This window comes from Talpa occidentalis, unplaced genomic scaffold, assembly GCF_014898055.3.
Source record: "Talpa occidentalis isolate TD23 unplaced genomic scaffold, MPIMG_talOcc4v2.1 talOcc4.15, whole genome shotgun sequence".
Taxonomy (NCBI): domain Eukaryota; kingdom Metazoa; phylum Chordata; class Mammalia; order Eulipotyphla; family Talpidae; genus Talpa; species Talpa occidentalis.
In genome coordinates, this window is record NW_023601543.1 from 1,585,647 (window position 1) to 1,656,059 (window position 70,413).

At 51.1% G+C, this 70,413-nt stretch overlaps 2 protein-coding genes across 2 annotated transcripts; both read right to left on the minus strand.

Moving 5' to 3' along the window:
- Positions 1–7,906: 7,906 nt before the first annotated feature.
- Positions 7,907–11,425, minus strand: LOC119246489 (melanoma-associated antigen 10-like). Its single transcript, XM_037512850.2, has 3 exons — positions 11,369–11,425; positions 9,351–9,417; positions 7,907–9,276 (listed from the first exon to the last, which is right to left on the minus strand). The coding sequence occupies exon 3, from the start codon at positions 9,211–9,213 to the stop codon at positions 8,269–8,271; it is 945 nt and encodes a 314-aa protein (XP_037368747.1). The 5' UTR covers positions 9,214–9,276; positions 9,351–9,417; positions 11,369–11,425; the 3' UTR covers positions 7,907–8,268.
- An 11,778-nt stretch (positions 11,426–23,203) lies between these two features.
- On the minus strand, positions 23,204–34,728 carry GABRQ (gamma-aminobutyric acid type A receptor subunit theta). The gene is made up of 9 exons (XM_037512781.1): positions 34,580–34,728; positions 32,651–32,739; positions 28,316–28,383; positions 27,026–27,246; positions 26,539–26,621; positions 26,030–26,167; positions 25,388–25,540; positions 24,536–24,795; positions 23,204–23,956 (listed from the first exon to the last, which is right to left on the minus strand). Exons 1-9 carry the CDS (start codon positions 34,726–34,728, stop codon positions 23,204–23,206), a joined length of 1,914 nt encoding a protein of 637 aa, XP_037368678.1.
- Positions 34,729–70,413: the final 35,685 nt, after the last annotated feature.

Sequence of the window (70,413 nt, forward strand, 5' to 3'; positions counted from 1 at the left end):
GCCTCCCTCCCCCGGTCAGACCACGGCAGACACGCAGGTGCCACGGCGGGTACTTTATTGTGCTCGTCCCCAGAGCTGCGCGGGGCAGGGCGCTCGCTCGGGGCTCGGACTCTGGAGCGACAGGGGCCCGGGGGCGCGTGGCCATGGCCCTCGGGGCTCCCGGGCCGCAGCGCCCTTCTAGTCGCTGTGGGAGTCGGGGCCCGGCTCCCGCCGGGACTCGGGCCTGGGCCTTGGCGCGGGCCTGGCCTCCTGGGTTCTCGCGGAGGGGCCCGGGGCGTCCTCCCGGGCCTTCCTGCTTGGGGCCCCGGGAAGGGGCGTCTGCAGGACCCCGGTCTTCTCGGCGCCCTGCGGAGACCACGGGTGAGCCCCGGGACGCGCTGCGGGGCGGGGCAGGGCAGGGGTGGACCGGGCAAGGGGTGGACCGGGCAGGGGTTGGACAGGGCAGAGCAGGGCCGGGTCGGGCCGGGCAGGGCAGGGGGCAGGCGGCGCGCGGGGCTGGGGCTGGGGTGGGGTCCGCTCGCCTTGCCCCTGGGTGAGCGTGCGCGCGGGGGCTGGCGGCGGGCCCTTCTCCTCCTCCGGGCCTTGGCCGGCCCCGGGCGGGGCTTCCTCGCAGCGCGGGGAGCGCGCGGCCCTCTGCTCGCTCTGGCCATCGCTGGGTCTGCTCTGGGCCTCCCCCCGGCCCCTGGGCGTCCTCTCTATGTACCGCCCTGGACAGTGAGGGGCCCCTTCCTTGGGCTTTGTTTGCTCAGCAAGGCCCTCCCTGACCTCATAAAGGTCCATCCCCCAGGTCATGGGGCAGGGGAGATGCTGGCCAGGCCCGCGGGGGGTGGGGTGCAGGGGGAGTGCGGGGGGACTCTTTAAAGGGGATTTTAGGGACGACCCCTCAAGAGTCTTCCAAACTGACCCGCCACCCTCCTCATGTCCCATGTCAATTCTGCTGGGTCACACGCTGGGGAGAGGGTGTCTTAATTCCTTGCGCCACCAGGGAGGCCCTGTTTGACAACATATTTAAAAAGAAACCCCGAACAACCTCCGCGGGGAAACAAGTGTTGAGTAAGTCAAAGCTTCTTGAAGTGCATCATGCTTTGCCTTGAAGTCTGGGAGCTTGCTGCACAGAAGCCACAGATGAGAGGTGAGAGGGCAGCAAAGTCATCTTTCATCCACGAGGTTTCTGGAAACTCTTGGAAGCCTCGCGCCTTCATTTTAATATCTACATAAAGGACTGAAGGCAGGAGATGAAATGTGGAATCTGCCTGAAGTGGGACGTCTCGTGGAAGACCAACCAGAGGTCTCACAGAGGGTGCCTGCTTGGGAACTTGCATTAGCAGCAGAGGGACAAACAGTAATAAGCTTGCCAAATAGATGGGATGGCAAGGAAATTTGATAATGGCCTTAGCATTTGGGTAGAACCAAAAAATCATATCCTGAATAAGCCACTGGCATCCAGGATATATAAAGAACTCTTACAACTCAAAAATAAAAGGACAAACTTCCCAATTTAAAAAATGGGTAAGGAATTAAACAGACAGTTCTCCAAAGAAAACATATGAATGGCTGATGTGTACATAAAAATAAGCTCAAGATTGTTGTTCATTATGGAAATGTACATGAAAACTACAATTAGATCCTGCCTCACACCCACTAGGCAAATAATAACAAATGTGGAGAAGTTGGAGCCATTGCACATAGCTGGCAGGATTGTAAAATGGTGCAATCACTTTGGAAAGTAGGTTAGCAGTTGTTCAAAAAATTAAACATTGAGTCATCATTTGACTCAGCAATTACACTCCTAAGGTATATACCAAGAGAAGTGAAAACGTGTGTTCACACAACTTGAACATGAATGTTCACAGAAACACTGTTTACAATACCAAAAATGTGGAAACAACCTAAGTGCTCATCAACAAATGATCAGATAAGCACCATTTAGTGTATCCATACAATGGAATGTTACTTGGCCATAAAAAAGAAAGGCTACAACATGGGTGAAGCTCTTGAAGACATTATGCTAAGTGAAAGAAGCCAGACACATTGTATGAGTGTCACATTGTATGATTTCAATTGTATGTTGTCACATTGTATGATTTCATTTCATTGGAAGGTCCAGAATGGACAGACAAGCTTACAGAAAGCAGACTAGTACTTGTCTATAGCTGGTGTGTGAGAGGGAATGGGGAGTGAATACTAATGAGTACAGAATTTCTTATTGTATTGATTTAAATATTCTAATTTTTACTTTGGTAGTTGTACAGTCTGTGAACCAAATAAAAACCACTGAACTATTCACTTTAAGTGGGTTAAATCTATGGCATGTGAATTATTTCTCCCTAAAATGGTTTTTATTATTTTTTAAAAGATTTATTTATACAAGCACTGGGTATAGTCAGAAGCGCGGGAGGGTGAGAGAATTCACCAGAGCCAGAGCGGGGAACAGAACCGACAGACCAACAAAACACACTGCTGAGGTGCCGCAGACCAGCACAGCAGTAGACGATGAGGCCATCTCAGGGTTGAGAGACTGCGCAGGGTGGTCAGGGATTCGGCTAAAGAAATGACAAACAGACACACTTCAAGGGAGAGTGTAAATCTGAATGCAACTTTATTTGAGTCAGTGGTCAGTATATATATGTTTTCTAAAAGCATAGAACAGTGAACATCAAAGAAATCAGCTTGCTCATAGGTTTAGCTTATCATTGACAGGGCAGTGATTTATGTCCAAAATACATCTGGACCTAGCCGTATTCCTAAGTAGACAGGCTATTAACTCTTTATATTCTTGTTCTACATAATTATATTCTTGTTGTACTTACTACTACTACTACTACCTACTCATGGTTACTCATAATTAATTGTCATGGGTGAATTTACATTATAATGCAGTTAATATCAAAGGTACTAAAGTCAAGCACATAACAGAAAGATTATTAAACCAACAATTCTATTATAACACAGTGTTTAGTAATGTTTCATTTGCATTAGCCTAATTATTAAATTTCGTATGTCTTTTAATTAGCAATCAATGACCAGAAAAAGGAAAGATTTTAGAGAGACAGTTGTAGCAGAATAAAGTTTGTGGGCCTTGAGAAAGCGAGATAAGGTTCCAGGTGGTCAGCATTTCTTTTAACCATCTTTGTGGCGGCTTCTGGTGGTCGTCATCTCTTGGCAGGCATTCGGCTTCTCTGCATCTTAGGGAGTTTGCTGTTCTCCCCCTGCGCGCATGGTTCCTTGCCCACGCCGGACCTCAGGGACCATGGCAACAGCCATTAGCCCTGACGGTCACTGCAGGGGGAGGTGCAGCACTGAGGGGAGCAGCGGGCGTGGCAGGAGAGGTCTGTGCGCCATGTGGGACCCTCTCCGGCGGCCGGGGATTGAACTGGCGCTGCAGAGGCTGCGGGCAGCTTCGCAGCCCAGCGCTCAACCGCTGCACCACCAGGGAAGCTCTCCTAAAATGGTTTTTAAAAAGCCAGTTGTAGCGTAATCGGTTGAGGATGACATTCATGTAAATTGTGGACTTTTGGGAGTATTAGAAACCTTTCATAAACAACTGACATTTGTATTTACTGAACCCACACCGTCTAATTAAATATCATCTATACCCATCGGCAGCGTGATTGTGCGAGCAGGTCTACCTTTTGGCGACTCCAAGTCCCCATGTAACCCCAGTTCACAGATGAGGTTATGAGGACACCCCTCTCCACGGCCTGCAGGAGAGCCTGGGAAGGCCAGATTTGCCTTGAAATTCCCCAGCTTTGAAAAATGTCTGCTGTGTGACTTTCTAACACAGGACCGCATGCAGTTTCCAAGGGATCTCTTAGTCTCAGCAGAGCAGTGTTGCTCTTACTCAAAGTCATTTTCCTGCGCTTCCTTTTGTACTAAACTCTAAAACCTCCATGGATTGAGAAAATTTTCCTTCCTTTCGATGCAAGTTCCAAATCTCATGAGTCTCTGCTACCTGCGTGCCTGAACTCCTGCACAGGCACCACGAGCTGCAGGGAAAGCAGGACTTCCCCGTGGGGCAGGCGCACACGGGTGTGACTTCTTAATCAAAACTAGTATTTCTACCTCCCAGGCGTATTCTAGCATTTCTGGAATTCACCTTTAGTAGATTGAGTAGCTCCACAGATATTTTGATGGTTTTCCCACATACCATTTGTAGGGAAGATGCTAGGGACTGAATTGTACCACCCACTCCCAGATCCAAATGTTGAAATGCCAACCCCACATGTGATGTGTTTGGAAATGAAGCTTTTGGGAAGAAATTAGGTTTAGACGAGCTCATGAAGGTGGGGCCCTCATAATAGGATTTCAGTCTTTATGAATTTATTGACACTTGTTTTGTAATGTTGTTTATGATTGTTCCTTGTACACTTGAGAAGAATGTGCACTTAGGGTGTAGCAACTTATAGATGTCTAGTCGGCCCATCTGGTCTAATTCCTCATTTAAGGTTATTGTTTCATCGTTGGTTTTCTGCCTGGTTGTTGCGTCCATTGATGTCCTTGGGTGCTGAAGGCCCCTACTACTATTGTTGTGGCCAGTGTCTGTTTTCAGGTTTGTTAATAGTTGTCTCGTGTGTTCCGCTCGGTGCATATGCATTGCTGAGGGTTTTGCTTCCTGATGTGCTGATGCCGCAGTTGCGAGCGAATGTCCCTGTCACTCATTGTCTCTCTCTTTCCGCTGAAATTTTATCTGCTATATGTGTTCATGCTCTTTTGGGGTCCCATTTGTTTGCGGGTTTGTTTCCCAACCATTTACTTGGAGCCTATTTGCATTCTTGCAAGCTCAGGTGGGTCTCCTGGAGAGAGCAGAAAGCTGGGTTTCGTTTTCTGGTCCAACAGTCACTCTGTGCCTTTTGTGTAGTGAGCTCAGTCCATTTCTACTGAGGGTGATTATTGATGTATGATGTGTCACTGCCATTTTGTCCTAGCTTTCTGGTTCTATTTCCTTATTCATGTTTTGGTAGATTTTCTACACTTTGCTTTAGATGAAAGCGATCCTTTCAACATTCCTTGCACGGGAGGTCTAGCATTGGCACATTCCTTCAGATTTGTTTCTCTGGAAAGGTCTTTACTTCTCCCTTGTATCTGAAAGAATCTTGCAGAATGTAGTATTCTTGGGTGACAGTTTTATCTATGGGCACTTTGAATAGATCTTTCCATTCTCTCTTTCTCTGTAGAGTTTCTGATGAAAAGTTTAATGTAAGCCTAATGGGCGTGTCTTTAGAAGATCCCTGCTGCTTTTTCTTCTTTGCTGCAGTCTGTGTGCTTTCTTTGTCATAAACTCTTGCTCTGTGTCTTGGTGTATGTCTCACTGCATTTAGGTAACCGGTGTTCTTTTAGCTTCATGGGCTTATCGTTTTAATTCCTTCTCCAGGTGTGGGAAGTTTACCTCTATTATTTCCTTGAATAAGCATTCTGCTACCTCCCCCTTCCTCTTTTGGGATACCCGGTACTCGTATGTTGGTTCTCTATGTGGTATTGGATGGGTCTCAAATTGCCTCTTCATTTTTCTTTTTTTCACATCTCATTTCTCTCTTTTTTTTCCCAGCTGGATTCTTAGTGCATATTTGGTGTCATTGATTCAATCCTTCATTTGGTCTATCCTACTTCTATAGCTTTCTTGATCTCATTTCTTGAACTCTTTAACTCCTGAATTTCTGTTATTTATTTAAAGTTTCAATTTCTACCTTCTGTTCATTGATTTTATTTCTGAGCTCATTGAAGTTTTTCTAAATTTCATTGTGTCTCTTTTATTAGCTCTTCTGAGTTCTCTTGTATTTCTTAGACTTGCCTTTCTGTGTTTCCTTTTATTAATTTGACCTGCCTTCCTGAGTCTTCTTTTATCTCTTTGAATTTTTCTTTATTACAGCAGTTCTGAACTCTCTATCTGGTAGGGAGATATAATCTTCCACATTTTTGTGTTGAGATTTTTTTTCAGGTTTTAATATTTTTTATTCACATATTAAAAATTGTGCCTTCCAATAATTAAAATCATTTGAACAACAAAAATGGTACTCTGATTAAACTGCATATTACAGCCACAGGACACCTTAGGCCAGCTGGGTTTCTACTCTGGATTTCACTGTCATTCCACCCAGCTACTTCCTTCAGCAGTGTGCAAGTTCTTTCCCTCCTCCGCCAACCTGACAGGCAGATGGGAGAGGCAGGGGCACCTTCATTAGTTGTTCTCGATTCTTTGATGTGAAAGGGGCAGCACAGTCATTTAAACTTCACCCAACCTCTTTGCATCTTACAAAGTTAAACAACTAAAAGAATAATGTAAGGAGGCAATGCTTGTGCAATGCAGAGTACAATTCACCTGCTTGCTTCTCCTGTTCAATCATTTCTTTTGAAGCTGTGGATTTTTCTCCTGTGTTTCTGTCTTCTTTAATTTCAACTTATTTCTCAATCTCAGCCATATTGGGTTTGTCAGACATGGGTGAAGAGGAGGCAGGGTCTGATCTGTGCTGTGGCCACTGGGTGTTGTGTTTGGATTTTGGGTTGTTGTTCTCACTTTGTGAGGTCTCCTCGTGTTGCCAGGTCTTTTTGTTCCTTCTGCTATTTGATGCTTCCTGTTGTTATTATTATTTTAATGTCTGTAGCAGTAACCTAGGGGGTGAACTATTTTACTTCTCGGGTGGTGCTGTGGTTTGATTTTATTTTTTAGCTTTTGAGGACCTCCATCTATAATCAGCTCTGTTTTGCAGTTGCTGAGTGAGCAGGGTTGGGGAGGGCCTGAGAGGTGCGCAGATGTTGGTGAGGATGAGTTGGGCTGGGGCTGGCTCATGTTTGTGGTACCTTCAAGATCTCATCCCTCTGGTATTTGGGATGAGAGACTCAGAAGTAGATGAGTTCTCAATGAAACTGACAAGAATTTCTGACTGCCTAGGTAAGCTCAGCCATCTGTGTCTAGTGGCCAGTTTCAAATAAGACTCTCTGGTGAAATCATACTGCAAATATTAGGGAGGTTTTTAAAACCTCTGCTCTAGCTTCAGGGCTATATCCAAAGAACTGTATGGGCCAAATCAGACTCTACTCATCAGTTAATCCGGAAAATATCTTGAGAGTGTGTTGCAGACACCTAGCAGGATGACCAGCTACCTAAAGGTCACTTTAGATTTGGAGGAGCTTTTGCTATCAGAGGTGTCCCAGACAGTGGTGGGGGTGCGGGGGGGGGGTTCTGCAGGTAGCAGGAATGCTCTGTGTTGGGGGACGGCAGGCAATCTGAGCTGTCCCACTAGAGCAGGCGGAGACTTAAGGGGAGTAGCGGTGAGGAGCTGGTCAGCAGGTGAAATTACTGAGTTGGACAGGAGGGCGCACAGGGAAATAGTGGAAGGGTGATAGAATTTGGGAAAGTTCTGGGACTGGCAGAAATGCTGGCCCCTGGCGGAGTCGGTTCTCAAAGGGCCCTGGGACTTGGGCAGGAGGGTCCTCGCTGAATGATGCCACAGACAGAAACACATCAGCTGGATTTGCATCGCCACGGTCCTTCTATAGCCCTGTGTGGAGGAGCTTGGCAATAGGATCCCCTTCATCACCTGAGAGACACTGTGGAGTAGTGTGAAGGGAAATGAGGTATGAGCCAGAAGGTTGGCCTCAGGTGGGGCAGGTGGGGACAGCATGGGCTTGCCACGAATTCAGAATTGTCCAAATTACTGCCAAGATAACCTTATAATTTTATTTAAATGTGATGGGTTCTGGCCCTTCTAGGCCAGAAAAGAGTGCCAAACCACTGAGTTTTGGTTATCATTTTAAGGGAGTGAGACCCTATTTCTTCAGAATCCTGCAGGTGATGGGCAACACACACACACACACACTCTCTCTCTCTCTCTCTCTCTCTCTCTCTCTCTCTCTCTCTCTCTCTCTCTTTTATAGAATGACAGATGAGAAAGGATAAGCAAGAACTCTTCACATTTATTTCTCTATTTCTTGACTCCATAAATTTTCCTGCTAAGTTCTGTCACATTTCCAAGGAAATGCCTATTCCAATGCTATATTACAGAACTCTGGGCACAAGTAAGATGGAAGGTTTACAAAACAGCAAAACTCACTCTTGAACTGGATGAGCACAATGTACCAATGTGACGGATGCATCCGCAAGCACAGCTGAAGCTAATAAACTTTCTATTGAAGGGATAACAGTTAAAAAATTCCTAAGGGAAACGAGAATCAATTCCAAGTCACCGCAGAGAGAAGGAACCCAGAGATGCCCTCTGCCACTCTGGCTCAGGCCTTCTCTTCCTCATCACTCACAGCCTCTGCAGAGAGAGCTCAGAAGCTTCTGGAATTCCTGCTATTCACCCTGATAAAATACTCCAGGACGTCTACCTTGTTGGTCTCAGCATAAGCCCTGGGGCCCCACAGGAACTCGTAGCGGGGGGGATCACTATGGGGCACCTGCTGGTACTCCAGGTACTGCTCCTGCACCCACACCTCGGTGAGAAGCGCTCTAGGCTCCCCGTAGATGATGTGCTCCAACCCAGCAAACACCCCTACCGCCCCCAGAGCTTCCCACATGCGCTCCTCGGGGGAGCGGTCGCCATTCAGGAGGATGACGGCCAGGACGATCACCAGCAGGCCCGTCTTGGGCATGATCTCCTCAGGCCTCATCAGCCCATCATAGGTGAGGCCCAGGGTGGTGACCAGGACATAGGAGTCGCCATTAGGCTCTGCTTCCTGCACCTCAAGGCCAAAGACCAGCTGCAGGCACTCGCAGGCCCGGCGGAAGGCCACAGGGAAGTGCTCCAGGTTATCATCGAGGACTTCCCTCAGGATCTCGGCCTGGCTGGTCAGCATCTTGGCGCGATACTTGTGGAGCAGGAAGTACACCAGGTCAGCCACCTTCTCTTGCAGGGTTTCTTGTGGGGGGGCCTGAGCTTCTGCTGGCTCCTGCGAGGTGTGTGGCCCCTCCTCTTCCTGGCTGCTGGTGCTCTCCTCCTCAGATTGGCTCCAAGGAGCAGCATCCAGGGCTCTGGGGGAGGAGCAGGCACTGGGAGAACTCTGGCTCCCAGCAGCAGCCTCCTCCTCTGAGGCATCCTGGAACACAATACAGGTGAGGGGAAAGGTGGAGGAAGAGAAGCATGAGGGAAATGGGGCGTCTTCCTCCCCCTCCTCCTCAGCCCTAACCAGCTGCCCAGGTTCCAGGTGGTGGGCCTCTCTTGGGTCCTGAAGGTCTTCCTCAAATTTGCAGCCCTCACTCGCGTAACTCAGAGGCATGATGACTCCTGCTCGGCAGTTGTCAGGAGTGTGGACAGGAGGTGGCTGATGGGACCCAGGGGCCTGGGAGAGAGAGGGAGTGTGAGTAGCTTCAACTGAGAAACTCCCCCTTGGCACCCCTGACAAAGACGACTTACGGGTTCCTGTGTAAGGAAACACTTGGGCCTCACACGCTCCGTCTTCCTGGGTGATGCCCCCAAGAACCTGAAGGAGGAAGTGAGACGGCTGCTCAGGACACAGGTACCAAAGCCTGAAGTTCTGGGCTGATTGTGGGGTGGGATTAGGAACTGTGGGGTCCCCTCTGTTCTGGGGTCACAGGTTCCATTTGTACTCACTCAGGATCCTCATTTTACCCCTGCCACCCCTCTATGGGCCTGACGTGAAACCCTCAGAACAGGACTACACTCCTGAGGTGGAACAGAAGCAACGAGGGCCCCACATCTGGCCACACCTGACCTGGGCCTTCAGGATCCCAAATGGGGAGAGTGCTGGGGCCTCACCTGGAGTCCTGCCAGGGCTGACCTGAGTCCAGACCCTCAGACCAAATCCCTTGCCTCCTGACCTCGGATCTGGAATCCTCTAATCTGAGATCCAGATGATGTCAAGAAATGCCACCTGTGATCACCCCATCCAGGGGCTCCCCCAGGGATAACAGCAGGGACCAGTTTCTATGGGGTCCCCCCTGCTCTGGTATTGGGGTCCCCTCAGCCCTCCCTCAAGGATCCTCTCCTTGACTCCCAGCCGGACATGGGCTCTCCCCTGCTGACCCTGAGGTCCCGATCCTTATACCAAGTCCCCCGTCTCTCTCAGACCTGTTTTCAGAAGTCAGGTTGCTGTGTGGTCATAGCGGGGAGGATGCATTCCAGAACTGACAGGAGATTGCTTCTGTGAGGTCCCCCTTTCTTTAGGTCTAAGGTCCCTCAGCTGTCCTCCTGTGTTTTCACTTTGAATCTCCGCAGGACCCGTTCCTCCCTCTGTGGACCTGAGGCCCTGATCCTTACATCAAGTGCCAGTCTCTCTCAGACCCAGATGCAGAAGTCAGAACACCATGTGGCAACCCCTGCCCCAGGTCTGACAGCAGGGAGGGTCTTTTGTGGGGTCTCTTCAGTTCTAGGGTACAGAGTCCCTCAATATTCCCCCCAACCCTCACCTTGACTCTAGAAGTCTGTGCTTCCCCTCAGTGGACCTAAGGCTCTGTTCCTAATATTGAGTCCTAGTTTCTCTCAGACCTGGATGCAGAAGTCAGGATGCCACGTGACCACCCCCCCAGATCTTTTGTGTGGGCTCTCGGTTCTAGGGTCCCTCAATTCTTCCACAGAGTCTTCACCTTGACCTCTGACAGGACCAGCCCTCCCTCTACTGGTCTGAGGCCCTCCCTGTTCCTTATACCAATTCCCCAGTCTCACTCAGACCTGCATGCAAAAGTCAGGACGCCCTGTGGTCATCCCACCCTAAGGCCTCCCAGGATTAACAGCAGGGTCCGGATTCTGTGGGGTCCTGTTTCTGTGGGTTCCTGTCTCTTCTGGGGTTCAGGGTCTGAGTCCTCACTCAGGCTCCCCACTTGACTCTTGGCAGGAACTGGACCTACTTGCTTCTGGGGACCTGAAGATGCACCCTTCTCTCCAAGCCGCTTCTTTTTCAGACCTCCCAGATTGAAACCTCGAATTACGATTTCCAGCGACATTGGGCAGTAAATGTGGCTGGGTGTGTCTTTTGTTCTGGGGTCTAGTGTCTCCTCAGTTCTTCCCTCTGGGTCCTTACTTTGTCAAGTGTGGCAGGCCTTGCACCCTCCATCCCCCACTTCAGTGTGCGTCCCTCAGAGCAAGTCCCTCACCTCAGACCTCCTAGCGGAAGTTGGAGAACGTCACATCCGCTCAGCACTTCTGGCCCCCCTCCCCCAGGCTGTCATGAGAAATGGAGAGGATCCCATGGGGGTCACTCTGTCCCTGGTCTATTCTTTACCTTGACTCTGGCAGGGCCTGGGCTGCCCTCTGTTCCCCGAGCGTGTGCCTCTCACCAAGGCTCTGACTCCCAGAATTCCCTGAGGAAGTGTGTGTGGAGGGGTGATCACCCTGACTACCCTGCCCGGGTCCCTCAGGTATTTCATTGAGAAGGGGATCTGTGTGACCTCTCAGCCCTCCTTCAGGGTCCTCACCTTGACTCAGGCAGGGCTGGGTTCTCCCTCTGCCGACCTGAGTGCGCGCCCCTCAGAGCAAGGCCCTAAACTCAGACAAGACCTCCGAGCGGAAGTGGGTGGACGTCACATCCACCCAGCACCTCTCTCCCCCCTCCCCCCTCCAGGGCTGCCATGAGGGGCTGAGATGGCTCCTATAGGGTTGTCTCTAACCCTCGTGGTCCTCACCTTGATTCAGGCAGAGTGGGGCCTGTCCTCTGTCATCTGAGCCTGCTCCCCTCACCAAGTCTCCCACTTCCCAAGTTCCCTGAAAGGGTGGGGGGAAATGAGGCGCTCACCTCACGCCTCCTAGCAGAGTCGTTTGACGTCACATCCGCCCAGTGTCTCTGGGCTCCCCCCGCCCCCCCCCCCAGCCCGGGCTGTCATGAGGGCCAGAGATGGATCCTGTGAGGGGTCTCTCCACCCTGTTCTATTTCTCACCTTCACTCAGGCAGGGGCAGGCCCTGGTGCCCCTCAGACCAGGACCGACTCCCGAGTCCTCTGAGCAGGTGGGGGTGATCCCTCAGACCACTCGCCCCGGCCCCTCAGAGCCGTTATGGGGCGCAGCTGGGTTCTGTGGGTCCCCTGGGCGGCGGCAGCCCCAGTCCTCACTCCCTCGCCCCCGCAGAGGCTGCTCCCAGGACGGCGCGGGTGGGGCTGCCGGGACGGTGGGCGCCGTCAGAGCAGGAGCCCCCACCCCGGGGCTCCTCAGCAGCAGACGCCCGGACTTTGGACGCCTGATGGCCTCACAGTGATAGTGGCTGAACAGCTGAGCCACGGGGTGGGGGAAGCTGCGCCTCGAGGGGACTCAGGGTGGCGCTGTGGGGGGCCGTGAGGGTCGCTGTGCAGCCTCCATCGTGGGAGCTGCTTCCACCTCTCCCCCTAGTGTGGGTCTGAATGCACAGCTCCGTACTCTGCATGAAAGAACAGGGCCTCCCTGGTGGCACAGGCGGTTGGGCACAGCACTGTGAAGCTGTCTGCAGCCTCTGCAGTGCAGGTTCGATCCCTGCCCGCCTTGGAGCAACCCACATGGTGCGCAGACCTCTCCTGTCTCGCCCGCTGCTCCCCTCAGCAGAGTATTTCAGTCGGTCTGCCTGTTCTGTTCCCCACTCTCTCTCTGGTGAAGCCTCCTTTCACCCCCCACACCCCTGGCCTGTACCCCAGTTCTCGTATAAATGAATCAATCTTTAAAAAAAAAAAAAAGAACACCCACCCTCACTATCTATGTGCCGCTCGTTACCCTATTTCCAGGTTCTTCTCACGGTCTATTTAAACAACTCACTGGCTAAGTTGTTTCGCAGGCTCTCGCTGAGATTGCAGTCGCCTGGATCAATGCCATTTTTCCTGCCGTCCTGACAGTGCCCCAGAGCCACTGGTCGTGTGATCTGAGATCTGTGCCCTGGACCAGCAGAGACGTTAACCCTCCCCATAATCATCTGCACCTGTGCAGACTCCAGCTTCTCCCCACATTCCCTGCTGCTCCATGCTCCTCCACCCCACACGCAGCCATCAGCCCACCAGTCTTCAGCCTCCGCAGTATTTGCTGTTTTGTTGTTTATATTTGATGTTGATATTGGTTTTGCCCTACTTCATCTACAGTTTTCCAGGTTGTTCAGGTATCTGAAGTTAGTAGCCTGAGCTTGATTGTCATGTGACAGTGACAGGAAAGGGACTACATCTGTAAACCATTTAAGCAGAATTGACATGTTCACAAGGGTCTGGTCCCCATCGATGAACATGATGTGCTGCTGCTATCCTGCTTTTGTTTGGCATTTCTTTTATCCAAATCTACTGGTCAACTCCTGCAACATGTACAACATAATATACAGGCATACTTATAGAATTATTTACATGCATCCTTGCTATATTTGTACAGATATGCAAAATATGTAGTCATGTATGTGTCATGGATCATATGTATACTGTATATAATTATATAATCTTGTATATTTGTGCTCTTAGGTAATTTTTGGATTTTGTTGCTGTTGTGAATGGTGTATTTTCTGCTACTTGCTCTGACTCATTACTGATTGTGTGTGGCGAAGTCCTTTATTTCACTGTAGTGACCTCCAGACACTGGCTGAAGCTTCATCCACTCCAACAGTTCACAGGCTCATTCCTTTGAATTTTCAAGACAAGTGATCATATTGTCCACAAACACTATCTCTCTGTTCAATAGTCACACGTTTTATTTATTTGATCTTGCTTTACATTATCACCCACATTTGCTGTTGTCAGTGTCCCAGATTTTGCCATTCTAATAGGTGTGTAGTGGTACCTCATTATTGTTTTAATTTTCCTGATGCCATAATGTGGAGTGTGTTTCCATATGCTTATTTCCCATCTGTTTATCTTCTTTGGTAAATTGTTAAGGTCACTGGCTCATTTTTTAAATCAGAGTTTTGAAAATTTATTTTTAAGTGTGCTTTGTATATTTTAGATAAGAGCCCTTTGTCAGTTGTGTCTGCTGCAAATATCCCCTCCCAGTCCATCGTCTGTCTCCACACTCTCTTGCCATTGTCTTTCACAGGCAGAAGTTGTCAATGAGATCCAGCTCATTGATTATTTCTTTCACTGATTGTACATTTGGTGTTGCATCTAAAAGGTTACCACCACACCTGAGATTATCTAGCTTTTTCCTGTTATTTTTGAGGAGTTTTATAAATTACACATTTTACATTTAGGTCTGTGGCACATTTTGAATTGAGTTCTGTGAAGAGTATGAGGTTTGTGTCTAGATTAATACTTTTGCACATGGATGTCCAGTTGTTCTACGTCATTTGTTGAAAAGACTGAGCTTATTTCCATTGTATTACCTTTGCTCCTTGGCGCAAGACCAGTTGACTATGTTTGTTTATTGTTTCGCTCTGTTCCATTGAGCTACTTGTCCAATCTTTTCACTAGTACCACGCTTTCTTGATTACTATGGCTTTATAGCAGGTTTTGAAGTCAGGTAGTGTCAGTCTTCCAAATTTATTCTTCTCTTTCATTATTGTGTTGTCAATTGTGGGTCTTTCCTTAAAAATTTTGGAATGAATTTTTTGATATCCAAAAAGTTACTAGAATTTTGATTGAGTTTTTATTTATAGATCAAGTTGAAAAGAATTAATATTGGCATTACTTAGCTCTTTGTGTTTGTTTAACAGATCTTTTATAGTTTTTTATACAGTCCATGTATATACTTTGTTACTTATACCTGAGCATTTCATTTTTAGAGAGTGCTAATGTAAATAGTACTATATCTTATTTTATTTTATCTTATTTTTTTAAGATTTATTTATACAAGCGCTGGTATACAGGCCAGAGGAACGGGAGGGTGAGAGGATTCACCAGAGACAGAGCGGGGAGCAGAACAGGCAGACGGAGGGAAGACACCGCTGAGGGGAGCAGCGGGTGAGACAGGAGAGGTCTGCTGCGCCCTGTGGGTTTCTCCCTGGCCTGCCGGGAATCGAATGCGCACTACAGAGGCTGCGTGCGGGCAGCTTCACAGCGCTGCTGTGCTCATCCCGCTGCGCCACCAGGGAGGCCCAATAGTACTATATTTTAATTTCAAATTTCACTTGTTCCCTATTGCTGTATTGGAAAATGATGTACTTTCGTATAATATTTTTGAATATATCTTGTACATATATTTATATATTTTATATATTGTAACCTTGCTATTTTACTTACTAGTTCTAGAAGGGTTTTTTGTTGTTGTTGATTCTTTCATATTTTATCATAAACAATCATGCCCTCTGCAAACAAAGGCAATTTTATTTATTTATATTCTCAAGACGTTTATCTTTTATTTCCTTTTCTTGTCTTATTGAATTAGCTAGAACTTCCAGCATTATGTTTTCAAGAAGTAATAAGAAGAGACATATTTCTCTTGTTCCTGATATTAATGGGAATGTTTTTATTTTCTCAATATTAAGCATGATGTTAGCTGTAGGGATTTTTAGAATTTTTGTTTTTTATTAAGTTGAGGAAGTTCCCTTATTAGTCCTACATTACTGAGAATTTTTATCTTGAATGAGCATTGGATTTTGTCAAATTGCTATTTTGTATTTATGGTAAGATTGTGTGTTTTTAACTGGTTGATGTGATGGGTTACATTAATTAATTTTTTTAATGTTGAACCAATCTTGCATACCTGGAATAAATAAGATATAGTCATGGGATATAATTATTTCTACACATTGTTGGATTTGATTTACTAATATTTTTCTGAGGATTTTTGCTTTGTTATTCATGATATTGATCTAGAGTTTTCTTGTAATATCAGTTTGGTTTTGGTGTTGGGGTAATGCTGGCCTCATAAAAAGTGTTAAAAAGTATCCTTTCTGCTTCTGTCCTCTTAAAGAGGTTGTAGAGGATTAGTACAATTTCCTTAAATAATTCTTGGGTTAGATTTCTGGCTCCTTCTGTTTTGGAAGTTATTAATTATTGATTCAATTTCTTTAATAGATATAGACCAATTCAGACTGTTTATTTCTTCTTGTGTGAGTTTTGGTGGATTGTGTCTTTCGTGGAATTGGTCCATTTAATGTAGGCTATTAAATTTGTGGGCATAATGTGAGTCAGAATATTCCTTCATTAGCCTTTTAAAGCCCATGGGGACTGTAGTGATTTCCTTTTTCATTTATGATATTAATAATCTTTGTCCTCTTTCTTTTTTGCTTAGGTAGGCTAGTGATTCATCAATTTCATTGATCTTTTCTAAGAACCAGTTTTAGTTTTATTGATTTTTGTCCATTGATTTCCTGTTTTCAATCTCATGATTTATATACTAATTCTTGGTTATTTTCTTCTGTTTATTTGGGATATAATTTGCTCTTCTATTTCTACTTTCCTAAGGTGGAAACTCAAATTATTGATTTTTAGATCTTCTTATTTTCTAATATATGTTTTCATTTAGTTAGTTTAGTTCAAAATACTTTTTCCTTTCTTTTAAGATTTCTTCTTTTGACCCATGTTATTTAGACATGTGGGGTCTAGTCTCCAAGTATTTATAATTTTCCCCAATTCCCTTTCTGTTACTGATTTCTAGCTTAATTTCATTGTGGTCTGAGAATAACCATCTTTTAAATTTGTTAAGGTGTGCCTTATGGCCTGGCGTGTGGTCTACCGTGGAGAATGTTCCATGTAAGTGTGATAAAAATGTATATTCTGCTGGTTTTGGATCAAGTAGTCTGTAGATTATATTGAGTTGACTGATGTTGTTTTTGAGTTCAAGTATGTCTTTATTGAATTTCTGCTCACTGGATCTGCCCATTTTTGATGGAGGGATGCAGAATTCTCCAGTTATGATAGTGGATTCATCTATTTCTCCCTGAAATTCTATCAGTTTTTGCCTCACCTAATGTGACATTCCGTTGTTAGGTGTATACATATGCAAACGTATGTTCTGTTGGAATAATGACCCATTTATTTCCATGGAATGGCCTTCTTATTCCAGTTAATTTTCCTAGCTTTGAAATATGCTCTGTTTAAAATTAATAGCTACTCCGACTTTCTTTTGACTAGTGCTATCATGGTATATTTTCCTTCATCCATTTTCTTTTAATGGATGAGCCTCTTTATAGTTAAACTGGCTTCTTCAAGACAACATACAGTCAGGTCTTTTTTTTCAATTTTAGTTTTTGACTTACTCTTTTAATCAGTACATTTGGACCCTTGATGTTCAAGGTGATGATTGATATAGTTGGATTAATTCCTGCCATATTTGTGATTGTTCTCTACCGCTTGCCCTTGCTCTTTATTCCTATTTCTTGCTTCCACTCTTTTCCTGCCTTTTATATAATTCCAGATTCTCTCCATTCTTAGCATATCAGTCATAATATTTTAAACTTTTAAAATTTGTTGCACTATATCTTTTAAGGCTAATCTATGTCTACTTTCAAATAACACTCTGCTGCTTTATGGGTAGTATAACTACATTATAATAAAATAATTATAATCCCTTACTCCTATCCCTTATATATCATTGCTGACATTGACTCCATATATAGGGCGTAAATCATATGGAAACCTACATACAAATACATTGTTGGTATTATTTCGAACAAAATTATCTCTTAGATCAATTAAACATAAAAAAAATTGAAAGCTTTTCCTTTCATTTATTTCTTCTTTAATGCTGTTCTTTATATAGATCTGAGTTTATGATCTGTTGTTTTCTTCTTCCTCTCTAAAAATTTCCTTCAATATAAGAATATGGTCACCCATAAATGGGACCACAACGTCATTGGCTGAGGAGGCCCTGCATAAAAAAGGGGTCCACTTGGTCACCTCACCCATTCACGGGCAGTTGCTGCCTAGCTGTGCCCACCCCTATCTCTGCTTCACATCCTTCCTCTCAAGTGCCTCACTCTTGATCGGACCCCGAAGCATTGAGGAGGCCGGAGATTCCACAACAAGCTTGCTTGTTGTTTTAGCGGTGATTTTGCGACAAGCTGAGATGGTCTCCAGGTCTTCTTTGCCCGGGACCCACTTGACCATGGTGGAGTTTGCTTTTGTCCATGGCATCGGCTTTAGCGCCTGAGGTCTGGTTGGCCTGAAGTTGACTGTTAGGGCCCCAACGTCAGCTCTTGAGTAGGAAAACCCAGACAAGAACACCCCTGACCTGAAGACAATGAGGGGGCTTAGTTTGAGCTCCTGACCCCATGACCTCTGGGATTTCCGGAGCGCAGCCCAGATAACAAAGCAAAGGCTGTTTTCCTTTCCCTAAGCAGCAAGGGCAGGAGGAGCGACCCGCACCTGCAGCTGCTCCAGAGCACTGCGCTCACAGCAGCACACGGTGAGGGGACCCTCAGCCTCTGGCAAGAGCCCCAGGCGGGAGTGGCGATGGGCCTGGGTGGCTGGAAGGACCAGCTGGAGTCCTCTCCAGGGGAGAGGGCCGCTTCCTCTGAGGCGCGCCTCCAAGGGCAGACACTCACTGCTGAATGGCGGCGCTCGGTGATCCCAATCCCACGTGTTGAGGTTAAAGCCGAGGAGATGTCTACAAAGCAGGTGTGAGTGTCTCTGGGTTGGAAGAGGGGCAAGTGAGACCCCCCCCACAGAGACCAAGGGACCTCCTGAGGGTTGTCGTGGCTGCTGCACAGCGGCCCAGAGCTCCCGCGCGCCCGGGGCCTCAGAGGAGGGCCAGGCTGAGGCGTCATAAGGGGGGCTGTCACCTGCAGTGTTCTCCCACCGGCGTGACCCTTCCGCACCACTTTCCCTCCCCCCCCCCCCACAGATGGGAGACACACGGCTGATGAAGCGTCTGCCGGCTTGTCCCTGAGTGGCTACAATAAGCAGACGTTCCCCTGATGTGCAGAGTACAGTGTGAGAAGGAAAGATTTTGGGGACAAATATTTGGGGGTTAAGTTACTAGGATTGTCACTGCTATAGCCGCAACCTGTTCTGACTGTCCTGTGACAGGTCGGGCTTCACATGGTCAGCCACTGGGAGAGACCACGTCCTCCTCTGTCCTTTTGTCCTCCTGACCCTTAGGGTTGTGCTGCCACTGGCAACCAGCGTCAGCAAATTGCCCCCCTTGACTGCGTCTTCTCCTTTCGTGTGCACCTGTGCAGACATCCCTTTGCCCTTTGCCGTCGGGGATCAGCTGTCCCAGCGGAGCAGGAAGGCACAGCCCTCCCGACCCGTTTTGGGCACCAAAGGACCACAGAGGAAGAGGCGCTGGGCCAGGCGGTTTCCCCCGGGGTGGAATGCGACTCACAAACCTCTCAGAACTTGAGCGCCCCCTCTTCCCCCACCCCTGCTCCCCCCACCCCCACCCGCCCCAGGAATTCTTGCTTTCTTTGTTTTGGGACAGCAAATGTTTGCCATGTTTTAAAATGCTGTTGCAAATGATTAGAATGGCTTGTGGAAAAGCATGAACTCATTTCCACTGTGCAGTTACTGGTTTCCTTCCCCGCGAAAATCATGGATTGAAATATCCCAGGGCATGGGAAGGCAGCGGTGAGCCATGGAAGCCAGAGGTTTCTGGGGCTCAGGGGTGTTCCCTCCCAGCCCAAAGGGCAGGAAACACAATGACCCGCAGTGTATTTGCCACTACATATTTGTTTATTTGTACTTTTGACTATTTACAAACCTTCATTTCAGCCTATCTTTCAGAAACATGGTTTCTGCGCGTGTCCTCTCGTGAAGTCCAGGCGGGTCAAGGTCTTTTCCATGCAGGAATGTACATGTAAGGAGGGTGGGGCGCCGGGTCGGTGGGGCCTCTGCTGCTCTGGATCCTTTTCTGGGTCAGCTGAGCCGGGCAGCAGCTCTCGCCTCCGTGCGTGGCCTCCTGCGCCTGGGCCCGGGAGCACCCAGGCGGCTGCTGCTACTCGTTTCCCCTGTGCTCAGCAGGGCGCTGCCGGCTGCCCTCTGCACCCGGCCCTGACCGCTGTCCTCCGCCGGGGCCGTCAGTGCTGCGGCCACCTGACCCTAGGGATGTTGTCCGGCTGGACGAGCCCACAGAGGCGACCCTGACCAATGGGGTTATTCACAAGGAAGTATATCAGGGAGACACAGGGACACCCTCCCCCCACCCCCGAAGCCCTAACATCAACAGTAGAGATTTTGTTTCGCTCACAGGACGCCAAATGACACGCACGAACACGCACTTTCAGCAGGACGACGCGGCCTCCTCGCGTCACAGCAGTACGCCGGAGCAGCTTAGCAAACACGCTCACTGGTGAACAGCTCAAAGGCTAGTTCTGGTGTGTACAGAGTAAGGAAACCTCACGAGGAACGGCCACAGACTCAGCAAAAGTCAAGCTGTACAACATGTGAAGAGTTGGCAGCCTTGCTGTCAACGAGGGGACACAGGTGTACGAATGCATTTGATGAGCTCCAGGAGCCCCGACAGAGCGTCCGCCACCTCTGCAAAGGCACCCCCAGTGGCAGGTGGAACGGGCAAGAACTTGCTAGGAAACGTGTCTCACATGTCAACAACAAAACAGCCCTTTGGGGCTGGGGAGTCCCTCCCGTGGTGGGGCAGGGCTGCCAGGGCTGCCAGGGCGTGCGGGCGGTGGAGCTGGGGCTGCTCCCTCCCAGGCACAGGAGACCTTTCCCTCCGCCAAGGTCCACAGGGTCTTTCACCACAGCACTCCCTGACTGACAGGCCCCACCGGATGCCCTTCTAGCCTTTCTTGGTGCGAGGTGCCCAGAGGAAAGGAGCAGGAAGGGAGCTGGAGGTGCGCCCGTGCGGCTGCGCCTCGTCAGGGGTGGGGCTCGACACAACACTGACCACAGACCACACACGGAACAGACAAGGGGAGATGGGGCGGCTTTCAGGCTAAAGATGATTAAGTCTATGGCGAGCTCACAAGCTGTAAGTTTCTGAAGAGGCGTCAGCGCCAGAGCTCCACCTCCTTCCATGCGGACCCTAACACCCTGTGGGCCGCGGGGGCTGGAGCCCTCATCGCCGCATCCCGGGCAAGACACTGCTCGAGGTCTGCTGTTGCAGCTCGCCACGCGCACCTGCAGGTGTTGTCACTGCCTGTCCACCCTCCTGTGTTCTGGAGTCCTCCTGCCTGACGTTTTTGTTGCCACTGTTCCAAATGGGCTGCTGACTCCCATCTCCTGGGGTCCAGCGCTTCTAGGGTCCCAGAAGCCCCAAACCTAATCAATCAAGTAATGTTTTGGCCCCACTCAGCAAGGTCTTCAATGGCTCGCCTCCCCTAACCCGGCTCTCTGTGAGGGGTGTCCAGATAGGAAGAGGTAATCTTGGGCATTCCAGTGACAGCTTTCTTGGCTTTAGATACCTTACAAAGTGTGTGTGTGTGTGTGTGTGTGTGTGTGTGTGTGTGTGAATACGAGGGTGAATGTGTGTGACTGCATGTCACCTACCTACCACCCCACCCCTGCCTTTCACTCGCAAACATGTCCTCCCGGGCCAAAGTCCAACGCTCGGTGTTCCCAGCTTCTCCCATGACTGAGACTTCCTACCTCAAGGCACTAAGCGGTCCCTCCTAAGGCTACATTCACTTCTGTGTTTTCAACTCACGAGACAGCACAGACGGGTGGAGGGAGAGGAGTGGACGGAGGGCGGGAGACGCTGCTCCCTGGAACAGGGAACTGGAAAGAAACAGTCATTTAACCAGCCTGGCCAAAGAGGGCCCCCCATGCGTGGGAGCAGGCCGAGGGGGTCCTGGTGGTGCTAGAAGGGCCACCGGCAGGGAACACACACGTGCTCAGTATTTGTCCTTTCACACCCACTCAAGTTGCATCGATAAATGCAGGGATGCACACACGTACTTCTGCACACGCGCACAGCATACATCTGTATGTGCACACACAAGCACAGACATCCACAAGTCACAATTGGACACAACTTTCACACACCCAGATGCATCCATACATGGTCATTTTACACTGTTACACACACCGATAAATATTTACACCAATATACACAGAGCTATACAGCTTCTCAAGTGGTGATATGCACATAACTACCCTGTTGCACACACACCAGAATGACAAGGAAACACAGACACAGGAGCACAGTGCACAAGGGGAGGCAGCTGAGGGGCTGCAGGGAGGTTGCTCAGGGGATAGAGGGTGATAGCAGAGGACTTGGCAAATCTGCTGTTACACGGGCTCTGTCAACCAGGAGGCCACTTGGCCAGTCGGAGCACAGGCGACTCTCTGCCTCCCTCAGGGGTCCCACCGGGTGGGCAGTGCCCAGGATCCACGTGCTCACTTTACGCCCATGGTGGGACACCAGCCTCTTCCTGCAGAGACGTCCCAGGTGCCGTCGAAGCAGGTCCAGGGCCTGGCATGTCGGCGGAACCTGGTGGAGCTTCCCCTCTTTGAGGGGCAGTGCGAGGGGAGGGCAGCAGGAAGAGCAAGTGGGGGCCCCACCTCTCACGGGCCCAATGTCCTCCAGCCTGGTACCTACTATGTGCTTTGCCTTCCCTGCTCCCAGGGCTCCTGGCAGGCGCTGACGAGGTGAAGGTGGTGAGCTCGTTGACAGTGACTGCGTACTCGACAAACAGAAAGGATTAGTATCGTCGCACAATAGTTATCCAGCTACTATTCTAGATAAGATGGTAAAATAGTCAGAACTTTCCCACGCGAGGTCCTCCTCCGCGGGCTCGCCTTATGACAAGGAGCAGCCGCCCCTGACGTAGACAGATGTGCTGAGCCCCTGCGGTCGAGCATTCCGAAGCGGAAATAGTGGCCAGGTCAGCTCAATCCCTCTGGGCACTCCATCTGGGCGACCTCCAATCCCACCTCATCCCCCCTGCTGGAACTGGGCGCCCCCATCCCACTCGGTACCCCCAGCACCACTCATGCTCCACTCCCCAGCCTGTGCCACACACAAGAGACAACAGAAGAGTGTGGGAAAGGCACTGTCTGTATCCCCAAGTCCCTAGCGCTGCCAGGCCACAGTCAGGCCTTCCCCTGCGCACCCTAGCTCAGCCCAGTTCGACTTTCTCCCATAAAATCCTAAGTTGGATCCCCATCAGGGGAAAAAACTAGAAGGAAAAAACAGGTGAAAAAAATGCCACACCTTAGCTGGGCAGAAAAGTCCCTGCAAACGTTTATGCTCTCGGATCCTTCCTCTGTCCTCTCTACATTTCTAAGGACTTTTCTGCTCTTGTTACCTGTTGGAAGGCTCTGCAAAGGTCATAATTTTGTGGCAGAAAGGGAAACTCGGTGTGCAGTTGACCTGCAACCCTTCCGTTCCAGCCCGGACACATCCTTTGCCACCATCCCACCCCGGGTGGACAGAGAGAAGGCACAACTGACTGGTCCGCCCAGTTCCCACCAAATCAAAGAAAACCTGGCCCCATGGAGCCAGGACGAGCCGAGCAGGGGCCCGGCCCGGCGTGCCACCCCCTAGTACAGGTGGTAGGCCCAGTAGGCGATGTTGAACACCAGAAAGGCAAGAGGGAAGAGGACGCGGGAGCACTTGTCGACCCTGGGGATGTACCTAGGGAGAAAGAGCTTGGCGGAGAAACTATCCTTGAAGGAGCACTTGGGGCTGGGGGGGCCGCTGTCGTCAGACTCGGAATTACTGCCCTTGTCGTCATCGAAGCCCAGGAAGTCCTCGGGAAGGCTGCAGGTGGCTTCGACCACGCGCTCGAACTCCTTCTCCAGGTCGCTGTAGCCGCTCTCCATTCTGACGTCGTCGGGCAGGCCGCGCATATCTTCCAGGCTGGCGCGGATCTCCTCCAGGTCGAGGCTGGGCCTGCGCGCGCGCCTCTGGCCAGACGTGAGCGGATGCCTTGCTCTGGGGCCGCGGGCCTCCTCTAAGCCAGACTCCTCTGGCTCGCAGGTCTCGGCGTGGCTGTGGGCCTCGGAACGGTTGAGGATTTCGGCAGGAACGATGGCGTCGTCATTCTCGACTGCCCTGGTGCGAAGGCTGTGGCTGGGCAGGGCCTGCTCGGAAGCGGAAGGGAGCTTGCTCAGGCTGCCTTCAGTGGCCAGCCAGGACTGGTCTGAGAGAGAGGACAGTGAGCTGAGGCTTTCAGCGGTGGCCAGTGGGGCCTGCTTCAGGATGGACTCCAAAGAGCGGAGGCTTTCTGGGCTGGCCAGGCCGGTCTCCGCAGGTCTGAAGGGAGAAGAGTCATTGTCATCTTCGATGCTGACCTCGTCCCTCAAGGAGACGATGGACAGCTTCATGACGTCAGCCTGGTCATACCTTGAGTGAACAATCACTTCTGGGGAGCGCGGGGGGCGGGGGCTGTCCTCCAGCGCAAGGACATGGCTGCCGGCCTCCCGCACGCACATCTCTATCTCCTCCTCCTCCTGCTGCGGGCATCTCTGGCGTGCCAGGGGCTGAGAATAGGACCAAGATGCTGTGAACACGCGGGGAGTGCGCGGGGGCTGCCAAGTCTGCCTCCCGGGGCCGCCGTGTCTGCAGTGCCCCACGAGGGACACAGGCAAGGCCTCCCGTGGCAGGCGGGGCTGGGCGCTGCTCGCTAATGCACTGCCAGCGTGGTGCGGAGCTGGAAGAGCAAAGGAACGAGGGGGCCGCCAGTGTTCTCCTTTCAGCCTCCTTCTCTCCCCCGCCCCCCGGCTCCGTCGCCTGCCCCCGAAAGGGTCATCTGGAGTGTGTGTGTGTGTGTGTGTGTGTGTGTGTGTGTCGAGGATTAAAGGAAATGGCAAGTGGGAAAGGATGCAGTGCTCGGTTTAGGCTCGGGGTCACTGGGGGCCAGTGGCGTGAGCCAAGCCAACCTGCGCCACGGCTTCCTGGTAGCGGTAGCGGGCCATGACTCTGCGCGCGCGCCTTTGGCGCCTGTACTGGCGGTGGCTCTCTCTCAGGCTGTAGAAGAGATAGTTGATGTAGACATACTCCAGCAAGGACAGGAACACGAAGAAGAAGCAGACGACCATGTAGATGTCGATGGCCTTGATACAGCAGACTTGAGGGAGCTTACTCCGCAGATGAGAGTTGATCGCGTTCAGGATGAGCATTGAAGTCAGGCCTGTAGACGACATGGCACAGGGTAAGCCTCCCCCAGCGGCTGAACTTGGCAAGTCATCAGGCCTGTGTCCCACTGGAAAGCCCTCAGCCAAAGGCCTGCACTGCAGCGCTCTCTTTACGCTCCCTCCCCCAGCAACTTCCTGTGGCTCTTGGGATCACATCTGAAACGACCTCCTGCTCCTCGGATGATCTCTCAGCAGCTGATATGCCCCGCCCCGCTCGGCCTTCTCCAGCATAGGCGTTCCGTAGCGCTCGATGCCATCACATCCCTCGAAAGGTTTGGGGAGCCCTAAAACACTACGCAAAGTAAAGCTCCAGTCCATCACGCACTGCTGAGAGGGCTGCTGGATCAGCCCTAAAGATGAGGAAGGAGAAGCCAGGCCTGGAAGTGGGACACCCTGGCATTCCCCAGGGTGGGGATGGATGGCCAGGGAGCTGGTCTCTATGCCCCTCTCTGGAGCTGGTCAAAAACCTCCTACACTGCACGAAGCTCCTCTGTGTGCTCACACCTTGCCCAGGTACCCCTCCCAGACCCTAGGCCTTTCTTCTGAGTAAGATGACCAAGTTCTTCCCTGGGACGGGCCCAAGCCTACCAATCGTCACCCTGGCTGCAGAGGATTCGTAGTTCATCCAAAACGCTATCCAAGAGGCGATGGTGGTGAGCACGGTGGGCCAGTAGATCTGCAGGAGGAAGCTGGTGATCTCCCTCCGGACCAGGAACTTCAGGATCAGGCGCATGTAAGAACCTGGCAAGGAGGCAAATGGGCATCAGGCTGGCAGGGCTGAGGGACCTTCCAGAGGGACACGTACAGGACACAGGAGGGGAGGTTTGGGCAGTTGAGTGTCTAACACTCCAGCTGTGGCCTTTGCGGCCCTGACCCCATCTGCTTGCCCGAACGCCGTGAGCACGCGGCAGCCGCCCGCGCGCGGGGCAGGTCTTCTCTCCCGCCGCCCTTCCTCACGTGCGCGTGCTCGCCAACAACAGCTGTCGCAGGGAGCGACGTGCCATACTGCACAGCTGGAAGCAGGTGGAGGCTGAGAGCCCTGGCCAGGTGCTGCCACGCCCGTGTCCTCCGGCCGAGGACCACCCCTGGCCTTGACCCGGGGGCAGGAAAGGTGTCCAGACCAGCAGGGACAGGGAAGGGGACAGCAGAGTGCAGAGGTCAAGGGCGGAGGTCGGCAGGAGGGGAGCGGGGAAGAAGAGACAGAGCCAGCGGATGCGGGGCCGCTCGCACCTGTGTAGAACAGCACCTCCTTGTTCATCATCGACTTCCCCAGGAAGCTGAACTGCGGGATGCGCAGCCGCTCGGTGCCCCGGATGGCTTTGCCGTTGCCCTCCCAGTAGAGTATGATGTCGTCGAGCGTGTAGCCGTCTGCAAGGGGACAGAGACAGCAGTTTCCAGATTGTGAGCCAGAGCAGTGTGTGGACACCAAAGGATGGGGGTGGCCTGAGTCTGGGGAGGGGGCGCCTTCCTGTGTAGCTGTGTCTGAGCAAGGGTGAGAAGACCGGTCACTGCGGGCTTTCCCCGGGCGGAGGGAAGCACAGCGAGGGGCGCTCCTGCCTACCAGCTCACGCACAAGCCCCCAGCCCCCAGCCACCTTCTCTGGACGTCTATGGAGGACAGAGAAGCGGGGAGGAAGCACACAGGGCAGCTCAGCCTTCCCTCTCACTGTCAAGTCTGCTGGGTTCCCGGTGCCCCCACCACAGGCAGGGCGGGCCCCCGGAGACAGCTGAGTCACGTACAGCTTTCCACCTCCAGCTTGCAGGTCTGCGTGTCCAGGGGGAATTTCTGCAGGTCCAGGGCGCAAGCGGCTGTGGTGGTGAGTCTGCGAAGAAGGAGGAAAAGGAAGGGAAGGGCACGTGAAACCTGTGCCCATGGAACTGCCACGGGGGCCAGGGGAGACTCCCCAGGGGCTCCCAGCTAGCACCGCCTGCTGCCCAAGCTGCAGCTGGACCCTCCCTCCGGCTAGTCCTGTCCTCCTTCTCTTCCCTTCCTGCTCCCCTCCTCCCCGACTCCTCCCTTCTAGAGGACAGGTGAGTTGCCTTGTGTAGAAAGAAGGGGGCACTTGTATGTGACAAAGAAACCACGAGAGCTGGCAGGATTTAAGCCAGAGAGATCTGGAAAGCACTGGGCTTCTCTGTGTGCCCCTTACAGTGCCTTTACGGGCCACTGAGTGGGGAGCAGGAGGCCTGCTGGGTGGGCCCCAGGCTCCCGGGGCAGGGCACTTGCCGGATGCCGTAGCGGACCGTTCCGTCCGGGTGAAGCTGGAACACGCGGTTCTCCACGGTGGAGTCGTGCACGTAGGCGTCCTTGCTGTTCAGAAAGTAGCAGTCCGGGACCCACAACTTCTCAAACATTCGATAGTCCAGGGTCAGGTTCAGGTTGGTCTCATAGTAGGCTAAACGTGGATCTTTCCAGGTCTGATGGAAAAACATTGTGATTGTGTAGTCCTGGGGAGAGAAAAGGTGGAGGCCAGACGTCAGGGAGGTGGTCCAGGGCCCGTGTGCTGAGAGTGTGTGTGCACAAGGGCTTGCAGAATAAATCTGAGAGCTAGGGCAGTAATGACACGCACGAAAGAATGGTCACGTTAAGAATAATACGATGCACCTCATGGAATTAAAATCTAGGCTAAGAAACAGAACCCGACCCATAGCCTTCAAGCTGTCAGGTGGCCCTTCCACAATATATCCCCCACGCCTCTCAGAAGGAAGCACTGCGTTCGATTTTCATGATAATAACTCCCTTGTTGCTGTTTTTTTAATTTACAAATGTATTTCTAGAAAACTTACTGCTTAGTAGGCCCTATATTTTTAAATCTTTTCCGCCCCCAAATAATCATAGTGTGATTGTAGTGGCTTCTCTCACTCAGCATTACGCCCCGGCGGCTGCAGTCGTGGCGTGGCAGCCCTAGCTACGCGCCGGGTGTGTCATCGTGACATCCCCTTCACACAAAATCATGGTGAGACTAAAACCAAGATTCGAAGATCCCAGCTCACGCCCCTGCCCAGAGCCCAGAGCGGGTGAGCGGCCCCAGGCCTCCCCCTCCCCACCCCCCCAAGCCTGTCTGCCCTGACTGCCAGCCCCGCAGGCTGCTGAGCACAGGCTGGGTGCCCTGTGCTCTCACTTTGCATTTTGTCGTTCCATGTTTCTCTGCTCCTTGATTTTCTTCACAAAAATGAAGTTCCTGTTCAAATCTTCTCATCCTTTTTTATTGTTTTAAAAATATTTTTCTTAATTCACAGGAATTATGTATGTTTTCAATGCCAGCCCTTTGTGCTGCAAATATCTTACTCCACTGGGGGTTTTGTTTTGCAAAACAGGAGTCCCAGAAGGTTTGACTTACAGAATTTTAAGATAGTTTAAATAAGTCACCTGCATTTATTTTATGATTCGCGTCTTTTTAAAGAAATCCTTCCCCATGCAAAGCCTCCAAGCCCTAGCGCTTCTCCGCAGGGCTCTGCGGCGGGTTAGAACCCTGCCCCTTGCCCCGCCCCGCCCCGACCCGGCGGCCACACTCACCATGGTCACCTCCGAGATCTTCTCGATGCTGGAGACATACATGGAGATCCCCACGGGCAGGGGGGCACCTGCAACACAGGGCGACGCTTTCACGTCCGGGCTAGGCCGCAGGTGGCTTCCGGAGCCAGACTGCCTGGTGTGGACCCCATTTGGACGGTGACTGTGTGGCCTCGCGGAACCTACCTCCGCTTCCTGACCGAGTGGAGTCGGCGCGCGCACCGCAGGGGGGGACGAAGCAGGAGGCAGTGGACCTTTCCAGAGAGTCCCGTGACTCCAATGGAAGCGCAACGAGCCCAAGGGTGGAAGAGAAGCTCTGCCGTGTGTATGCAGATGTGTGCGGCCAAATGGCGGCAGTGCACACGTGTGTACAGGAGCATGTTCACATGTAGGAGTCAATAGTGTTTACTTGTGGGTGAATGTGTCAGTGTATGTGTTGGTGCATGTGAGCATGTCTGTAGGTGAGCAACTCTGCGTGACTGTGCCGTATGGAGTAAATGCTTGAGTGTGACTGAAGGCATGTTGCCCCGGGGAGTGAGTGTGTGACTATGTGAGTGCATGCGAGCCTACCAGCATGCCAGCAACGACAAACCTGGGCACTTGTGCCTTTACGTGTGAGCATGTGTGTAGGTGAGCATGTTTAGCTGGGATTTGTGTGCTCACACCTGAATGTGTGCATGAGCGTGCACACGTGCTCGTGTACACTGCATGTGGGTGAATGTGAGCACGTAGAAGTGAGCATGTGTGTTGGCGAGCCCATCTGCAAGTGGGTTTGTGAGTGTGTCTTTATAAGTAAATACGTTCCTCTGTGTTTTCGCTCCTGTGAGCATGCTTGTAAGTGTCTCCGTGTGTGCACAGGAGTGGAAGTGAGCATGTGTGTGCATTCATATTTAAATGTTAACTGTTGAAATGTTTTTGCGGGAGTGAATGTGTAAGTATGTCTGCACATATGGGTGTGTCAACATGGAAGTGTGAGTGCATGCACGTGTTCATGTGTGCCAGTGAATGTGTGATCACACTTCTGTGAATGTGTGCATGTACTGGAGCGTATTGTGTGGGAGTGACTCTGTGGGCCATCTGTGTGCACCTATTAATGTGTCAGTGCATTTGTGAGCATGCATGTCTGTGAATCAATGGCTGATCATCCTTGTGTGTGTAAAGTTGTGTTTACATGAGTATGTCTGTGTTAAGTGAATGTTTCTGTGTTCATGTTCATGAGGTGTGTGAGTCCGTGTGCAAACATGTGAATGTGCATGACAGAATATGTAAGTGTGAGCCTGTCAGTGCAGGAGTCAACTTCCTTGCATGTGAATCAATGTGTGTGTGTAAGAGTGAACATCAAGAATGTAAGCAAACCTGAGCTTGTGGCTGTGTGTGTGTGTGCACGCATGTGAGCATGTGCACTTGTGAACATGTTTGTGCCTGTGGCCTTCTCATGTGTAAGGAATGACAGTGATAAGGGGTCAGACTTATACTCTCACACTTATCATTAGTAACAAACCTGTCACTTGTAATTGTATGTAAGCATGTGCGTGTGTCTGAGTGAGCACATGGCCGTGACCACGTATGACTAATTGAATGTGTGTCTGTGTGCGACTGAATGTGAACATGTCTGTGGGTGAGTGGGTGTGAGTGTGTGAGTGCACTGTGCAAGTGCATGTGTGACCATGTTGATGTGCTAGTTTTGCCATGAGCATGTGGTACGTCAGGGTGTCATTGTGCAGAGGTGAGTCAGTGTGAGTGTGGCGATGGGTCTTTGTGCATGTGAAAGTCAATGTGTGTTAATGAGTGACTATGTTCATTGGTGAACATGTTGGTGTGAGTTGGTAAATATGCAGAAATGTTCATGCAGATGAGTACATGAGTGCACCTGTGAACACAACATACTATTTGTGCAAACATGTTAACTTGCACGTGTGAGCATGTACATGCCAGCACACACATCAGTGTGAGTGAATGTGAGTTACTTGTGTGTGAACGGATGCCTGAGCACACTCATGCGTGCATTTGTATATGTTCATGTGTATGAGCAGGTGTGAATGTGGATCTATATACGTGAGTAAATTTGTGTTTGCAAATGTGAACATTTTTTGTGCAAGTAAGTGAATGTGTCAGCACGTGTGTTTGAGCATATGTGGGATGTGAATAAATATGTGAGGGTGTGTGAGTGTGTTTGTGTGTGATATGTGAGCATGTGTGTGTGTATGTGACTATGTACGTGCATAGGTGTGGAGGTGGAGTGTGTGAGTGTGCTCGTGTCAGTGTGTGCACGAGGGTGTGTGCACGTGGGCTGCGAGCGACTCTTGCGGGTCCTGGCGTCGGCGCGGCGCGGCCGAGCCCGAGGAAGAGGAGACCAAGGGAGGCGTGAGGGCGCCCCCGTGGCGGGGGGCTGGGTGGGCCAAGTCCTCGGGGACCTGCCGTGGGCGGCACGGGTCGGGTCCCGTTTCTCTGGCGGCAAAGGGGCATCTTGGCTCAATGCCCCCGCTCCTCCTGCTCCTTCTCCCCCGCGCCCTGCTCTGGGCAAGGAAGTCAGGAGGCTCCCTTGGGCACCCCGTCGCAGCGGGGCAGGGGCCTGCGGGCATGTACGCCTCCGCTTCAGCACCCACAGACCCGGGACTGTGACTCTGTCTAGCGGGGGACTTCCTGGGAGTCCTGGGTGCCCCCCCCCAGCGTCTCCTGGCTAAAGCTCGGGGTCTTGAGTCGCGCTTCCCTGCCGAGTCCATCTGCTGTCCCTCCAAATCGGGGCATCTCTCCCGAGGCCCTGGTCCGCATGCCTGGCTTAAGGACCCCCCCCCCAACCTAGGCATAGGGTGGAAACAAATCCAAGTTAGCTGGGAGCCTGCTGGGGAGGTGCCCTGGGGGCCAGTCGCCCCTGACAATGCCCAGAGAGCTGCGGGTGCTCTAGGACCGCCCCCACCCCGCGCCCCGTGGCTCTGCAAAGGGGAGGCTGCGTTTGTTCCACTTAAAATGGCTGTTGGTCACTTTCTGCCGAGAAGCCTGAGGATGAGGCAAGGTGCCCCTTGCCAACAGTGCTTGGCACAAAGGATCCAAAATGCAGCATCAGGCGGTGGGGTGCTGGCTGGGGTGCTGGCTGCGCCCTAACGCTGAATTCCCCCAGCTGCCGTGCTGGCCACAGCTTCCCAGCCCCAGGCACGCCCCCTCGCATCCTGGCTGCTCCTTCAGCCCTGACGCTCTGGGTGGGAGCAACGCAGCAGCAAAGGGCACTGACCAAGTGCCCGCCTCCGAAGTTTGAGCCCAGGGTGGTCACCTTGGTTTTCAAGGTGGCTCCCTGGGTGCAGCACAGCGCCTGCTAGGGGTGTCTTCCCCCACCACCCCCACCCCAGCCCTCGCCTTGGGCGGTTCCGGGAGCGCAGACCTCTAGCCCCAGCGCCAGTTAAGCCTTTCAGGGCTACTGCTGCCCCCTGCAGAGGGCGCTGGCTGACTGAGCCAGCCTCACCGCTAAGCTGGTCCCCATTTCCCTCGGGGTGGGGGTGGGGGGAGCAGCCCTCTCGGGTACCTCCTGCTATCTGTCCGTGCTCCAGGTTTTCTGGGTGTCCCTGGCCCAAGAGTGCTACTGTTCAGTGCGGTCAGGGGACTGTCCTGTCCGTGGCCCAGGCCAGCCACTCTTCCCCACAGAGGGGAGGCAGAAATTTCAGGGGAAACCGGTGTGGGCCACCTGGAGGTCTTTGCTGCCGTGTCCAGTCATTTCTCATCTCTGGGCTTGAGACTGGAGAGCGAGTCCCGGGGTGGCTTTTACGTGGCAGCTGAATCAAGCCTTCAGAAGGGGACCCCTGGGCTCATCAGGTCAGCTGACTGCAGCAGCCTGAAGGGCCTGAACTAGGTGGGAGGTGGAGGCTTGGGGAGCAGGGCAGAGGGGGAGAGTGCCTGGGGCCACGTGGGTGAGGCGAATTAGGCAGAGCAGGCCCTGCTCTTGGTTTGGACCCTGCCATGGACACACTGTGCTCTGAAGTGGGGGACATGCGCCCCCACAGATGGGGCAGGAACTTGAACGGTGCATTTGGTCTTCGACACCCATTTCTGTAATTTAGCGCCCCTGTGGCTACCCCAGGGCGAGTGCTTCAGGGGTGTGTGTGTATGCGCGCGCGAGCACGTGCACAAGGTCTGTGGCATAAGAGGGCAGAGAGTGAGAGAGAAATGCCAGGGGCAGAGCAAAAGGTCTGGGGAGTGGGAGGCTGGGAGTGCGCCCTTGCTGGAGTCTGCAGGGTCAGGAAGTGGGTGTGGAAGGGGCTGGCCCGTGGCTCCTGGGGGTGGGGGCATCACTGTTCAGCTCCCTGGGCGGGGTCGGCGCACAAAGCCTCTGGTGTCTGCGGGTCTTACCTCCAAAATTAGGTCTCAGACGGATGTCATATTTCGACAGTACCCTGTCCAAAATCTTGTGAACCACAGTTTGATTGGCACAATTTTTGCTGAAACAGAGAAGCCATGGGTAAATGCTGGTCGTCAGTACATGCCATGTCGCTTCTTGGAGGAGAAATAACAAAGAACACCGCAGGCGTCAACTCGCCAGGCCGTCCCTGCTCCTGCACACAGGCAGACATGCACAGTCATACGTGTCTCCGTCTCTCCCTGCCCTCCCTCCCCGCGGTGAGTCAGCCAGAAGGGCCGCAGTGACGCACATTCCTTTTCCCCTCCCCGCTGCTTTGATCCAGGGTGTGGGGCACAAAGATTGGATCCTAGTTACTAGGCAGGATGGGGGGGCAAAGGAAGGCGTGGGCAGGTAGCAGAGTCCCCAGATAAATAAATGGCTGATTTCAACCCCATGAAGAGCCCCCCTCTTGGCACCTGTGGGCCTTACAGGTTGCGGGGTGTCTTCCCTTTGGGGTGCCTGAGTCCCAGGGGAGGCCACTCTCTAGCCCCCTTGCCCTCAGGCGCCCAGCAAGGCTCCCGTGTCTCCAGCTCCTCAGCGCTCCCTCCTGGGCTGGGACTGGGCACTTTGTTGTCACGTCTGTGTGAGCCTTGCTTTCGCACCCGGCTGTTTTACAGACTCGGCATATGGCTTGTGACGCAGACAGAAAGGCTGTGCACACAGCGGAGGTTTATGACCCTCGCCCAAACAAAGTCATTTCAGGTTCTTGGGGGGAAGGTCTGTCTTCCCAAACACACAAACGCACATGTGCCCGAGCAGCACCTGTCTGGCGAAGCGTGTGCTTCCAGCCTGGAGGTGTCTTGAGTCAAGGCAAGTGGACCCAGCTCAGTTCTGCCGAGAGCTGCTCTTTCCAGAAGTCTCTCATGTGCACACGCCATTCACGTCAGCAATGTGTAGCGGGGCTTTCCCCCTCAAAATGGGAGCTTGGGAGGGAGCCAAGCCGTGGCATGGCCGTGATGCTGAGGGTCTTTCACGCACTGCCCAAAGCCTGTCAGCCCCTGCAAGTGCGTGAGCGTGCGTGTGCGTGTGTGTTCACTGGGGCGGCCTGACATGTCGGGTTGAGGCCATTTCTGGACCCTCGCCCATCATCCCCCCTTTCCCCTGAATATCTGTTCATTGCTGGGTCGCCCTTTACAAACATCATTCCCAGTTATGTTTCACGACGAGATCTCACCACCCCGCATTCCGAAGTGTGAACACAAAGTATTCCCGAGCGAAAGGCACGTATTCCCGCGCGTGTGCGACCACACATCGTCCATCTGACCGCGCCCGGGCTCGGGGCGCCATCAACGCACATTTCTGCGTGACCCGCGCAGCGGCCGCCTGGGGGCTCAGCGTCTCCAGATGCGGCGACCCCAGAAACCAAAGGCGGAGCCCGCGGGACCGCCCAGAGTCTCCCCGGGCCGGCACTGCGCGCACCCACGGCGCGCACCCACCGCGAGCCGCGCCGCACCGCCCGCTCCCGGGGCCGCTGGGCCCGCGCCCTCTCTGCGGCAGCGCCCGAGCCGCTCACCTCGCAGCACACACGCGCGTGAACACACACGCAGGCGCCGCAGGGACGGGCGCGAGCTGCACTCAAACAGGTGTCTCCACCGTCCGGCTCGGGGATGCCCATCGCCCGAGGCTCCCGCCCGAGCCCACAGGTGCCCGGGGGGCCGTCCCGGGGGAGCTGCCCGCGCCTCCGTCCCGGGGAGGCGGCGGACCCCGGGCTGCGGCTGGGCTCGGGCGCACGCGGGCGCCCGCAGGCTCCGCAGTAACAGGTGCGCCGAGGCGCGCGCTCCCTCCCCGCGCCGTCCGCACCCGCGCCGCCACCTCCCCGCGCCCCGGCCGGCCGGGCCCCGAGTCCCCGCACCCGCCCGCTCCGTCCACGCGGCCCTTACCAGTGGAAGAGGTTCAGGACGACTTCGGGCACGCGGGACGCGAGCCCCAGGTGGAAGTGGTGGGAGGGCGGGGGGTCGTCGCCCTCGGCCAGCCAGGTCCTGATGAGCAGCAGGAACACCGCGGCTCGCAGCATCCCTCGGGCGCCCATGGCCACGGCGCCGGGGCGAGGGCGCGGGAGCAGGGCGCTGCGGCGGGCGGCAGGGACGGGGTCGCGGCGAGTCGCCGCCGAGGGGAGCGCGGTCGGGACGCCGGGGTACGGGGCGCGGGGAGCGCGGAGATCGGAGCGGCGCGCAGAGCCGGGAAGCCGCCGTCCCCAGTAGCGCAGCCTGACCCGGCGCCTCCGCTCGCGCGGCCGCCGCGAGGTGCGCTCCGTCTGCGGCCGCTCCCGGGGGCGACTGGGCAGCGAGCGGGGCGCGCGGCCGGCTCCGCCCACTCCGACGGCAGCGGCGGCCGGACCAATCCGGCAGGTGCCAGGAGCCGCACAAAAAGGGGCGCGCGCGGGCCCGCGCCCGCGCCCGCCCCCGGCCCCCGCCCCCTCTGGCCTCCGGGGCGCTTCCCGACGCGGACACGCGCGGACGGCGGGCGGGGCCGCTGCGGGCAACAGCGGAGCCGGTGGGTCCAGCGCCCCGCTCTGCGGAAATGCAAAAATGTGTTTCGCCCGGAGCCCGGAGCCGTGCGCCCCAGAGTTTGTTCTGTGTTTGCTCGCTCCTTCCCGTGTGTGCTGAAGGGGGTGTGGGGATCGGACACCCCTGGCTGAATCTGCCTTCTGAAACATCTGGACACATGTGGGGATCCTTCCCAAACCCTTCACCCTCCAGTCACCCCCAGTGCCCAGCCTCGGGACGGAGTGGCAGTGGTGCGGGATCGCCAGTGGGTTTCATATCAGAGCTCAGGCAGTAGCGGGGGTGTCTCTCCCTGAGGACGGGGGTTGGATTCCAGGAGCCCCAGAGGTGTGTAAACATACGCCTTTCCTAGAGAGCTCTTGGCCCAAGTCTGGGTCCCCAGGACCCAGCTCACGAACCTACAAGGGTTCCCCAACTGCGGTCACACTGAGCTCCCAGGCAGGCAGCCCTGGAGGGTTCTGGACTGGCCGCGGGAAGGAAGGGAATCAGTGGACTGGCCACCGAGCAGCCATGGCCGCGGCCCCGCCAGGCGGAGACGACCTCCTCCTTTCCTCTACCCCAGCAGAGCTGTCCGGGACAGAAAGATCTCAGAGGATCAGGAAATCGCTCTGCTCCGTCCCCCAGCTCTCCCCCGCTCGGCTCCACGACTGGCAAGTTGAGAGCGGGGTCTCGCAGAGCTCCGAGGCCAGGAGGGCGGTCGGCAGCGCCCGGTCCCATTCGGCAGGCGCGGGCCCCTCCAGACGGGCGGTGGCGAAAGGGCTGCGGTGCAAGGGCCTTTCCTCTCGCGCTCGGTGAACGCCGCAGTCCCGGGAAAGCCAGCGCGCTCCCTCCCCCTCTGTGTTCCGGGGAATCCTTCCGAGCTCAGGCTTTAGCTGCCCGGTGGACCGAGCGCTTCCCGCAGCGGAGGACACAGTATTCCATCCCTGCCTTTTCACTCATTTTAGGCCAAACTTTTGAAAAATTGTGTCTCAGCTGCCCGGCTTCTTTTCACCTGCCCTCACCTTCCTTCCCCCGCCCCCTCCCGCCCGGCTCTGTGGCAGATGCTCTTGTTCCCACGTGGGTGCAGAAATAAACCCGGGTGGAGGACCCCTAGGCCCCTGACCCCGGCAGCGCGGCCGGTCCAGCCCACCCTCTTGCCGCTAGCTCTGCCTCCGTCGTCCGTGGTGGCCAGGGCGTCCCCGCAGAGACAATCCTTGCTGAATGAACCCGTGAGGGTCATTTCCAGGCCATGCTGTCCAACCACTGGGCTTGGAATATGGGGAAACTGAGGATGCAGACGAGGAAACTGGATTGGCCCAAGGTCACATAACACTACCAGCCCGGTCTGGAATCCTCTTTCAGATTTGCCTGCTTCCAGAACCGCAGGCGTCTGGGTGTCATTCATCTTCTGAAGTTCAGGCAACGGCCAGCAGGTGGCAGTAGGTTTATTGAGATGGCGGGTGCTGGGTGCTGGGTGCTGGGAGCTCCGCACGCCACTGGCGGGAGTCGGGCCCTCGTTTTCCAGGGAAAACAAGCCTGAAGCTGGGAGTTTTATTCCTCCGTGCTGCTGCTGAATTCATAGCCAGGTCTTACGTCCCTTGGGCCCCCCTCCTGCTTCTGCTTCCCCTACAGGTAATGCTTGGTCAAACTCACAAGCCAAATATCCCCCAAAGGAACGAGAACTACAAGCATGCCCCTACTTGAGCCTTCCTGGGCCGTTGTCTAGATCATTTACTCCAACATCCCGAACCACCCCGATTGAGTGGACTCAACCCGCGTAGCCAGCCATGGTGTCGGGGAGAGCGCAGATCCGCTGTGCTCTGAAGCCAGGCAGGGCACAGGACACTGAGGCTCCGCTTCGCGGCAAGTGCAGGGCAAATCTGCAGTGAGCAAAGACTAACAGGAGTAAGACACCAGGCAGAACCCAAGACCCTAACCTCAACAGCCGTACACACGGAGCGCACGACAAGGAAAAGAGGCAGGGACAAGAGCGGTGGGCCCCAACGTCCAAACCAAGGAATCTGGCGTCTGTCTCCTTTAGTCAATGGAAGCTTCAAAAGGTTTGTGCAAGGAATGAGTCACCTGGAGCAGTGTCTTGGATGCATTCCTGGTTCTGTTGCAAGGCAGGGCCTAGGAGGAAGAGAGCAAGGATAATGAGCGCTGCTCCAACGGTGCCACGTTCCTTTGCTGGCAACGACCCCCTGGGTGGCCTGGACTGTGTGTCCCAGCAGGGACGACTTATTAAACTGGATGAAGCAGAGGCAGAGGTTATCTTCATGAAGAGCTAAAAGCAGCGAGGCTCATCTACAGATTCAATTGAACCCCCATCAAACTTCCAGTGGCATTTTTCTCACAGAAATAGAAAAAAAAAATGCTCACAAAATCCCTAGGGAAACACGAAAGACACCAAATAGCAAAAACAATCCTGAGAAGGAAGAACAAGGCCGGAGGCATCACACTTCCTGATTTCAAACTATGTTGTCAAGCTGTAATCATTGTAACAGTGTAATAGTGGCATAAAAATAGACAATATAGACCAAGGGAGCAGAATTGAGAGCCCAGAAGAAACCACCCCCCTCATATGGCCAGCTCTTTGATGAGGGTGCCCCAAAGACTCAGCAGGAGGAGAGTCTCTCAGCCACGGCTGCTGTGAGAACAGGGTGACCAGTGCGGAAATGGAATTACACGCCACCTTACACTGCTCACAAAAATTAACTTAAAATTGATTAAAGACTTACGTGGAAGCTCTGAAACTGTAAAAACACTAGAAGAAAGCATGGGGGAAAGCTACTTGACACTGAGTTTGGCAATGATTTTTTGGATATGACACCAGCATTGTAAGCAACAAACGCAAAAATCATTAAGTGGTTTACATCAAAATAAAATGCATCTGCACAGCAAAGAAAAAATAGTAATAAATAAAAGACAGATCAATAGCAACCCATGGAATGGGAGAAAATATTCGCAAACCGCATATCCAAAATATATAAAAAACTAACACAACCCAGTAGCAGAAAAAATAAACGCAACCAGATTACAATATGGCCAGAGGAAGTGAATAGGTGTTTCCCAAAAGAGAACACACAAAGGGCCAGCAGGCACCCAGATAGGTGCTCGACATAGCTCCCTGTCAAGGAATTAAAATATCACAATGAGATAACACCTACACCTCTGAGAATGGCGCCTCTAGGCAAGGCAAGAGACAAGAAGCGTTGGCGCAGGACCCTGTGCCGTGGGGAGTATGGTGGAGCAGCGACGGTGGGAAACAGTGTGGAGGCTCCTCAAAAAATAAAGGCAAAGCCACCATATGATTCAGTCATCCCGCTCTTGGGTATTTATGTAAAGGGAATGAAATTAGAATCTCAAAGAGATGTCTGTACCTCGTGTTCATTGCAGTGTTAGTCACAGCAGGCAAGACAGGGATGCAGCCTGCGTGCAGATCAATGGTCGGAGGATTATTTGACCCTAAAAAAGGAGAGCCTGTCTTTTGTGACAACATGGATGGATATGAGGGCATTATGCTAAGTGACATAGGTCAGGCAGAGGAAGACAATACCATATGTGCGATCTAAGGAAGGGAGCTCAAAGACATAGAGAGTAGAATGGTGGTAGGACAATAGGGGGCGGTTGGTCACAGGGTAGAAACTGCCAGTTCTAAGAGGACTAAGTTCCGGGGGGGGGGGTGTCCCTGCAGCATGGGGGCTATAATCAGCAATAATGTACCGTCTACCTGGAAGGAGAGTAGATCTGAAAAGTGAAGCCTCACACGAAGAAGGTGAAGTGAGGTGAAGATGTTATTCACCCTCATTGTGGCGCTCATCTCTCACTATGCACACACTTACACACGCTCTGTCAATAGTAGCTCAGTGAAACTGTAAAAGGAAATAGGGTAAAATCTGGACACACACAAGGGCCTGGCGAGGGAAGTCTGACATCGGAAGCCCCTTCCCTCCCTTGGACCCGTGATGAATCTGAAGAGACTTGTAACACTGAGCTCTGGTTTCGGTGCCCTTCTGAGCAAAGGAGACAAAAGTTGAAGCCAGACATCACCAGCCCTGGGTGGACCTGCAGCCCGGACACCTGGGGGGAGCCAGGGAACTGAAGCGCTGAGGTTGGACCCTTGTGACGGGACCGGCAGTATCCCAGGCGCTTGTCAGAGCAAATGAAATATTCTCAAAAGGAAGGTACTTCCATGCTAGGCCCAAAATCATTCTTACAATAATTTTTCAATAATATATCAGCACATAGTGAAAAATAACTAGGCATACAAGGAAAAAACATTGTGAATTCCAACCGGTAGGAAAAAATGGTTGAGAAACACAAATTCACAAAGATCTTAGTTATCAGAATTATGAGTCAGATTATAAGAATTATGATCTACCATATTTCAAAAGATAAAAGATAAGCTTGACAATATCTTCAGGAAATAAAATCATAAAATGTGACGTAGCTAATTTGAAAATCAAATAGAACTTCTAGAACTGAGACACAGAGCAAAAAATGAGAAACTAGCGGATGGCTAGGCTTAGCAGAAGGCAAAACATAAGTGAAGTGAAAGGTGTTGCATTGGGAGAGAGGTCCCACAAGTCTGCCTGGACAAATTACGTGAAAAGAATACCGGGGGGGGGGGGGGGTGAGGGACACAGGGACCAGAGCGAGACGATGTACCATACATTTCATTGAAGCCCCAGAGGGAGAGGAGCGAGAAATGGGAAACGACGGAAACGCCTACAAGTCAGTCCAGACAGAGGAATCGCGTCCACCCACTTCCTGGCTCGGGGTTCCCTTGACCTGAACCCGCAGCGCACCCGGAGTCTTCAAAGCGCCCTCTGAAGAGACGGCTGTCATTACCACGCCTGGCCGCCAGGGGTCCTCAGCTCTCCTGGCCTAAATGTGCAATGAGGCTTTCTCTGTCCTCTGGATGATTTTTCTGAGTCCAGGCGAGTCAGCCTGACATTTACTAAAAGAACGTTCTTAAGACGCCCAGTGAAACAGAGGGAGATAAACGCAGGGAGCAGAGATCACTCGGGGGAGGACTCTTAAATGCACGAATGGAGGGACTTCTCCCGCTACCCTGGGGCCCTGGCTGCCCACAGCACCGGCAGGGCTGCTGAGGACTGGCCGTGGGCTCCCCTGCTCCCGTGCCAGGGACTAAAAGCAGGTGCGCTCTACACATGGTGATTGGGTGGTCCCTGGGCTTGTGCGGGGTATAAGCTGAGTGGCCTGTGAGGTGTCCCTGGTGAAAATGGGTCATCTCTTACGCGACTCCCAGGAGGTGGCCGAGGCCTCCACACGCTTGCACCAGGCCTGGAGGGCTTTTCAGGTCGCTGTGCCCACCCTCCCACCCTTGGCTCCTGAGCATCGTGTGCTTTGTCCTCAGCCATGTTCTCGCTGCTCCTCTCTCGTTTAATTTCTAGCACAGCAGGGACTTTCCTTATGGCCGTCTGCTATCAGTGTCATCTACATCGGGGTGAAAGCAATGACTCCTACTAAGGCATTTCATCTTGTAGTGACTCTTGTACTTCCTCAAATTGCTCAGTAGCCCCTTTCTCCACCATCTCTGAATTGGAGCAGGGATCGTGCTCCACGCGCCCCAGTGCTGCCCCACGCCCTGCCCCCTTCCAGTCAGTTGGCCGAGTGACCACTTGTGGCCATGAAGGACGAAGCCCAGCAGCGTCTCCCACGCACAGGGCAGGTCTCCACGAGCGAGTGCGAGACCCCGCAGCTCTCTTCCCCGGGATGCTGAAAGCCGGATGTTGAAATGGGGACATCAAAGAGAGAGGGGCCCTCGACGCTGATGGCTCAGGTGTGACACAGCTGATGATCTGCTCCTCATCTTGCGTGAACTGAAAATCAAGAATTGTTATGTAAAGCTGCTTAAATTTGGGTACTTTAAAAACTTTCAGCGAAGTCCAGCCCATCTTGACAAATATGCTTTCTCTTGTGTTCCTCTCAATACCTGTTACATTCGTGTGAAAGGTCGGTGGACAAATCTTTCTGCCTCTTTCATGGGTACCTCGAACCTAAACCATTCCCGAATCATCCCAGTCTCCTGCAAACACGGGCAAATACAATCTCTGCGCGCTTCTCAGGCTCTTCACCCTGGATCCATTCATTATTCAGCAACTGCTCACTGAGTGGCGATTATGCACCAAGTACTTTTCTGAGAACTGGGACACAATGGCTGGAAAAACAAAGCCAGCAACGAGCGAGACTGCGGTCAGCCGGGGAACTCACATTCTAGCCGGGAAAGAGAACACACAGCGAGGTGAGGAAAATATCTGGGCTGTTAGGTGGAGTCCAGAACAGGGAAGACAACCGTGACAGGGGCAGAGAGCAGGGCGGCAGGGCCCAGCACCAGGCTACCTTTTTAAACAAGGCAGGCAGTCAGAGAGGGGCTCACAGCGAAGGTGGGATTTGAACAAAGAGACCGCCCAGAGGAGAGGGTGCAGGGCACTTGGGGCAGAGGATCCCGAGAGGGAGAACAGCCAGGAGAAAGACCTGCGGTGGAGGCCTGTGAGGCGGGAAGAGGACTAGTGAGGGAGGTGGGCGTGCAGCAGGGAGGCCTGCGCCCTTGGGGTTTTGTAAACCGTTGCAGCAACTTCCACTTTTACATGGAGTCAGCGGGAAGCCGGTGGGGTTTTGGAGTAGGCTGCCCTGGGGTCGTAGTCATGCTCCAGAGCCATCAACTGATGGCGGTGTGGGACGAGGCTGTGAGGGCCTAGGGCGGAAGTGGATGCCCCTTGGGAAGCTCCGCAATAGCCCGGGCGCAGAGGATGGGGTCAGTGGCAGGGGGGAGAAGTGATGAGATTCCGGACATCCTTCGTGTAACAATTACTTTATAAAAGAAAGAATATTTTAGTGTCAGAAAAAGTACAAAGATGATCTCAGAATAAAGGTCAGTCTGTCTCAAAAACAGGTGGTTGGCAGCGGATAGCCATAAACGGGCATCTGGACGTGCGCGCGCCTCCCATGGTGCTGGGGCTGCCGAGCGCCGTGTCACTGGTGGACACTGGAGAGCTTCCTCAGCTGTGGCGAAAAGAGCAGCCGCTTCGCAGGCAGCGTCGCTGCTGTGGTGTCCTGGCTCCACCACCTCCGAGTTAAGTCTCTGCTGAGTTACTTCATCTTGCTGAGCCTTCCTTCCTCATTAAGTTAAAAATATGCAAACCAAAAAGTCTCGGAGTGTTTTTGAATATTTAGATGCATTAACTTAAGAAGACATTTATTTCCATGCCCCTGCAGGCAGCTGAAACTGAGGAGACGCTCGCTTCCACACAGGGCGCCCCTCTGCTTCCAGCCTCAGAGGCACAGGCCCCGCCGGCAGGGCGCTCCTCCTCACCCCAGGGATCCCTCCCTGGCTTCCAACCTTCATGCCTTCCAAGGCTCTTCCCTTTGCTGCTTGCTGCCCCTGTATCCATTCTGCACGCAGACCTTTTCCACCCACTCTCAGCCTCCCGCTTGCTCTCTGCTCCCCTCTCGGCGCCTGTCCTCACCTGCCAAAATCCAGTTCATGCTTGAACCTGAGACCATATACCCTCACCCCAAAGCCCTGAGCCTCTGACTGCATGGGCGCCCTCACCTCAAAGTGTCCCTTATTAGAGCTGTGTGTGCTTTATTTCTCCTACAATTCTGGAAGCTTCGTTCCTCTCGGCATTAGCGGCATTCTTTGCCTACCTCTGCTCATTTTGAACACCCACTCTTTTTTGCCCACTGTGATTTCCCCCTGAATTCCTCCCTCATTTAACAAATAAACAAATAAACCCAGTCGGGATTTGTGTGTGTTGTACTGAAAAGTGGTTTTAACGCCTGATGTCCTACAAGCACAGATTACATAAGTCATTTTAGCTGCTAATTGACAACGTGCAGCAAAAAAGCCACACCTGCTACAAATCATCGATTGCACTGAACGCCGCCTAAGTGTTCTTAATTAATCACCAAGGAGCCACATTTGCTCCCCCGGCACCCCTTTCTCTCCTTTACAAAGCCCAGCCCAAGGGAAAGTTTGCTTACGCTGTTTATGTGATTCATTTCTTGGCTTCTGAGCTTGACTAGCGTAAGCCTTTGGTTTGTTCTTGGGGATTATGGGGCGTTGAAGGATTGAGCCATTCCCTGCTTTGCTCCTCAGGAAGCTGCATTGTGTTAATCCCTTGAATTTACAGAGCATGGAAACCAGAGGTGGGGACAGTGCTTATTGGGGTGGCATAAATTTCCATGAGACAGGATGCTAGGCGCCCACGGCAGTGCTGTGACACCTGTCAGTTCCCTAGTGGTGTTTACGCGCCCGCCCCCCCCCGCCCCCCGTCGTGATGGATGCCTCCTCCAGATGTGCTTCTCTCATTCTCTCACAGGGAGCCAGAGTCGAGCTGGGGTGTGAAGAGCCAATAGGCCTCCGTGGACCAGCCCCCGGCCCGGCCCGCTTGCTGGTCCCCACAGCGCCAGCGGCAGACAAGGAACCAGGTCTGTGAAAACTTTACTCTGCCCCTGTCGCTGCTACTCAGCAGCCAGCTTTGCAACTGAAGTGAGAGTGACTCTTGGCAGGTCCCGTCTGTCTCCCAGCAGCCTGCAGTGAGACGCTTTATGCGGAGTTTCACTGTAGTGTCACGTGGGTGTATGAAAACAGCTGCAAATGCTTCCTCTAGATGGTTTCTGGAAGTTAATTTGCAAAATGTATCCCCCCGCCCCGTCCATTGTGCAGAAAGTGGCCATCCGGTTGTAGACAACTAAGATAACAACCTTCACCTGCCGTGGCCGGGGGAGGGGGCGCGCACGTGCTGGAGTCAGCACGTGCACTTTGAAGTCAAACTGCCTGGTTTGAATCGTAGCTCTGACACTCACTAGCTGTGCGATCTTAAGCAACTTCTCTAGCTTCTCTGTGACTCAACTTCCTCTTGTCTGAGGTGGGCTCATACTACGGCTTCCTCATAGGGGAAAATGAACTAAAAATGAACTAATGAACTAAATGAACTAAAAATGAACTAACTAATACTAGTAGAAGATGTGCCAAATGATTACCTGGCCACGGGAGGCGCCATTTGCTGGTCAAACAGTGAGATGATGAGCAGGGCATGCGGCTGTCAGGCGAGGCTGACTGTACCCACGCTGCTGAGAAGAGCCACCTCTCGTGGTGGCGGGGGTGGAGGTATGGAAGGTGGCAGAGTGGTCAATGCCTGGGGTCTGTCTCAAATGTGTCTGCCCCAGCCTGAACCTTCTGGAACTCAGGAGCTAAGAAAAGACCTTCTTCTACACAGACCAGACTCCAGGAAGAGTCTAGAATCTCAAGTTAAAACAACAACAACAACAACAACAAACTAAGCTCAATGCTTCCCAATCATCTTTAAACTATTAATTTACCTTCTTCATTTAGCTGTGGCGATTTTCAGAGCAACTGACCATCCTGGAGCTGCTGCTTCGCCCAGTGGGGGCATTTAAATCCAGGGCACGTGGGCCTGCCTTGTCGTCTCACCTGGAATTTCTAATGATGTTACTTGGGCTCTTATTGTCCTTCTACAATCGAAACGGACGTCTCTGCTTTCTTTTCTAGAACCACTTTCAGAATAGTTTCTAGAGTAGCAGCTGTGGCACCTGTGCCCACCGTCAGCTGCTCCCTCTCATGTGGGTGTGAGCGTGGCCCTGGTGCCCAGTGCTTTTTTGTGACGAGCTTCTCTCACTTAGCATCATGTTTCCAAGGTTTATTCTATGTTGTTGCTTGTTCCAGGGCTGTATGATGTTCCATTCTATAGATATACTCCATTTTCTTTGTGCATTTTTCCACTGATGGACATTCGAATGTCCACGTTTAGGATTATGTGAAAAGTGCTGCTATGAACATTTGCGTATAAGTCTTGAACTCCGTGCACATCTTATGAGAACATTTCTTTTCAATTTTCTTGGGTATGTTGCTAGGGAGGAAATTGCTGCGCCACATGGTAGGCCTACATTAACCTATCAAACAACCATCATATGGTTTCCACAGATGTGGAGCCATTTTAAAATCCTACTGGTGATGCATGAATGTTCTAATTCCCCACACCCTGACCAACACATTACTGTCCTTAAAAAAAAAAATTAGCCATTCTCAGAAGCGCTAAATAGGCACTTCTCTGAAGAAGATACACAGATGCCAACAGACATGTGAGAAATACTCACATGTGAGAAATACTTCTCACCAGGGAGATGCAGATCAAAACCACAGTGAGATCCCACCTCACACCGGTGAGGATGGCCCGGATCAAAAAGACCAGAAACAAGAGTTGGTGAGGTGGTGGAGATAAAGGAAACCTCATATATTGTTGGTGGGAACGGAGACTAATCCAACCCGTATGGAAAACAGTGTGGAGGTTTCTCAAAAAATTAAAAATAGATCTACCACATGATCCAGTAGCCCCACCCTAGGTAGCTACTGAAGAATACAAAACACTCGTGTGAAGGGCTGTGTGCACGGCCGTGTCCACTGCAGCACTGTTTGCAAGGACCAAGTTACCCACAATGGGCTACTACTCAGCTAGAACAAACGAACTCTTGCCATTTGCCACAACGGGTGGGGCTGGAGCGAAACGTCAGAGAAAGGCAAATATCAGATCATTTCACGCCTATGAGGAATCTAGAGAGACAAAGCAAAGGAACAGTCAAAACTAAACCAACACAAACCATAGAATGTGAATGTAGCATTGAGGCTACCGGAAGGGGAGGGCAGTGTGGCCCACAGGGTGGGGTGGGGGGCACGATGGAGTCGAGGTGACGGTGTCGTGCTTGGTAGCTTCTGTTTATCTTCCAGGGGCCTTAAACGCTGATTTGCTCCCAGGTAGTCGTGAGCACGTGGAGCAGAGGAGCCTGGAGTCTTGCTCTGCTGGCATCTTGCCGCGTCCCCACTGTCTGCAGCTACAGCCCCGCCCGCACATCTGCGCTTCAAGCTGTACCGCGTGCAGCCGCCTATCATGCTGGCGTGAAGGCAGTCACAGCAACCTTTCGTTCTCACCAGCACCCGCCTGGACAGCGCGTGAAGGAAGGTGAGTGTGATGGCAGCAGATGGGAGCAAGATGCACCGTGCGGCAGCCGAGGGTTTGGTCATAGCGAGGTACGTCTTGGAAAATGTAAGGCCCATCATCAGGGTCCCATGACATGCACCCACACAAGGAGGTAGTGAGGTTTCACGTGTCACAGTGTCACATTTGATTGCAGCACACACCAGACTAGATGCCCAAATGTGAAGTTAATCGCAACAACTGCAGAGACATCTCCTGTCACCTGTCACCTAGAGCTACACCTGCCCCATGCCCTGCTGGGGGGAGCTGTAAAGACGCTGCCGTGCAGTGCCTGTCCGTAAAATGCTTTGTATCTACGCTATGCTTTGAGACTCTCCGGTACTGACCGTAGCTAATTTGTCAATTGAGAAAGTCCTGGAGTGGGTCAGCCATCATGAAAGCCGGCGGATGTGCATACACTGCAGGGTCGGGTCAACACAATGCAGGGCAGTCATCCCAGAGGGCGTTCTCAGCAGAGAAGTGTAAAAATGGTCTGCCACGTGCTGCAGGCCACCCTTTTATTTTCCTTGCCACCAAAACCCATGCAACCCAGAGCCTGCTCTAGTGCAGGAACGTGCTTGTCCTGTCTTTGTGAAATACAGCCCGTCTACGGAAAAGTTCATAAAATGTGATCATATGGGCCACGGAAAAATTATAACTTCGGAATTAATGTAAGAATTACCCAAGGCAAAGAAAATACGACCATCCCCCAGACGCCCTGCACACACTCCAGCTCCCTGGTTATTGGGCATTAGCCGATCACATCTTTCTGCCTGATTGCCTCCGTAAACATGGTCTCGTGCAACATACATTATAGAGCATCTGGCTTCTTGGCTCAATGCTAGCTATAAGATTCACCTAGTTTTCTACTGTTAGCTGAATTGGTTCATTTTCTTTGCTGTGAAGAGTCCACCAGTAGAGGCACTGGCACTGTGTACTCATTCAACTTTTTTTTTCCCCAAAAATTTATTTATTTATGCATACAAGAGCTGGGGTACAGGCCAGAGATGCGGGTGGGGGGGGTGGTGAGAGGACTCACCAGAGACAGAGTGGGGGACAGGACAGGCAGACTGACTGACACACACGGCTGAGGGGAGCAGCGGGGAGAGAGGAGAGGTCTGCTGCGCCATGTGGGTAGCTCCCTGGCCGGGGATCGAACTCGTGCTGCAGAGGCTGCGGATTGCTTCATAGTGCGGTGCTTAACCCCTTCGCCGCCAGGGAGGCCCCTCATTCAACTTTTGGTGTTTGGCTTGTCCGGCAGGCACGGGAGTGTCGGGTTCACGGGTCTCCCTGGCGGTGCTGTCGCTGGGTCTCCGTGAAGCGTATTCGAATATGGTAACTAAAATATAGTAAGTGTGTTTTCAGCTTTGTGAGTGTTTTTATTCTAATATTTCTTAATTTCCTTCAAGCCAAGGGTTAGTTAGCAATATGCTATTTGGTTCCCAAACGTTTGTTTTCTTCATGTTATCTTTTGTGCTGTGATCAAAGAGCCTTTTACTGTCGTGATCCTCTGGAGTTCATTGAGGTTTCCCTTTTCCTAATTCATATTCTATTTCTGTTAATGGGCAACGTGTCTCCAAAGAATTTGATTCGAGTTTTATATTATCTACTAGCCCCAGTTTATAATTATGCCTTTCATATCACCACTTACTGTTGTTTGTTTGAACTTCCGTTTCTGAGCATCGTAGGTTAAAATTTCCAGCTATGATTGTAAATGTGTGTATTTCTCCTAACAGGATTAACATTGGTTGTCACTCGATGGCGTAGTTTAAGAAATGTAAGGCAAAGTGCCATCATTAGCAAGGGAAACTGCCATAAATGGATATTTTAACACACATCTTTATGAAATTCACAGAACTAGCAGAACAAAAGCCAGTAAGTCTATGGAAGAATTGAGGGACAAAAGAGAAATGACCCAGTGGAAATGTACATACGTACCCGTCTCTCTAGCTAGAGCTGCATCTTCATCTATGACTCCCAAGCCATTGCAAAGCACAGGCTGTTTTCCAGGCAAGGGAGTACATTTACAAAGCCCGACCCCATTATATCCAGAGAGCAGGTCTCAGTAAACTTCAAAGGACTGAAGCTATACAGAGTATGTTCTCTGGGCACAGTGGAATTAAGCTAGAAATCAGTAACAATAGGAAATGTCCTACATGTTTGAAAATAGTCAATTTGAAATAACTCATACATAAAAGAAGAAATCATAAGGGGAATTTGGAAATAATTGGAACTGCAAAACAATGAAAATACCAAATAACAAAGTTTGTGGGAGGTGGTTGACGTAGTAATCAAATGAAAAAGAAGAAGTACTGATGTATTCCAAGAAGTTAGGAAAGAATAGCAATGTTGGCTCAGGTAAATAGATACCAAATGAAAGGAAAATTAAATTTTATGGTGATATCAAATATATGAACTACCTAGGAAACATTTTAATGTAAAATGTACAAGAACTTCACAGAGAAAATGATAGAAGATTATTGGGAAACAGGAAATAGGACAAATAACTGCAGATACCATATTCATAGACTCAATATTATATCAATACTCCTGTTATTTGTTGAAAATTGAACACAATTGCAGTAAAAACTAACAGGTTCTATTCTGTACATTTTGTTGATCTGGCTGTAAAGGCTTTATAGGAAGATAAGGTCCAAGAGTAACTAAAATAGTTCTTAAGAAGGTGGTGGAAGGATTTCTTCTGCCAAATGTCATTATGAAATTATAACGATTGACAGTGAATTTCTAGAAGGGTGGATGAGCACAGCAGTGGAACAGAATAGGGAGCCCCCAGGACACCTCAACTCCAACAGAACCGCTGAAGGGTACAGGCCAGAGATGCGGGTGTGGGGGGTGCGGTGAGAGGACTCACCAGAGACGGAGCGGGGGACAGGACAGGCAGACTGACTGACATACACTGCTCAGGGGAGCAGCGGGGAGACGGGAGAGGTCTCATGTGGGAGGGTGCAGCTTGCTGGCACCCTCGTTGTTCATGAAGACAAAGCTTTTCCCGAAGGCCTCTCCGGGACAGGCTTTGTCCTCTCCTGTACTGCGTCCCCGAGGCTGGACGAGAGAAGGGTCTTCCTTCCTCCTGCGATGTTTCTAGGCCAAATAGCATCTGTCCTTTCGAGGCTTCTGCTGTTCTCTGCCATCCTCACGCCTGTGTGGTGTCATGTGCTGACCTCCCAGCTAGTCCCTCTTGTCACAGGCTTGGTGTGTGGCTCATGCTCTTCTCTGCCCCCTTCTACTATTTTCCTGATGACATCAGTGTCCATATGAGCCACAGCAGTTTTATCTCCTCATTTCCAGTGAACTTCTCTCCCCCGCACTAGCCACGTTCTCCTGCAAACACACGCTGCGTTTATTCTCCACCTGAAACTACCCCTGAGGGCAAAGGTAAAGTACCTGGTTTTGGACCAGAACATCCTGGCATTCCTGTTCTTTGACCTGTTTTAGACTTCTGTCCTTGAGCTCTCCTCTGCCTGTCTGACTGTCCCTCTTCTCATTCTCTCATTGATTTGGTTTGGTGAAATTCTTCTCTCTGCTTTCTTGCACTGTTTTCGTGCAGACCTACTAAGTTGTCAATTCATTCCCACGATCCCCTTATATCTGTACCCACACACCCCAGTCAGGGACCACGGGCAATCAGTTGTTGATTCTAAACGATGCACCTCTCAGCAGAGCTTCTGCCCCTATCTTCAGCATTTCCTCACTGAACTTGCTACAGTCTGCTCTGCCTCGCTCTCTGTCCTTGGCACCTTCTTCACGTTGCTTGTAGGATGCTATTTCCCAAACACCAGCCACTTCCCAAATGAGAGCTTTTTGATGGTTTCTTGTGGCCTCAGAGATAAGTTCAGACTGCTGATACTGGCACCAAAGTCCCTTGCTGCCTTGTTACCCTTGCTTCTCATCATTCTATCTCACAAAGTCCTTTTGAGAAGGCACACTGAGACACCGGCAGGATGGCCAGTGCATCACACTCTCATGCGACCTTCTTGAACATTCTGTTCCCCTCTCTGCTTGAAGATTCCTTTTCCCTTTGCCACTTCTCTAAGTAACTCCTCATATTTCAAAGCTTAGCTTGCATCATGCTTCCGTTTGCTCACTGTGCTCTGTTCTGGCACTTAACCACCTTCATTGTGGTCATTACTCTGCTAGCAACGAGGCTTTTTGCCACTAGATTTTGAGCAGTTTTGAGGTCAGAGGCTACAACTTGTTCTTTGTGTCCCTAGTTGTGGGGTAAAGTCCAGATACACGGTAAATGCTCTTTTAATGATTTTTTTAGTAGCTGAGTAAAGAAATGAGCTAGTTTCTCATCTCTCTTGAATGTCAATGTAGTCTTAATGATGGCTTGGGGTGAGTAAGACAATATTTTTCCAGGTTTTAGAGCACTTGCTTCTCAAAAGACAAAACTAAATGAGAGTAAAAGGCTCTCACTTTGTACCTCAAATTTGATGCGTCAAGGAGATTGCTCTAGAGGCTGCCCAGAAACCCGCCCTCTCTCTGCCTCTCTATGCTTTTTGGCAAGAGACCACCTTAACGGATCTTTGAGTTTACCTCCGACCTTCCGAGAGCGAGAAACAAGTTTGAATTTCATATACTCACAATTGTTGAAGCTCTGATGAAGATTGTCTCATGGAGAATTGTGCAGTTTGGGGTCCAGGCAGACCAGCTCCCTGTGCTGCCAGGCGCACCGACTAAAGCACAGACAAAGAGGCGTCAAGGTCATCGACTTTTCTCAGATGCTGAGGATCCCAAAATCCAGCCCCGCTGAGGGCAACATTGGCAGAGCTAATGCCGCTTCGAGGAGGCATTCAGGGCAGCCTCTGAAGCTAGAGTCAGGGGGTCAAAGGGCTTTAAAGATGTGTAGTCACCTCGGGTCATCACTCTTGTACTCAGAGCACAGAGCAAGAAAGAAAAGGGCGAAAGCTCGTGACCTTTCCACAGGGCCTGTTTCCCAAGTTTCCTTGTGCTCCTTCCCCCACACCAGGGAGCTAGTGGCGCTGGTTCTCAGCACATCTGGAAGAGGGCACGACGATGGGAAGCCCCCGCCCGCCTCTTCTCTAGGCTCAGACCCAGCTCACGCCGGAGGCTCCCATTGGGGCCCCAGGCTCCCCTTCAGGTCCATGGGACCCAGGGTCCATGGCATGTGGGACACGTGGCTCCTGCCTTGTTTGCTCACCATAGCCTCTGCTAGGTGTGCCCGGTGGGCATCGAGGGTGCGCAGCCAGGGTGGTCACAGCAGGGGCACAGAGAACCTGGGGGAGGCCCACAGAGAGCTCTGGAGCGATATCAGCTGACAGAGGCCAGCCCCAGAGGACAGGTAGGAAAGAACTCGGCTCTCCTCTTCCTGTGCCTCTGGAGCCCTTCTCTGGATGGGATGGAAAACACCAGGCTCCAGGCTCTGAAGGCTTCCTGGAGTCGTCAACCTTTGCGGATTCTGCGTATCTTTCAGAGTGTGGCGACAGACAGCAGTTCTGGGAGGAAGCCAAGCGGGAGGCAAGCCAACAGCTGTCGTGGCGGTCCCTTGTATCGCTACCCTCCGGCACCTAGACAGTGCTTGGCATCACGGCAGGTGTGCCGCAAATAATTGTTAACTGAATGAATGGGCAAAGGAATGAATGAATGAGTGTATGAAAGGGCAAAACGTCAATAATCCAAAACACAGGGCCTCCCCGGGGGCGCAGCGGTTGAGCGCTGGGTTGCGAAGCTGCCCGCAGCCTCTGCGGTGCCCGTTCGATCCCCGGCTGCTCCCCGGCCACCGGAGGAGGGTCCCGCATGGCGCGCAGACCTCTCCTGCCGCCCGCTGCTCCCCTCAGCAGTGTCCTTCGGTCCTTCTACCTGCTCTGCTCCCCGCTCTGGCTCTGGTGAATTCTCTCACTCTCCCGCGCTTCTGACTGTACCCAGTGCCATATAAATAAATAAATAAATAAATAAATAAATAAATAAATAATCTAAAAAAAAAATAATAATCCAAAACACAGACACAGAGAGTAAAGGCCAGCGCTTCCTTGGGGGCCACCAAATTCGTTGATATTACTACTGGAAACTTTCTGTAGAGGCGTTGGCATTTGTGCTAATTTTGTAGGCAGCAGAGGCCAGAGAAGTTTCCTCGTGGGAATTGTGCATAGTTAGAGTTGGTTTTAGGAAGTTTAATTTGGCAATAATATGGAAGATGGCTACATGGGGTGAGGGAAGAAAATCAGAGAACAGTTAGGATACAAAGTAGGAGCAAAAGTTCAGGCAATAAGTAGCGACACTGAGAGTTGGCAAGAATATTGAACGAGTAGAATCCTCTGGCATTGGGAATGCAGATTGATCCAACCATTTGGCAAGATAATTGGCATTTCCTAGTAAAGTGGGACTCGGGACGAATCAGTGACTCAGAAGTGACACGCTAAGGTGTCCGCTCTGGGCCAGGGTTGCTCAACCTCAGCTTTACTGACATTTGGGACCAGCAAGTGCTTCGCTGAGCACCGAGGGTGCCCAGCAGCACCCCAGCCTCGATCCACTACATGCCAGGCCACGTCATAATAACCAGAAACGTCCCCGGATATTGACAGAAGTCCCCTTGGGGTCACAAATTTCTCCTGGTTGACAGTCACTACCCTGGAGAAACTCTTGTACATGGGCCTCAGGGGATATGCTCGAGAAAGTTCATAGTACCGTTATTTACAAAAGCATAAAACCAGAAATAACCCACAGGAGAAGTAACTCGTGGGATTTTCATGTCATGGGGAACTACACAGCAGTGAGAATGGGCTACTACAGTCACACATATCCACAGAGAGCAATCCGACAAGGCTCAGAGGGAGAGAAAGGGGTCAGGGAAAATATAGCACATGTGGTATGATTGCATTTATATTAACCTAAAAACTGACAGAAGAACGTAAAGAAACCCATCGATGCCGTGAATGTATTAAGGATGAATGAATGTTTGCAAAATTCAAGATGGTGGTCATCACTGGGCTCGAGCCAGGAGACGACTCAGGGAGGGCTCACGTGGGTCTCAGCAGCATCGACCACATCGGTGGCGGGTGGACAGCTTTTCACGTCATTGTGGTGCATACAGTCACGCATCACTGAACGACATTTCAGTCAATACCCCAGGTGCTACCAGGTCCCAGTCGCCTCTACCATTGGCCTAGGTGTGTAGCGAGCTAGACCCGTCGAGGTCTGTGTCATCACACTTGATGGCGCTGAACGCGCCCAAGGACGTGTGTCTCACAGCAGAAACTCAACGTCAGGACTGTGCGGTCGTGGAAGCTGCTAGCCCTTGGCCCCCTCCCCTCCTGGCATTGCCCGATCTGTGCCCTGGGCCTGGAATGTTCCTCTTCAGGGAATATAACAATGACTTGGCTCCAAATGCTCCCTGATTAGGTGGAACATCTCCCTCCACTCTGGACATACAGAACACTTCCTTGTGGTGCTCATGGGTGAGGTGCTGGGCAACTGGCCAGTCCCTGCTGCAGCTCCACTCCTGTGTGCGAGAGAAGCTTCTACCAATGGTGCCTTGGGCACGGTTGCCCTTGGTGACCCACAGCCACGCAAGGAGCAGCTGGCCGAGCTCTGCGCACCCATTCTTCTGGAGGTGGGAGCTGTTCTGTGTCTGTCCTCCCCGTGGCAGGGACCTTTGCTTGGGATTAGTCTCTGGAAATGGCGGGGTGCACAATAAGGCAGGGGGAGTGGGGAGGAGACACCAGGGCGCCGCTGATGCGTGCTGGGTGACGGGGGAAGAGCCCTTGTCGAGCTGCATCTTCAGCCGATGTCATGATAGTTTTAAGCTCCATTGCCTTTTAGATTTGGTAATGAGGTCGGCGAGTCCGTGTCTTCTCAATAAACAAACACGACCTGTTGCTTAGATTTCTAAAACATCTAAAGCTCACACCCCAAAGCTGTCCATGACACGAGTGAGTCACAGCGCGTGCTTAGCCAGACTCCCCTGTCTGAGCACTCTGCCCTCTTACCTTCTAAACTACGCATTCCTGTATATTTCGTGAAGTCATAAGCACCTGAAAATAAGGGGGCTTCGGATAAAAGTGCGTCCTCCCCTCTAGTGTCATTAAAAATGTGCACCTCGTGCAGAAAGCTGCTTCCCCCCCGCCCTGCCCACGTCCCCTCCCTCCCCTCCCTTTTGTTTGCTCAGTGGCCATCCTCTGTGCAGCGGCATGAAAGGCAAAACTGTGACCAAGTCCTTTCAAAAGCCTGAGTCATAACCAAGGAAAACATCAAAACATCTTAACCTTTTCCAAGTTTCTGGGGTGGGAAGAGTGGCCATTTCCTGCAAGGGGCCCAGGGTTTGCAGGAGTGAAGCACCGAGACACTCGCTGGGAACGTGTTTTTACCCAATAAAAATAGAAAGCCCCACGATCACACGGGCCGCAGCAGCCGCAGGAAGCGTCTACACTGGCTGTAGGGACGAGGCCGGCCCTGGGGTGCACCTCAGGAGCATCGAGTCAACATTTTGTAGATGAATGTGGGAAGGGGAGAGGCCCCTGGAGGGGGAGAGCTTCTTGACCAGGTCCCCCAGCACCCAGGGGCGGAGCTGAGGCGCAGGCCTAGCGCTTGTGCCCCTGCTCAGCGCCTTTGTTGTTTCGAAGCAGATTTTGGACCTTTGGTAAAATTCTTCCTGTATACAGGTGAGCGAAGGGAGGTCCAGAGAAGTACCTTGTAGAGCTCACACGTCCAGGGGGCAGCAGGGAGGAGGCGGAGGTGGGGTGGGAGAGCGGGGCCGGCCGGGAGCCCAGCACGAGCTGCAGTCCACACAGAGGGACTGAAACCCATGGCAGTTCTTGCACGCTCTGCCCCTGGTGGAGTGGCTGTCCCGCACCACTTGGACGTCTGTCCCTGTGTCATTGGGTCAAACGCGGGCCTGGCCAGAAGTGAGGAGGCTGGAGTAGGATCCGGACGATGTTGGCGGGTTCGGTGCCCACGGCTGCGTCTAGGGGTTGTTGGAAGCTGCTTGTTCACACAGCGGGGCAATTCAACTCTGCTCGGCCAGGGACAGACGGAAACCCTCGCACATGGCGGAGGGTGGGGAAGAATAAGGGGTGCCCCCTGCTGGCCAAGCCTTGGGAGGAAGCGGTCAACTCTCACCACAGCAGGTGGTGGCGCTCAGGAGCCACCGCACTGGGCTGCGGCTGGAAAGCCCCGCGAGCAGGTCAGCACCCCAGTTACAGCCTTGGAACTTGGGTGAACCTTACTAAACGGAGGGCCACCGTCTGAGAGCCCCTCTTTGCTCATGTGTGGGGCTGAGGGCAGAAGAGCCGTGGCCCTGCCTGTCTCCTGGGGCGCAGGCGGGTCCCTCCAGGCAGCCGCGAAGGCGCTTGGGGACTAGAGCGCAGAGCCCGGCTGCGTCTCCCTGGCCGGGACTAGGAGGGGGCTCGTCACGGGGCCGAGCAGGCCTTCAGGAGGAATTCCTGGTGGTGCCACTGCAACCGGGCATTTGACTTCTGAAGAAAAATTATAGTTAAGGAAAGCAACCGGGCAGCTTCCTTAGGACAGAAAAGCAGCAGCAGCTACAGCGAGAGCACCGAAGGGCCCTACGTGTCCTGGTTCCCTCTCTTCAGCCTTTGCTCCTCTCTCTTTTTCTAGCAGCTCAGTTCATTTCACAGCCCACCTCAGACCTCTCTCCATGTCCTCATCCCCTAAATTTGCCCTCCGCTTTCACTTCTTTTCTTTGTTTACTAAACTCTCTCCTCCGCTTGTCTTCCGTCGGTCTGTTTCTCCTCCTTCTCCCGGTATCTCTGTCTCTCCCTTTTTGCTCCCTGTATCTGTCTCTGTTCTGTTTCTGTCTCAATGCCTCTGTGTATGTCTCTCTGTCTCTGTGTCACTCCCTTTCTGTCTCTCCGTCTCTTCTCTCTGTCTCTCACACACACACCACACACACGTTTAAACACGCTCCTCTGGCGGAGAGCCTCCCAGCCAGTGTTACCAGGCAACGCAGCACCACGTGGCCAGCCCCCATTTCAGGGCTGCTTCCTCAGAGCTCTACCGCCAGGCTCCACATGGGCTCACGGAGAGCAGGTCTGAGTAATGAGAGCGCCTGGTGGGGTCACTCAGGGTTGGCCAAGGGTGTCAGCCTCACTGTGGGATATCAAAGTTACTGGAAATATGTAGGGGAAAAAAGCTAAGGAAATCAAACACTCTAACTAGATGACAAGCATGCTTATAAACAGCCCTTCAGAGCAGGAAGCTCTGCCTGCATCTGTGGAACTCCTGGTGCCGCCAGGAGAAGCCGCGGCACCGCCGAGTCCCTTGATGTGTCATCCCAAGTCAAATGTTTATTGTTATTTGCAATTTTTGTTATGAGTGTTATAGCTTTTATCAAATTCTCAGAGGGAGAAATGCTTTCCTGGAAGTTCTTATATATCGTATCAGGTAGTCGGTGTTGAGTGTTTTTTTTTTTTTAAAGGTTTATTTATTTATGCACACAAGAGCTGGGGTACAGGGCAGAGATGCGGGGGGTGAAAGGATCCACCAGAGACAGAGTGGGGAACAGAACAGGCAGACTGACTGAAATCCACTGCTGAGGGGAGCAGAGGGCGAGACAGGAGGGGTCTGCTTTGCCATGTGGGTTGCTCCCTGGCCGGCTGGGGACCGAACTCGTGCTGCAGAGGCTGCGGACAGCTTCACAGCGCAGTGCTCAACCCACTGCGCCACCGGGGAGGCCCTCACGTTCCCTGCTTTCTGACCCCACTCCATCTTGGCACTTGCTCTGCTCTTTTCTCCCCAGTCTGTGAAATCTGGGGCAGGAAAAGAAAACTAGGTTACAAATTCTTCCAAATCTTCTCTGTCTTACACCTGAACCTCTGGCTTTCGAAAAACTCAAGAGCCAAGATTTTGACACCTCCATTCTCTGGTTACATTCTGACAACTTCCCCTAAAGCCAGGGGTGACTCATGTCTAGCATCTTGGCTGGGGAGGGAGAGGGTCTCAGGTAAGACTCAATGAGGTGCTGCAGAGGGACAAGCCTGGGTTCATGTCTGGTTATCTCAACGTGTCATGGCCACTCGCTCCTGGCTATAAACAGCTCCAGCACCCGGGATCATTTAGAATTAGAAGTTCCCCTTTTTTCTGAACTGGGAAACTTTTTTGAATAAAATTATGGGGCGTGAATAATAAGGAAAAAATAGGGAGGATGAAGAATTTCTGGATTCTTTACATGTGTGGGAAGGTGCCACTTGTAATTGAGGACACCAGCTGGGAAGTCCTCGGCCACCCATCAGACTACACTCATGACCCAGAGAGCCCACTGCTCCTGGGTGGCACATTTTCACAGTTTTCTTTTCCTGGTGACACATCTACCTGGTCATCCTTAGAGACACTGCAGTAGAGCCTTCAGCGGCCAGTCATCTTCACCTCACGTAACGGAAAAGATCAGGATAGTCTTCGAACAATGTTGAACTGATTTATGAACTCCCTTGGGATTTTGTGGGGAAGGTTGGGGGTTACGTACCCAAAACACCACAGGCTGTACGTCGAGTCTGTGAGTCAGGAAGAACGCGGCCTTCCACTTGTGCACCCAGACTTGATTATAGGCTCCCTGGAGGCTCTACTTGGTGAACCATCTGGCCTATCAAAAATGTTTGAATAATTCGGGGAGGAGAGGAAGCACTTACCCGTCTCTCACAGTGAGTTGACTGAGTATAGTAATCAGTGTAAAAAGATTTCTTTTTCAGTTTTTCATTATTTTTCTTTGTGAAACACCCTGGCTAGCGATGGACGTGTTTGTGGAGCGATGGGGCGGGGGCATATTGAATGAACACAGCAGCTCCCTTTGAAATTGCTTACATCACAAGTAGATGATTGAGTCATTTGAGTCCTTCAGGAAGCAGATGCTGGGTCAGAGATATAGGAGTGCAAGGGGGAAACATCTGTGAAAAATCAAAGGGGGGTGAAGCGTGATTGGGCTGGAAGAGCCTCGGCTCTCACTGAATAGCTAGCAGAGTCTCAGCCAGTCTAACAGAGAGCTCTGGGTTAAGGGTTTCCCACTAGAGGAATTCTGTCAGGCGGAAAGCTTCGGGTCTTGGCTAGTCACTGGCTGGGGCGTGCCCAGGATCCATAAACTCCCATCTTGAAGAGTGAGGTATGTCCTGAAAGTGCTAATAGCCGGAGCCTGTCAGAGGCACTAGACTCTGCAGCTAAACTGCAAGTTCTCCCTAGGAGGGCACCCGAGCGGTGCGCCTGCATAGTCACCACAGTGATATGCTGAGGTTGGTGCAGAAAGGTCTTTGGGTCTTTTATTCTGTCATTCATCTCCTTTCACAAAGATGTGGCCCTGTAGCCACTGAGTGGCGTGGATAGCAAACACAGGAGCCTGAGCCAGTGTATTCTTTATTCAGTTGTTCACACGAGGAGGAGTCATTTGACGAAGTCATTCGTACGAAGCAGAGGTAATGCATGCAGATGGGACTCTGCTCTAACTAGTGCCACTGTCCTCACCAGCAAAAGAATGAAACTGGATCACTGGCTTACACCACGTAAGACCAACTCAAAATGCAGTAAAGACTTGAATGTAAGAACTGAAGTCGTAAAATACATAGACGAAAACACAGGTGATAAGCTTCTTGACATCGGCCTTAGTGATGTCTTTATGAATTTTGTACACTTTTCAGTATTTACCCACAAAACATGAAAACACAAACACAAAAATATATCTGCACCTCTGTGTTCATTGTAGCACTATTCACAATAGTCGTGCTGTGGAGACATCCCAAGTGCCTGGTTACAGATGAATGGGTTAAGAAGACGTAGTATGTGCACGCATGCAGATGCACACACACACACACACACACAGAGGAATACTACTTAGACATCAAAAGACAAAATCTTATCATTTGTGGGAACATGGACAGACCTTAAGGGGAGGATGTTAAATGAAATAAGACAGAGAGTGAATGACAGACACCAGATGACTTCACTTATCTGTGGGGTATAAAGAATAACGAAATGAATAAACAAAACAAAAACAATTCCTTAGACTAACTACAGTGTTCATCAGAAGGGAAAGAGGGAAGGGAATGAAAAATGGGGATGATCGGCTAGTGATGGATGGTGAATGGACATTTGCTGCTGGACGTGGTGTGATAGATGCATTGCTGAGGTGAGAAACTCTACCCCTGTGATCTATACAGTGTTGTAAATTAATGTGACTGCAATAAAAGGAAAAATATCTTAGGAACTGGACCAGGATGTTCACTGTCATCGCTATTGGCCAACATAGTATTGGAAGTCCTAGCCGGAGTGATTAGGCACACAAAAGGTATAAAGGGAATCCAAATTAGGAAAGAAGTAAAGCTATCATTATTTGCAGATGAGAAACGATGATATACATAAAGAACCCAAAAGAACTACTAGACATAATGGGAAGATACAAAATCAATACACAAGAATCAGTAGCATTTCTATATGCAAACAATGCATCTGATGAAAGGGAGGTAAGGAAAAGGATCCCATTCACAAAAAGGGTGAAATAGCCAGGAGTAAACTTAACAAAGGAGGTGAGGGACCTAACGCTGAAAACTATAAGACGTTGTTAAAGGAAATAAAAGGAGACCCAAGAAATGGAGAGATAAGCTGTGGGAGAATGAACATCATTAAAATGATCATATTCCTTAAAGCAAATTACAGGTTCAACACAGCACCCATCAAAAGCTCCATGACTTTTTTCAAGGAAAGAGAAAAAAATAGTGATTCAATGTGTATGGAGTCATAAAAGGCCCTGAAGAGTCAAAGCAATGCTGAGAGAAAAGAAAAGTGGAGGAATCACACTCCCTGACTTCAAAATATATCACACAGCAGCAGTAATCAAAACAGTATAGCATTGGAATAAAGCCAGAATACAGACCAATGGACTAGGATAGAGAGTCCGGAAGTGACCGCGCACAGTCATGGACAGTCAGCTTTGACAAAGGAGCCAGGATCATAGAACGGAGAAAGAAAAGCCCCTTTAACAAGCGGTGCTGGGCAACGCGGGCAGCCATGTGCAGAAAAGTGACGCTAGACCCCCTCCTTAACTCCACGCGCAAAATTAATTCAAAGTGGATTAAAGACTTGGATCTAAGACCTGAAACCATAAATACTTACAAGGAAACATAGGTGAAACGTTCCACAGAGAGGTATTTGGGGACGCATCTCCAGCGGCAAGGGAGATTAAAGCGAAAATAAACAAATGGGACTATGTCAAAGTAAAATGATGTTGTACCCAAAAGAAACCATCACAAAAGCAAAAAGACTGGGAGATGATGTTTGCTCATCACACATCCGACCCAGGGCTAACTTCCAAAATATAGAAAGCATTTACACAATCTTGCACGGCAATGACAACAATAACAAACAGGCGACTCAATCAAAAAATGGGCAAAAGACCTAAATAGACATTTTTCTAAAGAAAAAATCAGACGGAACATGAACATGGAAAATTGTTCAACATTACCTATTATGAGGGAAATGCAAATCAAATAATGCAAAATGCAAATTCAAATGAGCTATCACCTCATTGCTGTAAGAATGGCCCAGATCAGGAAGACTGGAAACAACAAATGTCGGCGAGGGTGTGGAGAATAAGGGGCTCTCCTCCACTGCTGCTGGGAACGCAATCTGGGGCAGCCTCTCTGGAAAGAAGTCTGGAGATTTCTTGAGAACATAAAAATGGAAATCCCTTATGAGCCAACATTACCTCTGCTAGGTATTTACCCAAAATATGAACATTTGAATAGGAAAACATGCATGGACGCCTCTGCTCATGGCAGCGCTGTCCACAACTGCCAAGTCCCGCAACCAACCTAAGTGCCCACCCACAGATGATTGGATAGAGAAATTGCAGCATCCGGACTGAATGGAACACTACACAGCCGCTTTAAAAGATGAAATGGTGCCTTTTGGGACAAAATGGCTGAACCTTCAGCTGATTATAGTGAAAGTGATTATAGTCAGAAGGTGAAAGACAGAAATTGTATGATTTCACTTATCTGTGGAATATAAATAACCAAAAAAGTATACCAGCAAAAAACAAACCTTAGAGCTAGTGGAAAATGTACTGGTTGGCAGAGGAGACAGGGGAGGGGTGTGGGGGGCAGGGAGGAGGGAATCGGGAGGGAAGGGGCTAGGGCGTTGCATGGATGGTTTTGTGGAAACCGAGTGATGTATGTGCACGTGTGGAGGAGCAAAAGTGTAACCCCCAAATTATAATGAAAAATTGAAAAAGAAAAAAATAAAATAAAAAAAGACAGCGTCCAAGAGTGCTGAGAAGCACGGGGCCTGCAGAGTTCTGAATATCTTTGGAAAGAGCCCTCCACATCTCGGCAGTGTGGCAGAGCAGAGGTGAAGAGCCGGGAACAATCGTACTTAGTCACCAAGAGGTACTTGCGCCACAGATCGCCGTCTGGCCTAGAAAATGGCCATTCACTGAACTGGCTGGAGGCCTCAGGGACACTCAGGACCAATACAGATAATTTCTTCTCAAGTATTCTGACTCAGAGTGGATATAAGTGTTTCCATGGAGGCTTTTATCCTAACCATCTGCCCCATGGCACAGGAAGCCCTTAGGACTCCAGAACTTCTCAGAGAAAAGTCTTCATAAGAACCTGGCTCCTTGGAAGCCATCTCTCAAGGTTTGAGAAGTTTTGCTTCTAGGTTTCAGAGTTTCCAGCCTCTGTGGTACATTCTGGAATAAAGGCCCTTCCAGAAAAATACCCTAAACCTATCCCCTGCCCCCAACTGAACAAAACTGGCATAGAATTTGGTCAACACATGCTATTTGGTGTATGAGAAATGGATATGATATCAAGCTGATAGTATTGGTGATACCTAGTAATTATTGAACACTTATTATTTACCAGGTATTGTGTTAAGAGTTTTATTTTTCTCATGTATTCATTCAACTACTAACACATGTGGTAGGTATGATTATTATTCTCAGTTTATATATGAGAAGCTGAAGATGTGAGACATTAACTCACTTGCCCTGATTCATATGGCCCAATAAAAGGTGGAACTAGGACTCAAGCCCAGGAGGTCTCGCTCTGGGCAGCTTTGTCCTTGCACTGGTGCAGAGTCTGCAGGTCATTCCAGCCATGAGAAGTGCCCTTCCTTCCAAAAAGCTGCAGGACATACTAAAAGACAAGGAGTATGTAATTCAGAGGGAAGTTATTAGAATTAGAAGCTCAGCTGTCATCTGTAGGAGCAGATAGACATTTGATCGGTCACAGAGAGAGAGAGATGGCAATGACAACCAGGCAAAGCAGTCAGAAGAAGACATGATAGGGCTGGGGTCGGATAAATAACTGTCCGTGGGGGTGGATACGCTGACACACACAAGTATTTCAAGACACGTTGTTGTAGTCAAGGTCATTTTATTCCCTCTCTGGATTAGAAGTGCCAAGCCAAAGTATGCACCAGGGGTACCTGGGAAGCCTGGTCTTTGGAGCCTTGCTATGCAGGAAACTATGGCAGACCCCCAGTCCTGTCCAGGAATCAAATCCAGGGGATTAAAAAAGATAAGGAAGATTGAGTAGGTGCTATAGTCCAAGCAGCTGGCAGGTGGGGCCCAGAAATCAGGCAGCCTCAGTGTACAAGCAGCCAACACTAGCCAATATGGTGGATGCTGATCCAAGATAGAAGCTGTTTGCTCTCTGCTGTTTGCATCCTGTCGTTGGGATCTGGCTCGAAACCAGCAGGTTCACTTGTTAGAAGGCAATGCACAGTTCGACAAAGTAAAAGAGTGATAAAATCTAGTGGACGCTAGTAAGCAAAATGAGGTTTGCGTTAACAGGGAGGAGGGAAGGAGAACGAGGGAGGGTTAAGGGGTAGAAAGGATGGTGGTAGGGAAAAAAATAACCCCGTTCCCGTGGAAATAGGAATGATCTCAAATAGCCAAAGCAATTTTGAGAACAAAGTTGTAGGACTCACTGTAGGTGATTTCAAGAGATAGCACACAAATGTCAATAATCAAGGCATTGACACAAAGCAGGTCTGGCCAGAAGTAGGCGCGCACGCGCAGGGCCAACACTGTTTGACCAAGGGGAGAAAGTATGGCACTTTCAGGGAGAAATGGAATTTGACAGTCATGTGCAAAAACAAAATAACAGCAAAAAAACCAAGCTATGATCCATACTTTCCACCGAATAAAAAATTAAGTCAGGGGCCTCCCCTGGTGGCACAGCGGGTTGAGTGCAGTGCTGTGAAGCTGGCTGCAGCCACTGCAGCACAAGTTCGATCCCCCGAGCCGGCCAGGGAGCAACCCACATGGCGCAGCAGACCTCTCCTGTCTCGCCCGCTGCTCCCCTCAGCAGTGTACTTTGGTCCTTCTGCCTGTTCTGCTCCTTGCTCTGTCTCTAGTGAATTCTCTCACCCCCCACACCTCTGTCCTGTACCCCAATGCTTGTATAAATAAATAAATCTTTAAAAAAATTAAGTAAAGATGGATCATAGACCAAGATATCTAGCTTAACACTGTAAAACTTGGAGGAAAAAAAAAAAGGATAAACTTGTTGAGACTTTGCATTAAGCAAAGATTTCTTTGATAGGCTAGAAAAGAACATGATCTATGAAAGAAAACACTTTGATAAATTGGACTTCATCAAAATTCAAAAGTCTTACTCTTTGAAAGAAAGTGTTAAGAGTAGGGGAAAAAAAACAAGTCACAGGCTTGGAGAAAATATTTGCAAATCATGTATCTGAGAATGGACTTCAAAACAATGCATAAAGCACTTTTACAATTCCGTGATAAAAAGACAAAGAACCCAATCAATAAAGTGGGCAAAAGAACTGGACACCTTAGAGAAGAAATATATTAATGGCAAATAAGTACATGCAAGATGCTAGATATTATTAAACATTAATGAAACACAAATTAGAACCTCAACGAGATTTTCGATGGAATTGCTAACACGGAAAGACCAACTCTAACAAGTGTCGGCAAGGATGTGGAACACTGAACACTCCAGCGCTGTTTTGGGGAATGTAAACTGGTACAACCACCACATGTAATGTAAATTGGTACAAAATATTTCAGTAGTTTCTTTAAAAATTAAACTTGTACCTATCATATTATGCAGGAAAAGAAACAAAAGCATTTCTCCATATGACCCAGGAAAAATAACAAAAGCATTTCTCTGGTCAAAGACTTGTAACAAGTATTAATTTGAAAACAATCCAATGTTTGCTTTGCTGTCTTTCCCTATGAATCTGGAATCATTTTATTTTATTTTATTTTATTGTTTTAAAGATTTATTTATTTATTTATACATGCACTGGGTACAGTCAGAAGCGCGGGAGGGTGAAAGAATTCACCAGAGCCAGAGCGGGGAGCAGAACAGGCAGAGGGACCGAAGTACACTGCTGAGGGGAGCAGCGGGAGCACCAGGAGAGGTCTGCTGCGCCATGTGGGACCCTCATTGCCAGCCGCGGATCGAACCTGCACTGTAGAGGGTGTGGGCAGCTTGGAAGCCCAGCGCTCAACTGCTGCGCCATTGGGGAGGCCCTAGAATTATTTTAATTTAGCTATAGAACATCAGAAAAAAAATCAAGTGAGTTCCTGCACAGGTTGGATACAGGCATAGACTATAGCCTTGATACTAAAAATCCAAGTGAAAACGAGTTTAAATGCTGTAGATAAAATCTTGAGGTGCAGAAATGGGATGATCCTTTTATAAGCACAATGTTGAAATATGATCCACTCTTACTCTTAAAACATCACTCTCAATTGGTCTATTTTAATCCTCCTAGTTTATTTTAAAAGCTGACATCATAACTACTCTGCACTGAGTCTTAGTATGGCTTTTGGCCAAAAGCAATACAGTCCTGATGTGATCAGAATATTGGAGGAATATTCTAATCAACAAAGTGGTCAAACAGCAGAATTGTCAGAGGACTCACTGACAGAGTTCCTTCCTGTTCTATATCTTGAGGATTTTATGATATCTCATAGCACAAGGGTTCTTTTATTTTTTTTGAAGATTTGTTTATTTATGCATACGAGAACTGGGGTACAGGCCAGAATTGTGGGGTAGGTGAGAGGATTCAGCAGAGAAAGAGCGGGGAGCAAAACAGGCAGATCCACTGAAACACACTGCTGAGGGGAGAGTTGGGCATGACAGGAGAGGTCTGCTGCACTGTGGCTGGCTAGGGATGGAACTTGTGCTGTAATGGCTGGTGATAGCTTGATAGCGCTGTCTCTAACCCCTGCGCCACCAGGGAGGCCCCAGCACAAGGGTTCTTAAGCTGGAGTCTGATCACCTGTTGAAGGTGCTGGTGAAACTGGACACCTGCAGGTCTAGGCGGTGTGGCTCTGATTCTGCCCTGCACTGGGTGTGTGATGTCAGTCATGTCGTTTCTTGGCCTGTTTCACTATCCCTTCGAAGTAAGCAGTTGGATAGCTGGAAACTTCAGAGCCACCTCCTTTCAGTTTTGACTTCCTGGGCTTTTATGTGCTATGAAGGCTGTAGCCTTGATTTCACTTCCCCTTTACTGGGTCTTTGGTGTTTTCCTCTTCTGTGACAGGGCTCTGCCAGGGAGTGATGAGATGTCTCCACTTAGCCTGGCTTTTAGCAAAGGTGGAATTAAACAGAAAGTTCAGGTTCCCACTGAATGATTCCGCGTGTGTCCCACGCAAGGTGGCGAGAGCTGTTAGCCACTGGCATCCCTCACCGTGGTTGTTTGCAAGTTGTGTTTGATTTTTTTTTTTTTTTAATTTTCTAGAGGCATGTCTTATTTTTATTTATTTATTTATTATTTGTTTGTTTGGTTGGTTTATACATGCACTGGGTACAGTCAGAAGCATGGGAGGGTGAGAGAATCCACCAGAGCCAGAGCGGGAGGCAGAGCAGGCAGAAGGCCCGAAGCACACTGCTGAGGGGAGCAGCGGGCGGCAGGAGAGGTCTGCGCGCAATGTGGGACCCTCCTCCGGTGGCCGGGGAGCAGCCGGGGATCGAACCGGCTGCAGAGGCTGCGGGCAGCTTCGCAACCCAGCGCTCAACCGCTGCGCCACTGGGGAGGCCCTGTGTTTGATTTTTACAACTGTGTGACCCAATAGGACAGGAATTATTAGCCCCATTTTACTGAGGCTCAGTGTGGCTAGGATGTGCTGGAGCTGACGCCCCTGCCGCCTGCCACCTGATAAGTCTCTGCATGTGTTAATGAGGCCACCACACAGGCGGCTTGTGGTAATCAGAAAAGCTACAGAACACGAATGCAGTGAGCTGAGACACAGCTTTCTCTCCGGGCAGAGGAGGTCTTGCAGAAAACCAACTGTACGTGGGGAGGTGAAGAAAGGGGAGAGAGACATAGAAAGGAAAGGGTACAGATAAGAAGGACAGGGGCGGGAGGCAAATGAAGAGGAGGCGCCAGGAGAGCCTCGCTCTGCGTTGTGCGTCGGGCTAACTCCTGATGGGCATCAAAGGAGGCGCATGCGCGTTCTGAGAACCAGGGTCGCGCACGTCCTCGGCTAGGGGGGTAACCGAGAGAGCAGTGACCGAACCAGCAGTGTTTGCACGGAGAAGTCGCGCCTTCGAAGACTGATTTACGCACCTTCAATTATGTCCACTGGCAAAGGACACGTGAGGGGTAGGATGAGCGGACCGTGTTGCCTGCGGATGACGCTGTGGCTCGGGCGCGGGCGCGTGAGGGAGAGACGCGATCCACGTGTGGTTATTTCACTCCCGAGAGCCTCTAGTCTGGGGAAAAACCATGATTGCAGCAGTGACAGACGGGGTTCGTAAGCAGCACGAACGCGAATTCTGGGCGCAAGGACGCCAGGTGATGCGAAGTCAGGCGCGGCGGCCTCCTCGGCGCAGGCGAGCCGCTGGATGGGCCCCGAACGCTCTCCTTACTGGCAGCGCTTGCAGGGGGCTTTCGTAACACCTTGCGGCTGGGAAGGAGACAGCTCTGCAGCCGCTCAGTGCACACATGGGCCGGCGTGGGCCAGAGCCCTCGGCGCTCCACCGCCTGGCTGTGTAGCCTTGGGCTGCTCCTTAGCCTCTCCTCTCACGTTCCTCGCTACAACAATAGAAATGGTGTCATGGTCAGTTCTCCAGACGAATGCTCTAAGAATCAAAGACGTTAATAACTGCCAAGCTTTTAAAAATTGCGTTTATTGAGAGAATGTTGCTTGCCAACACTGTGTATGTTTTCCGGGTATAGGTCCCCCATAGTCACTGGACACCCGCATTTTATGCCCATCCTTCTACCACGTCGCCCCCAGGCCTCTATTCTACACTCAGATTTCTAGGGTTTCTTTTGGTTTGATTTTATCTGTTCCTTTGTTTTTTCCATTTCACATATGAGTGAACTCATCATATTTGCCTTTCTCCTGCTGCCTTATCTCACCATAATCCCCTCTGCTTCCAGCCGTGTTGTCACAAATGATAAGATTTCATCTATTTTTTTCTGCCCGGCTAGTATTCCACTGTGTGTCTAGACCACATCTTCTTAATCCACTCACCTGTCCTTGGGAACTGAGGGTGTGTCCACACCTTGGCTGCTGTGGACAGCGCTGGGATGAGCATGGGCGTGCTCTCAGCCCTTTGAGTGTTCCTGTATCCTTTGGCAGGTACCTGGGTGTGAGGTTACTGGGTCATATGAAAGATCTACTTTCAATATTTTGAGAAACCTCCACGCTGTTCCCACAGGCGTGGCCCAGTCTGCACCCACCCACAGTGGACGAGGGCCCCTATCCTGCCACACTCTCACCAACACTTGCTGGGTTTGGTCTTTTGCATCTGGGCCACTCTCGCCAGTGCTGCGTGGTCTTTCATCCTGACTGGCTCACCTTTGCCTAATAAGTGACGATGAACATTTTCTCATGTACTTTTTGGACATCTGTGTGTATTCTTTGGAGGTGTCTATTTAATTCTGTCCATTTTTTATTGTCCTTTTTGTTTTCTTTTTGCTCAGCTACACAAGTTGTTTGTAGATCTTGGGTATTGGCCCCGGGACATATGGTTTGGAGATATTCTCCCCCACTTGGTAGCATGTCTTCATTTTATCATGGTTTCTTTCAGTCCCATCAGCGTTCCAAAGATAAACATATGGGCCTCCCTGGTGACACAGTGGGTTGAGAGCACCGCTGTGAGGCTGTCTGCAGCCTCTGCAGTGCAGGTTCAATTCCCGGCCAGCCAGGGAGATTCCCACATGGCGTGGCAAACCTCTCCTGTCGTGCCTGCTGCTCCCCTCATCAGTGTATTTCAGTCGTCTGCCTGTTCTTCTCCCTGCTCTGTCTCTGGTGAATCCTCTCACCCTCCTGAGCCTCTGACCTGTGCCCCAGCTCTTGTATAAAAATAAATAAATCTTTAAAAAAAACCCACAAAGATATACAGGCTCAAAGTAAAAAGTTGGAAAACAACCTACAAACAAGTGTTACCATAGGAGTGGCAAGGACAGCCATACTTATAGTACATAAAATAGACTTCCAGCTAGAACACGGTAACAAGAAACAGCATGGACCTAATAAAACTATTAAAGGATCAATTCATCAGGGGAACATAACATTCATCAGAATATATGCACCTAATGGGTGAGCATCAACACATATAAAGTAACTATCACAGAGTTGAAAACGACATTGACAATAACACATAGTAGTAGGGGACTTCCACCCTTATGTCAATGAGCATATCAACCAGACAGAAAATCAACAAGGAGTCAGAAGCCTTAAATGGAGAATTGGGCCGGTGAGCCTGCTGGATGTGCCAGGGCACTGCACCCCCAAAGCTGAGCACAGTCTCCTCAAATACACATGGACATTTTCCAGCATAGACCACAGGTTGGGTGGCAAAACAAGTGTTAAAGTCATGAAGATTATAATATGTCAAGTATCCTCTCTGCTTACAATGTTACCAAACTACAAATCATGCGCCACAGAAAGCAGAAACTCCTCAAATATGTGGAGACTGAGGCACATACTGCTGAGTGGCTATTGGGTTAATGACGAAAGCAAAGAAGAAATCAAATAATACCTGGAGACAAATGCAATGAAGAATCAAGCTACCGGAATTGAGGGCCAAAGCAGTACGAAGAAACATGCAGCCTGCCAAGGCTGAGTCATGAAGAAAGAGAAAGTCAGAGCAGACAGCAGCAGGAAGGAGGCGCGGGCATTGCAGAAGGGAAGACCAGGGATGAAGGTGATTGCAGAGTTATTGGAATCTTTGAGAATATGGATCATCCAAACCAAGGAAGGAATACAGGGATGCAAATGCAGGATCCAGGAAAGTGGAAAAGTTGCACTCGGAGAAGAACGGAGTCACACATTACTGGGCCGCAAGCCATCCTCCGCGGTACCAACGCGAGCAACTTTTATCACCAGCCATGGAAAGCAGTCACAGACTTGGAGAACATAATGAGTTAATAACCTTGACAATAGACAAAGTACGTACAGAAGTGCCAGAGGACAGGGCGATGCGAGTGAGGAACAAGGGAGGAGAAAGGACACGACAGCTTCATTTTACGTGGCGCGCCGAGGGCTTTCATCGGTAGCTCGGGAAGTAAGGAGCGAACGCAAGGAGAAGAACCCCTCATCATTTTAACCTAGTCCAGTCCTGAAAACATGTTGGAAAGCAAATGTGCAGAGAGCAGCCACGTATAGCCCATTATTTAAATAGAAGAGAACCCTGCATTCACACCCCTGCAAAACTCCCAGCCCATTTTTCCGAGGTATGACTAACACAGCCTGAAACAGCTCCGCGACAATCCACCGAAGATCTCTGCCGGACATCAGGCCTTTCCCACAATTACTCAGTTATCTGGTCGCTTCTACAGTGCTGTCTAGCACGGTTATGCATCTGAGCCATGGCACCAACAGTGAAGAGACGACACCCCACTGCAGCCTCGTGGGACCCTAAGCAGAGGGCCCAGCCGAGCTGTGCCCAGACCGCTAGCCCGGGGGAAGCAGGCTAATACATGCGCGTTGTTCACAGCCGCTAAATTCGTGCTCATTTGTTACGCGGCAACATAAACTGACACAGGGCAGGGGAGCGGGAAGAGGGTACAGGCTAAATATAGCCCGTTGCTGTCCACCAAAGAGGCGGGTGACTCGCTGTGAGTGATGGCTTTGTTTCCAGGCCGGAGGCAAGCCGTCGCTTCTGAGGAGGCCCCAGACTGGCAGAAGCTTGAGAATAATAGGCTGGGCCCAAAGTGGAGGCTGATGTAAACACCTTTTGGCACAGAATTCATTGGCAACTTTGAGCCTTCTAACTTTAGCAGTGCTACCTCAGC

Bases quoted from the DNA above. Each gene is read 5' to 3' on its own strand.
- GABRQ (XM_037512781.1), bottom strand. From the start codon at position 34,728: ATGGGCGCCCGAGGGATGCTGCGAGCCGCGGTGTTCCTGCTGCTCATC. The intron at 26,168-26,538 runs GTACGTGACTCA...GTCCCCTTGCAG, and splicing joins CAAGCTGGAGGTGGAAAGCT to ACGGCTACACGCTCGACGAC. The intron at 23,957-24,535 runs GCTCACGCCACT...TTGAGGGACGAG, and splicing joins CCGTGGCGCAGGTTGGCTTG to GTCAGCATCGAAGATGACAA.
- LOC119246489 (XM_037512850.2), bottom strand. From the start codon at position 9,213: ATGCCTCTGAGTTACGCGAGTGAGGGCTGCAAATTTGAGGAAGACCTT.